The sequence below is a fragment of the Pleurodeles waltl genome, chromosome 5 (assembly GCF_031143425.1).
Source record: "Pleurodeles waltl isolate 20211129_DDA chromosome 5, aPleWal1.hap1.20221129, whole genome shotgun sequence".
NCBI classification, from domain to species: Eukaryota; Metazoa; Chordata; class Amphibia; order Caudata; family Salamandridae; genus Pleurodeles; species Pleurodeles waltl.
The window spans coordinates 1,184,099,157-1,184,171,245 of NC_090444.1; positions in this window are offsets into that span (position 1 = coordinate 1,184,099,157).

A 72,089-nucleotide genomic window follows, 5' to 3' on the forward strand; every position below is an offset into this window, starting at 1 on the left:
TCAAAAGATGGCTGTGCACCTCATCATCTGCTAGATAATTATCATGTTTTTTCTCTACTAGGTATCTCCTTTATGGGATACATATGTTTATCATTCATGAAAAAATGACAAATAGAGAATGATTGTTCCTTTCAAGTCAATTTTCTTCACAAGTTGATAATCAAGTCCCGATTGAATATACCGACATTATTTAATCTACAATGCCTTCCCTATTGTGAAATAATTATAGCTGATTCACGAACAAGTTTTCATGAAAACTAATAATTCTGTTTATCATTTATTATTATTCGAAGGGCACGTTTTCATAGAATGAAAATATGTAAAAGGGCATCTGGACACTTTCTGCTAATTGTTTATTCTGGAAGATTCAACAATGACAAAATAATTAGATATAATTGGGAACACAGTGAGAAGAGTTGTAGAGAAGCTTAGTGCCATAAATCTGCAATGTGACAAGCCATATGACCTACCTCTGCTGAAGACTAAATACCAGGCACACTCGGCCTCCACTAACTGGGCTTAACAGCCTGCCCGCAAATTCAGGTGAGAGCAGCAGATGACACTTTAAAATTGCACAGTATTTCAATTGTTCAAATCAGATATGCATGTACCAACTATTTTAGTAACTTTTGCTAGGATTATTATTTTGCGAGGAGTTTAGTTTAATAAGCCAATAAAATGAGGGGGGCTGATAAAAAAAATCATACATTCAATATGTTGAAATATATTCTGCTATTGACTCTTCTTGTAAACATTGCAGCTACTATTCTGTTATTTTGTTTTTATCATACTTACAGCTCATTTTGTGTGCACAATAACAGGATTTTAATCTTAAAACACATCTAAAAAAAATAGCCATTGTTTCTTATAGTTCCTGAGTGTGCCCCTCTGTCATGAAACACGGTTTGGTATCCCCCACTATCCCCGTGATATTTCACATAATTTATCGTTACCTGACACACGTCTCACTCAAATACTTCTCAGTGGGTTGTGGAGTAGTTTTTCAGTCCAACTGGCTTTCTGTCTCTTCTTAGCACATTGATAAAGTCCTTAGTGCCAGGGATAACAGAAAGCATATTTTCAGGACCTTCTTCTAGAGCACCTGGTTTTTAAATTTCAGTGCCACAAGTGAAGCCTCCCCCACAGTGGTTCATCTGAAAGCACAGAGATTCCTAAATTTGGTGGACGATCCTCTGACTGGGGAGCTCACAGAATGACGGCTATAGAAAACGTTTAATCTGTGAATAAACTTTCCTTGTCCTCGTGTTGCTTAGAGCATTCTTCAGGGAGCATGCATTGCTTATGATTTGTGTGAGTAGGAGAGGGCTTGGAAATAGCATGAATGGGAAAGGTGGAGTTTTGTACCCAGAGCAATGGGTTAGACAAAGATCTTTTTTTTTGTCACATTTAAAAAATGTGGTGTTGCTCTGTGTAAGGATTAGCAGCTGCATATCTGAAATGGAGTATGGATCTATGGTATTGGAGGACCATCTGAACTGTACATTTTGCACTTTCTTACCTTTTTTCATCTATTGGTTCTTTTTATCCTGCTCACTGCAACCATAGTACAAGATGAGGGCAGAGAAGATCAAACACAAACTGAATTATGCCAATAACAACATTAAACACATTGAAAATGGAAATAATTATCACAACTAAGGAGACCAGTAGCAACTGTGTTTACTGTTTGTAGTGATGTCAATGGGGCCTTCACCTGGCGACTCCTCTGTACGACCCTTGTCCTGAGCCTGTAACAGAAACAACTTAGGCCCACATTATAACATTGGTGGTAAGTGCCGCCTACTGCCACGGCGACGGCCGCCAAAAGACCATCACTGAGGCTAACATCCGTCCGCCATGATACGACCACAGCTGGATTTCTGCCACAAGAAGGGCAGAAATCCTGTTGTGGCCATGCTGCTGGACGGTGTTAAGGTGGTGCTGCTACCACTTGCAGCGACATGCCAGTAGACCCCCACCAGCCGTATTATGACAAATAATACAGCCTGGTGGTTATCTGCTGGCGGGCGCTGCTGATGGTAGCAGTGCCCAGTCCTGTCCCCTACCGAAAGACCCCCTGGATGCAGGTTAGTTGGGTTTCGGAGGGGGGTGGGGGTGTTATGTGTGTATTTGGGTGTGTGCAGGAATGTGTGTGTGTGTGTGTCTGTGAATGCAAATGAGTGTGTAGTGTTGTTTGCGTGTGTTTGTGCATGTGTGAGAATGCGTGAATGAATGGAAATGTGAATGCATGTCTGCGTGTCAGTTTGAATGTGTGTACGGATGTGTGCATGAATGAATAGATGCATGCATGTATGAATGCGTGTATGCCTGTGTGAGTGAGTGTGTGAATGCGTGGTGTGTGCCTGCGAGTGTGCATGTATTGGGAGGAGGTGAGCGTGGATGGAGGGGGAGTGGCGGTTGTCTGGGGAGTGGCGATTGTCTGGGGAGTGTCAGGGAGGGTGGGTGGTCCTCCTACCAGTGACGGGGAATGGATTCCCTGTCACTAGTACGGACTACCGCCATGGTTTTCATGGCATTACAAACACCACAAAAACCATGGCGGTAGGCAGGGTCATAATGCCACCGGCGGAACAGTAGAGGCCACTGGGTTGGAGATTGTTATCTCAGGCCCAGCGGCTGCTACTGCCATGGCGGTCGGTGTTGGCTTGAGCCAAGCCGCCAATGTCATAATCTGGCAGCCACATGCTACAGCCACATTTACACCGACCGCTAGGGTCATAATGACCCTGAAAATGTTTTCTGCTTTATACACTTTAATCAGAATTCCATCACAATGCCACTGTGCATCTTTTTAAGAATATGTTCTTTTCATTCTGAAACCTTGCTTTATTATCTTTTTATTGTCTTCTCTGTGTAAATTCGTTTCAAGATACACTCCTGACTTTCGCTAAATGTCCGACTTGGACAGATCCTGGGATGCTTATTTTTTATTATTTGCTCATTAGTTTATTTAAGTATTTACATAACCACAACTGGCCACCTTGTGGCCACTTTCAGAGCTGTTTGAGACAAACGTTGTGCAAAGGTTTAGCTCTACAAACTTCTTGGAAGTTTTTTTAAAATAGTTTCACAAAGTACAAAGTTTGTGAAGTTTCCAAAAGATGTTGGGGATGCAATTAGTCTATTTACAATAAACTCATTTTGTGGTATTGAGAATGAGAGGGTGGAGGTGGCAGAAGAAGTAGACCAATCACTAAATCCTCTTTCATGTCCTTGCCTTCGTCTGTCCTGACATCTATGCAATCACCCTACCTCCTCTCAGCTCTACCTCCACCTCCTTGCCTACCCTTCCAATCCCTTCGCCTTTTCTTCTCCGCAATTAAAGCACAGCTACTTTCAAAGACCAGCAGCTGGTGTCGCGCTTGAATGTTACGCTTTAAAAAGTCCATTGTTTTCAAGTTAATGTGTGCTATGGAAACACCTAAACAATTAAATAAGCATATGGATGGGCTACTTCAGTAATGAAGGATTCATTTGGAGATTTCGTTACATTTCCCTTGCATCAAACTGCTAATCAGCCTACAACTCCTTCCCAAGATGGCCACCATCATGCCTGTCTGGAATTCCAGGTGCAGACAGGTCATATCCCATCTACTTTGAAACAAAAATATCCTTGGATGAGATTTTATATTACTTGGCCTCACTGGGCAGAGAAAGCTCAGCATCATGTCCCAACATAGGGAATTGCCATAATGTAACTCAATGCAACAACCATAAAGTCTTTGATGGAAATGCTGGAGATAATGCTCCTTAGACACTTGGGCGAGGTTTACTAACATTTGATGCATTGCCGCAAGACAACTTGTTGCGCTGCATCAAATGGAGAGTGTAGGAATGCACCAAATTTACCGATATGGTGAATCCCTGCTCTCTCTTTCACTGTGCTGGCAAACTTTGTGTTGCCTAGAACCAAGGCAGGCACCCTTACGCCATGGTGCAAGGGTGCCTGTGTTACAAGCAGGATTGTTTTTGTGCAGGAAGGGACACACGTAGAGAGAAGAAATAATGAGGAGAAATAAACATATTTCTCCTTGTTACGCCTCTGTTGGGATAGAGTAGCATTTTGACACATTCCCAGGTTTACTACCCTTTAGACATATCGGAATGTGCCAATATCCATGGGTGGATGCGTGAGGATGCCCATACTCTACCCATTGAACGCCTTTCCAATGCAGAGCACCGCAAGGCAGTAAATTGCATTGCTTTGTGTTACTCTGGAATTACTAAGCCACGCAGGGCCACGCAAACGTTACTTAAACCCCTGCATAGCCTTTCGTGGCGTAATGGCAGTCCATGGGCATAGTAAATCTGGCCCTAGGTATTATTCTGGGCAGCACTTATTTCCATCATGTTTTTCAGCTCGTCGTGCTATTATACAGCAGGACTGACCATGTTCTACTTCCACTCAATGCAGGAAAATGTTTCCTAGATCTAGGACAAAGAAGGGCATGCAGTGTAAATACCTTGTTTGATTCTGAATTGTGGGTTGTTTGAAAGTTAGTTAGTAACCACAAGGGTCATTTAGAGTTTGGCGCAGTGGGTGCAGTGACCTAAATCAGCAGTGCTGCTGCCACTTGAAACATACAATTCAACTGCTCTAGCAAGAGTCAGGGAAGCTCTGGACTTACAGTCAGATCAACCTGTGCAAACCCAAACCCCAAAGGCCTGTCCACCACTGGGCCATCGGGACAAAGTTATGGTCTCCATGTTCCATTTACAACATCACTTGTTTTCCCTGCCCATGACAGCCATGCGAGGCATGATTAGCCCACCAAGCTTAGCTCCATTGTGAACTACCACATTGAAAATTTGTTTCTTTGGGAAAAAAAAATCCTTTGATGAAAGGGCACAACAAACATGGCACCTGCTTTGCAAAGTCCAGTGTCATCAGTGAAGCAACCACAACAGCAGCTGTCCTAAAAGCACACGGATCTTTAAATTTGGTGGGTGTTCCTCTGATGGAGGAACTCTAGGAATGCTCTCCACTGTCCTGTGCCAATATTGCGATACGTGTGCACCCTTCGTGTTTTGCTCTATGGTGCACATTGAAACAGGTGCGTTGGGCAAAAACAGGGAAACTGGGCCCCATTATGGTGAATGTGCTTCCATCAGGGCAGCCATTAACTCGTGCTGTCCTGGGTGCAGAGCATTCCAGTGAAAGCCGCTCTGGGGTTTACAGTGCAGGCGGCACCCACCTGCATTTTCAAGAGGGATTAGAGATCCCCTTGCAGGCTGGGGCAGTGAATGACAGCACCCGCCTGCAAGGGGTAGTCTTGGGGGCTCAGGTGACCCCATGTCTCCCCTTCAGGGCTGTCTTCAGTGCACCACCTGAATGCATGTTTGCCTCTACACCTGTGTCCAGAATACAGCACAGGCACAGAGGCCCATGCCTGGGAAGTGATTCCCTCATTTGTAAGGGACCACAGCACCATGCAAATGAGGTAAAGCCCTCTTGAGATAGCGCACTATCAGTATTACAGAAGGGGCCGCACAAGCATCTGTGGCCCCCTTCTGTAATACTAAAGTGCCCCGGGGTGCACAAAGCGGGCACCCATGCCCGTTGTGCTCGCGGGACACTTTCTGTAATACGGCCCCTTGCGGCCTAGCAACCTGCCAGGGCCTTAATAATCCTTCTCATGGCTAATTTAGTTAAGGAGGGGAAAAAACGGTGACATTGAAAAATAACAAATGTGTCTCTTTTTGGCACTAAACTTTGTTGGATTAGATTATTTCAGCTTTGTTACTGCACTGCCACCAGTTACTACATACAAGATTACCACAAAGACAACTTATTGATTACAAGACATAAATTCACATTCCTCAAACGAAAACAACAATAAAAGTGTTTATACATGTCTAAATAGTATCAAGCAGGCCAAGTGGGCCAACGCAGATAAGTAGGTGTTGTATATGTTCGTTGATACCCAGCTTAAGATCATTGGAACAATTTGGCAAGCTGAACAAATCTGCTGCATTGAAACAGCCAAACTAACTTTTATTGAGCACGATAACAAAGGGCTGGGCTGCCTTCATGGAATGAGCAGTTCAAAGACACAGTTCTGAGTTTGAACCGTAGTTCTGCTGCACAGGTCTGCGGCCACCTTTTATTTAAACTTGGCTCCCCTGCTTGCTGTAAATGTTTGGATTTCCTAACTTTCACTAAACAGTTTGCAAAATAGCTTTCATATACAAATAGGCGGAAGACTGTGTTTGGCAAACAGTCTGAGCTGCCAAAGACAGATGCCTTCAGCATTTGAAACGTGGTTCTGATCTGTAGTTAATCCAGGTTCTCTCGAGTGACATGAGAAGAAATCACATTTTCTTTGCAAAATGTGGGCATTGCAATATGGCTGCAACTTGACCTCGTGCTTCACTTTTTGAAACTCCAAGACAGTGCAGTCCAGTTGCTAAGAGTTTAACTACCTGTCTAATGAATTTGTAGATTCAGTTCAATCACTTCTAGGCGCTTTATCATTAAAGTACTGATCGAATTCGATCTTGAGAAATATTATGTCTTAATAGTATGAAGTTAGGCTCTGTGATTCTTGTTTTCCCACTGCCTTTCAAACCAACTCAGTCTTGTTCTTCATAGTTTTGATACCATGATGAACTACGCCATGTAGAGGAGGATACAAACAGGAAGTGCTTCATTGCTTACTATCTTGGACGTGTGCTTTGCAAATGCCTCAACATAATTAAATACACAAAGCCTTGAAAACTACAAGGGTGGTGGCGAGTTGAGCTCAAAGCTGTGATCCCTCACATTTGGTCCAAGGACCAATTGATGTGGCTTCATGAAAATGCCGGACATCAGAGGTTTTACCCTCTAATTACATCACATGTTTAACCATTTATCCCTTTCTCGGCACATAATCAGCCTTCTATTTGCAACTGAAGACAAGGAGTGGGAAATACCAAAATGTAACATGGCTCTGAGACCACTTTTCACTTTCTGTTCCTGACATTACTACTGGCACAAGAAAGTGATGAGGGACCATGTCCAGACAGAAGGTGATGAAGACGGGAATCTCCTCCTTCTCACTGATCCTAACCCAGGCACCCGTGTTACTACAGCCAATTAACCATTTAATCTTCTAAACAGTACACAGTGAGACGCACTTCTCTGGCTGCATGTCGACGACCGAGGTGAATTTAAAACACATCATTCTCCACTCCCAGACAGGTAAATAAGTCACTGTAAGGAAAAAAGCAGAAAAGTCGGAGAGATCATAAATGTCAAACACTCTATTTGTGTGTTTGGTGTTAATCCTTTCTGGAATAACACAGTTTCTAGGTTGAACTTGCTAACCAATTGTCCATATTAGCCAGACTACAGTTGCAACGTGGGATTAAAGAGCCAAAACTGCCCCTCATCCCAACTTTGACTGACCCTATAATGTGGTTCATTACCATCAGGTTGTGATCGTCTGATTACCACATCCATAAGACTTTCAAAGCTACAGCTAACCATGGCCACACTTTCATTCACATCATGTCCGACCTTCCACACTTATCACATGTTTTGGTGGGCTACGTTTGTTCTTTCCCACTCCTACAATGTTTGAGAAATAAGAAGCTTCCTCCATGTCAGCCATCTTGTGTCCACCCATTCTTTGCCTCACATAGGGTTTGGTCCCTTGGTCAAATTATTTCTTCTCATTGGATGCCCCTAAATGGTAAAACCTTACATTTTTTCAGTAGCGCACATTAACCACCGGGAGGCAAAGGATAGGAGGCAGGCCGGTGTCCGATTAATTCCTTTCTCAGCTCAGCCATCCTCCATGCGATGAAGAGGACAACCACTAATAAAAAAGGGGAGTTTTCTGCCTCTAAAAGGTAATTTAGAATATAATGGACAGCCAGGTACAAAAATGAGTGATTTTATGGATGCACAAAGAGGTAATTTTAGGCCATTTTGGATTACAATATACCACTGTGACATTTTAAAATATTGCCTTAGAGTAACTGTAAATGCAGCAGTCCTCTTTCTGCGTACAGCTGTTAGAGCAGGTGTTTTTAATAAAAATATTAATGAGTATTCACGTATTCTGAGTAATTGATTTGCGTAAAAAATGTATTAATCTAGAGAAAAATAATGCACACATTTAAAAATGTGTCCACGTGAGTGGCCGTCAGTGTTCATGAAGTGTCCTTATTAATGGCTTGTTAATATGAAATATGGAGCTTTTGTTTGATTAATGTAGTAATATGTCATATTAATGGATATGCATTATGTATTAGCTTTATTAATTGTAGGCCTTAACTTAGCGGAGGTCTTGGCCTATTTTCACGACCTCATGTCAAGTTGTATTTCTAAGGCGTTTAATAAAATGTCTGCTTAGAGAACTAAATTGTGATTTTCACTGTGCTGTCCAAATGTGCTTGTAGCTAAAAGTCTTTCTCATGAGAACTGTTTGCTAGAAGATGCTGTTCTTGCTAAATGTAACATTGTAAATGTAATGTGTGTAAGCCTGACTTTCTCAGGAGATAACAAGGACTCTACTGACTGGAGTATAAGCTGCAACAATATTGTTAACTGACGGGCTGGATGATGAGAACGGGACAAGAGGAGCCAATCATTGGCGTGTGAACCGTGTACTAGTAGAAATGTAGATTTGAAGTTTTCGTTTTTTTGGACAAAGTGTAAACATGTGATCCCTTGACCAATAGGAACTTACAAAGTAGTTTTAGGAAATCTAACTTTGCCAGACTGCACTGAGAAAAAACTGCCATTTGCCATGCACCATTCTCCCCATTCTTCTTGAGGGTTTACATCTAGTCGTTCGAAAAGCTTAAAGACTTTGCGTTTTCTGAACTTTGATGCTCAATCCTGATGCCTTGCTGACCGAACTGATGTCCTGATGATGAAGACTGTCACAGCTTGCTGATGCAAACTGAGAAAAGGTATATTGACTATGAAATTGTTTGCTATGTCTATTTGCTTTTCTTTCTAGGTAACAATGGCTCTATTTTGATAGAGCCATAATTAGATCTTTTTTCCAAATTTGTGTTGACTAAATTGATTTGCATGAAGCACAACATGCTGATGCTAATCTGATGTTAGTTAGGATCCTCAGTAATGAAAGTTCACTATACAGTTAACAATCACTGTCTTTTCTTTGCTGAATCTAAATGTATGTGATATCGTTTCCACAATTGTTCTTGTTATTAATTTGCACTGTAACTTTAGAATGTGTAGTGGCTCAAGCCTTGATTAGATTACGTTTCTTTAGATGCTTTGGACAGCCAGTGTTGTTCTTATATGTTTATCATTTGATATTGAGATTATTTTACGTGACATTATCATTGTTAATATGGGGAAATAAATATTCTAACTTTTACCTGAAGGTGTGGTTATTCATGACTGAAAGGTCATGGTGTGTGATAATTACTGACCCCAATTGATTACTAATGCTATTGATTATCATTGATTATTAATGTTACTGATTGGCTATTGATTACTGATCTGCATGTACTGGAGGTGTGGTGGGAACATCTTAATGGCGCTTCAAAAGGTACATCAACCTATTTGCGTCCCATTATAAGTTTACTTGTTAAGGTCTGACGTGCCAACACAGCTAACCATGTCTTCAAATCGTGCCCATCATTTATGTGTAAATCCTCACTCTCATGCTTGTCATGCTTGTCATGCATACAAGAAATTTCAGAACAGCTTGCTCAGCACCAACAGTTAACATTTCTGTATCTATTTGAAGTTTGTTTGCACACTCCCTCACAACTTCAGATCCTTTGCTCCACTGGGAGCCCTATGTATAAAAACTTGAAAATGGTTGTTTTGCCACTCTCTGGGTTAACTTTATGTTCATTGCAGTGGCAGTTGACACCCCTTTTGCCTATTCCTAGTGTGGCTTGTGCCATTTGAAGATGGTGGGACGTACAAGTTGTGGATGAGAATTATGGAGCAAGCGACCGAAGCCCGGTGGCCAAAAGAGGGGTTTGGGAAGCTTCTTCCCCAAGACAGTTTTGAAAAAAGAAGTAGCAAATGGTGCATGTAAAAGGAAAATTGCTAGAGCAGGTAGTTTATAACGCAATAGTGAACGTATAGCCTTGAAATATTTTAATACAATCTAAACTGTCCCCTAGCTTACTGCATTAAATATGTTAAAAAATTAGTGTAATGGCAAAACCACGATTTAATTTCCACTGCTCTTCCACTCTTTTCTGTCTGTATGCAGACAAAGCAGTGTGCTCAACTATGCAAAACTTCAACACAAAAAAATATTGCTTTCTCTGGGTTTGTTTAAGCTGATTCTGCATGTTCCATCTTCCACCCATGACATTCATTTAGCTCGTCTGTGCCTGGACTCGAAGAAACCCCCAGTAGGCCTTTCACAGTTAATATACCTTGTAAGACCTCTCTCGGCCTCTCATTGACTCCTGCAGTGGCAGGGAAGGCCTCTGATCGATGATGCCTTTACAATAAATAATGCACAGCGCACCACACAGAGACCAAGCGACATTTCATTTATGTGTAACTTTAGAAAGCCAAATACTAGAATACATTTCCATCCATGACCACAGTCCCTACATGTGTGTTCATTTCATTCTACTACAATTAAATTACCCAATACAGAGCGGCACGTGTACAGATCAGATTGTGAGATATGGGGCATAATTTAATTTTTGTGCGCGCCACGTTTATCTATCAAGCTATTATGAAGTGCTGCTCAAATTCAGTTCTTCTTTGAAACCGTTGTATATGGTACTATATCAGTCTTCTGGGTATCTTTATGGTCTGTGAGGGAGGCAAGGTGCATTCTGGACTATGAAGTCCTGGCGCAACTGTATTAAATGCGCTGTGAGACATGATATACCATTCAATTTTACATATATTTGTAGACCTGTGGGGCAACAGTCCAGGGGAATCGATGTTTTATTGGACAGGTTGTCCAGTGCATGTCCTGAGTGAGCAGCACAGCCAGGGGGTTGTGGAACATATTGTCTAACTTCATCCAGTGCCTTCTGTCTCTGAATTTTTGTTAAGGGTTCTACTCCTTGAAGTACTGTCAGCAATTTCAGCCCTTGCAGGGCAGCACGTGCTGCACCTGTTCAAGCCAGGTCACTTGATAGTCCTTTACATTTTCAGCCTCTTTTAAGCCCATATTTAAGAGGGCCTAGCACCTCCATTTTTTATGATACTAATGTGGCCAATCAAGGCCAAATTCGCCACACTATATTTACAAAGTGGCGCAATGCATGCATTGTGCCACTTTGTAACACCTTGCGCCACATTATGCCTGCGCCAGGTATAATGCATGCAAGGGGGGGGGGTGTTCCCTCGTTAGGGAAACCGCAAAAAAAGGCACAGTGGAATCTAGGAGATTCCACTGTTCCATTTTTAGCAGCTATTTTTAAGGCCTGCACAGAGCAGGTGTTTAAAGGGGGCATACCATTGTTTTAAATTGGCCCCTATGTACTCTGCAGTATTAGCGCCAAAATGTTGCCCCTACCATGTGCCATGGTGTGCTGTATATTAAATACGGCTCACACATGGTGGCAGTAGTGGGTGGGCGCTAAGGGACGCAAGAAAAGTGGAGCTGCATTGAATGCAGCACCACTTTTTAGGGTCGACCGCGCAAAGCGCTCTATCCCTGTTGTTATCTCTCTATGAGCTTGTAACCATGCACATCACTTTGGTTTGTTCGTGGGCTTGCCTTTTAAAACTCGTTTGATTGGATTGGTGAAAGGCATGCATATGTCGTGCCTTTTCCGGTGTTTAGCCCTCCTTAAGCGCACCGACCTACTACACAAAACATACGAGGCTCCATGTTTCCCGTTTTATTTCTGGACTACTTTCTCTCTTTGTTTTGTAGGTAGCGCAATCTCACTTGGCAGTAGTCATGCACTTTGCATGACATCGATCCTGTTACATAGATAATTGCACTTTTGCCGGTTACATGGAAAATTGCACTTTGGCAGATACGTTTCACTGCAACTGAACTTCTATTTCCTTTTGTGTGTTTGCTTTGCGGCCATGGGCTCGCTTATGTGAAACTGTTTAGCTTTTCATTTTCAGTTTATGTGGCAAGAAAAGTCCGATTAGGAGTTTACAAGGCTAATAGCTATGACTTGACCAAGCGCGAGGTCCATTCCATTGCAAATGCCTGTTTTAAATTTGGGCCTTACTGTTAAGCCTTTTCAGTACGTGTCAGAGAACCCTCTGATATCTCTTCTGCTAGTGCCACCCGCCCTTACATATTGTGCTAGGGAAGCTTACTCTACTTGATTGTGAAAAATGTCCAGTGCACAAGACAAAACGATTCACATTGACCGTAGCAGTTTTAATGCACGAGGTGAACGGAGAAAACGTACGCTCACAAAATGTCAGCAGAGCTCACAGGTACTTGCAGTCTTGAGTATTAGAGGATTGCAACTAATACCCGTAAAGTGTGCTAAGACAAGCAGAGTTTTCTGTACTTATATAAGACCATGTGTAGTCCCCTGCTAGGTGAGAAAACTACCTCACTCACTCGAGGGAGCTTCTTTGCGCTCACTGACTTTTTTTGCGTTTCACATTTTATAAATGCGGTTCATTTCTCCTTCCGCCCCCTCTAGTCGCATTGTTAAAACAAAAGGCTAATTGGTTAATGCAGCCTCAAACTGTGCCTTCATATCTCGCTCTTTATCTCTGAGGTGACGTTGCTGGGAAAGGGGAAAACGAAGCGAAACAAAATGGAATCACATTGATAAATGACCTGACCTGGCTCCATTTTGTCAGGACTGCATGTTCCCAGACATGTGGCTTTCTATTAATGGCCAGCATATCTGTTCACAAAGGTTATTTGTGTAAAAAGTACGCGCTGAAAGTGACAAGAGGAGCCTTGGCAAGATTCCTGGCCTGGTTTTAGTGACCCTGGTCTCCACAGCAATTCGTAAATGGGGGAGATACAGAAGCAACCAGGGCAGGGGCAGCAGAGCAGGACAACATGAAACTCATATTTTATGGCGCCACTTCTTTTCGGACAGCACTCATAAATTCAGTGGATTACTTGGCATGTCAAGGTTGCAGGTGAAACATTGATAGTTGCTAATCGGCTCCCTAGCATGACGACGAGGGGACAGTAGAGACTGTAAGCAAAAGCAGTAAGGAACAGAAAACGACCAATCATTGCAAGGCTTTATATTAAAGCCAAACAGTGATTGGCCACGTTCTTCTGTAAAGCCAAACCTCCCACTCCCAATGCTGCCTCGTAGACTAGACCTACTTGCGTCTCTTGAGATAAACCAGATGCCGCTCTCCTGCTACAAACAGCATAAGAACAGTGCCAGGATTGGCTGGAGCAGGCAAAATCAGCACTCCTTGGAAGACCGGAGAGGCTGCGGCTGTGATCCCAGGCTCCTAATATTGTATTGCTAGACAAGGCCATAAGTGCGCATGTCAAGTTGGTTGTAAGAAGACACCCGTCCAACCCGACATGCGCACTGACACTTCACTTAAAGTGCAGACCCAGCCAGTCTGCCTGCTGTCAAAAATGAAGTTCCACTCCTATCCAACCAGGATTGAAAGCCTAGGCATCCACCTGTAGTGTGCCCCCGACCCATCTGAAATAAAAGCACCACTACTGGGAAAGGAACCCTTTAAATTCTTTTTAACATCATAATTTAACATTTGCATTATGGGGGCAACAAATACAGGGGGGCAATGCCCTCATACAGAAACTGCCGCGGCAGCTGATTCACAGATTAATTGTTTGGTGTTAATAAATATTTTCAGGCTTTGAATGGGCATTTGTACAGAGTTTCCTTAACAACACTAGGGAATAGTAACTGTTTGAAAAATTGTAATCTTAATTATACCTAATCAAATTATATGTTCTTTCTTTTTAGATTTCACGTTTATCTATTACCCATGATGCATACGGGCCTGACCTAGTGAAAACCTTATCCCTACGATCAAAATCACTATGGTATCCATAATGAGCGTGATAGAAATGCAGAAAATCCTACACCCAAACTTCCCAGATCTAACTTCAAAAACTAAATAAAAAAAGTCAAGTAGATTTAAAATTACAGATAATGAGAGCACACAAGTTCCTGCTAATTAAGGCATCATGGCAAGGTGGACACAGGTTTGGTCAAGGGGAAGCTCTTTGTATTGCTGTAACACATCCAGTCATTGGCAGTTTTGGAGTAACCTGCTGCAGCTCATAAGTAATGCATGTTTCCAGTTTTAGATTCAGTACTCAAATGTGGACAGATGACCTACTTCGGGCAAAGGGACCTACACTGCTTGGCAGAGCCAGGCTTGTCCTGCTCTAAGCATGCTTCCTAGATGTGGATATCAACGGGAGGATATGTCTTAATTTAATTAGCTGCTAAAAGCAGCCCCTAAGTAAGGAACCCATGTGAGCACTGGTCTAAGGGTCTGGATAAAAGTATCCCATCTAATTTTAACTATGGCAGCGGCAGACACGCGCTGGCCAGAGGGTGCTGGAGAGGGTGTGATGCTAAAACTGGTCTTACTTTAATGTCAAGTCGGTTTTTGAATTACTCAGTTGTAGATTCTTAACAAAAATCTAGGAATGAATTGTAGATAGGACATTCTAAAGAGCTGGCACTATTGCCATATTTCTTGGAAACGTAATACATACAGATTATTGGCATGGGATTGTGCTGAGACTGGTTGGTGAAGGACAATGTGAGGAGTGGCACCAGGTTAATGTGAAACGATGGAGGACAGGGAACAGCCCCATGGGCTTCAGATTGGGTCAGGAAGGATTAAAACAATTTTACAGTCTCTGGAGTAGCGAACCCAGGCAATTTGTCAGAAGGATCGAGTGATCCCTGGCAAATATTCTGTGATGAAATGGAAACACCAGCTCCAGGTATCAAGCTGGATTACATTCTCCCAAATCCTTGCAAGATGGCGATGGGGTGGAGGTTGGAAAAGACGGGCATGCCCAAATTGACTTTTTACAAAGTGGCACAGCTAACCCCAATTTAAAAGAACCTTACACAAGAGTACCACACTAGTTAGTTTACATATAATGGAAGGGAATGAAGAGAATTCCTTTTTGAGTCACGTTGGTGCTCAAGATCATTTTCAATCATGGACCGAGTGGTATTCCCAAATGAAAAAACACCTAAGGGAGTGGCTGCAGTAACATCTGATCTTGTGGGGTAATGCACCCTTACCAAACATCCATCAATTGACAATTACAACACATTTTTACAAAGCATGTACAACGTGGGACATTGCAACATGCTACATTTACAATGCATTATATACGAGTTCATACAGGGGTTAACGGTAACAGGCTTTAGTATTTAGGAAACAGTAGTAAGGAGTAAAGAGTTTTTAGGGTTCAGGAGGGATGGGTTGTATTCAGGGACAGTATTGTTTATGGACTTTTTATGTGTATGTGTGGAAATATATATATAGATATATATATATAACTGTAGATATATTATAAATATATATATAGATAGATAGATAGATAGATAGATAGATAGATAGATAGATAGATATTACCTACTGACAGTTGCCAGTAGGTAGTTATAGCTAGGACAAGTTTCTACAGAAAAAGCATTCTTGCACTTGCCTATATCTTTGGTACCGCTTGACAAATCTTCACAAACTTTTCCAAAAATATTCAACGCTCACATCAGCTGGTGTCTGGAAAGTTTCCAGGTGATCCATCAAGCAGTGGACAAGAAAAAGGGAGGGTCAAAAAAGTGCATTTCCCATGTTAATTCCCATAATTTTTAACACAATCTCCAGGCAGAATCCCTGGACGCAATTATAACAAAATTGACAGAAAGCTGGATTTCGTTCTACAGATTGTGCTTGATGTTATTTGGTGTAAATTCGTTCAGTAGTTTTCAAGATATTAAAGGGAAAAAAAAATTGTATATCTTGTCCGCAGACAAATTCACGATTATCAAAGTGAATTCATAAGGTTGCGTGCCAACAGGAATGCCGTGATTGACATCCCAACCTGAGCAGAGAGTTGCTGCTGCCATTTTACTTCATCGGTACAGTCCCTATGGCTCAAACCACATGGCAGAAAGTGGCATAAGGATGTCCTAATCCCATGAGAGGAATATAGGGGTGTTTGATGAACCCCTTATGTGTAAAATATGTCAACTTTTTTTTCCACTCGCAATATTTGTGAATTCTCTGCAGGCCAGGCCTTGTGGCCAATCCCAGTTGCGCACAGCAGATAGCTGTGCGCAGCGCTGGGTGATTATAGGGGCTTGGCTGCAGCCAGGTGGTTGGATTAAAGTATAGTAGTTAAAATTACTTTACGCAAAAAAAAAACATAGAAGGTCACTGACAAAAATAATGGTTACAAGGACATTATAGTTAGGACATAGAATTCAAAACATAGAAATTCACTTAAAGAACCAAAGGTAACAGGGACATTTTAGTTAGGTTCTGAATTTACTCGCACAAAGCCATAGAAATTCAGCAGTTATAATTAGAGTTATTTTAAGTAACTAGAACTCACACCCCCATCATGCACAGCTTTATCTTCAACAATTTGACTTCTGTTTTATTTATATTTTTAATAACATTATTGAAGTTTTCATGAGTGCTGTAATATGTGGGGTAATTAGCAGTGCACATGGACGGTCCAAGTTATAGTTACCTTAGTGCTGAAGAGCTATATGTCCCCGTATCCATCTCCCCTGCAGCCAACCCTAGCCAGGTGGTTGGATTAAAGTATAGTAGTTAAAATTACTTTACGCCCAAAAAAAAAACATAGAAGGTCACTGACAAAAATAATGGTTACAAGGACATTATAGTCAGGACATAGAATTAAAAACATAGAAATTCACTTAAAGAACCAAAGGTAACAGGGACATTTTAGTTATGTTCTGAATTTACTTGCACAAAGCCATAGAAATTCAGCAGTTATAGTTAGAATTATTTTAAGTAACTAGAACTCACGCCCCCATCATGCACAGCTTTTTCTTCAACAATTTGACTGCTGTTTTATTCATATTTTTAATAACATTATTGAAGTTTTCATGAGTGCTGTAATATGTGGGGTAATTAGCAGTGCACGTGGAGGGTCCAAGTTATAGTTACCTTACTGCTGAAGAGCTATATGTCCCCGTATCCATCTCCCCTGCAGCCAACCCCAGCCAGGTGGTTGGATTAAAGTATAGTAGTTAAAATTACTTTACGCAAAAAAAAACATAGAAAGTCACTGACAAAAATAAAGGTTACAAGGAAGTTATAGTCAGGAAATAGAATTAAAAACAAAGAAATTCACTTAAAGAACCAAAGGTAACAGGGACATTTTAGTTAGGTTCTGAATGTACTTGCACAAAGCCATAGAAATTCAGCACTTATAATTAGAGTTATTTTAAGTAACTAGAACTCACGCCCCCATCATGCCCAGCTTTTTCTTCAACAATTTGACTGCTGTTTTATTTATATTTTTAATAGCATTATTGAAGTTTTCATGAGTCCTGTAATATGTGGGGTAATTAGCAGTGCACGAGGAGGGTCCAAGTTATAGTTGCCTTAGGGTTGAAGAGCTATATGTCCCCGTATCCTTCTTCCCGGCAGCCTGCACATGTTGTATGTAGTCCCAGGACCCCATTCCTGGGACCCCAAAAACTCAATTGAAGAGGGTTCACTGCTGTGCACCCCCTGCGTGGCCATGTGGTGCCCCTGCTCCGCTTGCCCATGACCAAGGGAGCAGAGTTCACACTCTATCTAGACACTCTGCCCATGTAGAGGGAGCAGAGAAAAGAAAGCTGCTGCATCCCACACAAACAATTGACTGTGCTGGTAGAAGGGGAGCCAGCTTGGCAGTGCTGGAGTGGGTTCCCCAGACTGCCATTATTTAAAAACAATGAAAGCCTGTGGGTGCCTCAACGGGACCGGGCATCCAGAAACAATAAAATTACACAGCAGCGCAGGAGTAGGCTCCCTGCACTTCCATTAAAAAATAAAAAGGAAGGGTGGAGATCCCTGGGTGGGACAAGTGCACCCATTATGTACAAAAAAAGAGATAAAGTTGAGGCTTTGCCGCATCATTATAGGAAGCTGCAAGGCCACTCATTATATCTGCACTGCGCTCCTGCTGAAGTACATCATAATGCACTATATTGCCTTTTTAAAACTATTTTAGTTCTTGTGGTGCCCCATGGAGGGGCGGAATACCACCAAATTTTGATTAGGGGTGGGTGGGACTCACAGGGTTTAACTCCATGGAATTCCTTGTGGTTACATAAAAACTATACAAGATTCCACGGAGTTACGGGAGTGGGCGAAAATCGGAACATCACTCTGCCTTCACTGATTTTTAGTGCCGGGAGCTTGTTCCACAGAGAAATCAGCGCAAAAGGGATCCACTCAGCGTGCCAGAAGGCACTGCTGCTTAAAATTATTTTTGCTGCTGCTTGAGTAGATGTTCTACTCGAGTGGCAGCATTCCTAATGGAACAGTCGCAACCACGCACAACTGTCTGCATTGGGAAAATCTCACTTCATGCCCTCCTAGCACCTGAAAATTGTGCTAGGGGAAGCCAATTCTCACTTGATCTTGACAAATTACTATTGATGAGCAACACGTGAGATAAAACTCCACCAGGTGAGTGCGAAATTTGGCCTGAACTCTGAGTTACATGAGTAACGCCGAATGGCAAAACTCTGCCAGCGGAACGGAATTTATCACCCACCCCTACTTTCGATCTAAGTGTTGTGGGGGGCTGCTGGGAGTGCATCAGCACCCAATGAATATTTTTTTTTAATAACTTACAAGAAGTCTTCTAGTAATTGAATTCATGAACCCAGGATAGATTTTACATTACATTTAAGCACTTCCAAAGCTGGAACAATGGTTTTTGGGCTCTGGAGTGTGGGGGTCCCTAGCGTTTGGTACTATGAATATGTTATGTGCCTGGAACATGTTAAAATTATTCTTAACACATGTGGATGATTATTTTGAATACCAATGTTTACTGACAATTTCACTGACAACAATTTAAATGTTTATATTGAGAAATAATGCATTTTATTAGGAATATTTTATTTATTTTAATGTAGTAACTCTTTGACAAACCTAATAGGGCTGTTTCACATACTGATAAGGTTATCTCTTGACAAAGCCAGTAGGCCTGCCTTATATAAAATGATTTCCTTTGTATTATGATATGCTTCTGATATAGGTAGGGGGTATTGTGATTATGGGGTTCTGGACTCACTAAGGGTCAAGTGTCATTGCATAATGCAGAATGGTAGCATTTAGCAATGTGTGAGTAATAATTGTGCTTTTTCTTTGTACAAAGCGTTCAATGTCCTATGAAGGATGTGAGTAACAGGTGCATCACCACCTAAGTGGCCCTGAGTGTGTATAGGGAATGGACTCCCTATGTGAAGGTTTGGTACAGTGTTCCTTGTCTGGTTCATTGCCTATGAGAGTTTGGCAAATGGGATTTGTGTGTCTACCAGGAGTATATTTTCCATTAGGAGTTGTTCACTAGACAAAGACCATGCGCAGGAGGGGCTTGCCCACACATGTCTAGTTGATTGCGCATTTGAGATCCGGTATTCACAAAGTTATCGTTGTAAGACAAAGGTCATGTGTAGAAGGAGATGGGTTCACCTTGTGTGTTTGAAGGGTAATTGCCCCAAGTGTGGATGTAAAGATACTACTCGTAAATGCCCTTTGTGAATTCCCAAAATCATAAACGTAGATGTTTGGTCTAAGTTTAGACCAAATGTCTAAGTTTACCTTTGTGAATCGGGCCCTTAACGCGTTTTATTGATGTTTTAATTTTTTTTCACTTTTCATGCTCCCTCAGTACTCCTGCAGTACAACTAATGGGGCAGGGAACCCATTGGAGTACCATGTGAATTTTACATCCTGCCCTGGGTCCTGCTAGAGTACTACGAAACCTGCAGAAAAAATGTTTTTAAATGTGCTTATTATAAAAGAGTGAGTATGAGCATAGAGCTTTTCTTATTGAGTAAATCAATAAGGATCCCTTGAGTCTTTTGTCATTTTGCTTTGTTTTTTAATGTACCAGTACCATGGTACCTGAAATTGTACTGCGGTACCTATGACATGCACTAAAACACATCTGATTGAATTAAATCACTGACTTGCTTCATTGACATGAGGCTCCCAGCATTTCCCTTTCATCCTCATTTGGGAATGGCTGTTAACACATCTTGTGTTGGGCCCTCCTCTTTTTTTGTATTTTGGACAAAATACTCAGGCAATTAGACTCAAAATGGCATCTGGAGTAGAAAGGAAAGGCCATAAAGAGAAGCAGTAGCAAGAAACCAAACCCCCATCAAGGAGTCACTTCTATGGCTATTCTGTAGTGTTTCACCAGGGGCGACGAATGCCACTGTGAAGACTGTTGCTTGCCTCATTTGTGGGACAGATTTCTAGTGTGGTACTTCAAAAAAGTACTCACACAGGACATCGGGCTGTGGAAGTATATGAGGTCAGTACATACAGCATGACTTATATGAGCAGAGAGGCAGTGTGATGCCGGAGGGGCATATACCTTCACGTCAGGACCCTTCATTGTACCAAAGGACAAGATCCCAGCTGAAGTCCTCCAACGCGAACCTGACACCAACAGTTTTTACCAGCACATTAAGGCTTACTTTGCACATTGTTGTGCAAAGTGCCAACATTTGCACATTAATGTGCAAAGTGACAAAGATAAGTGTTGTTGGTGAAAAGAGTACATCAGCCATACATAAGTTGGGCATCGGACACCAGTGTGGAAAATTTTATTTTTATTTTTCAAAATTTCCAAGTTCTGATACCAGTTCACTGGTTGCACGTTGAATTCCCTTAAAAATGTTGGAAAACACGAAAAAAAACCTCACATAACTTAAAGTCTCTTTATGTTTGTGCTTCATAATAGGTTGCATAGCAGTCCATTCATAATAATAAAAGTTAAGACTAATAATAAAAGTAATGACTGCTGTTACACACAAGAGGTCATCTGTCAGCAAGGTGTCCGGCATGGGGCAAAAGCTGTGCTTAGTAGAGGCTTTGCCACCTTTGGGAATTGAGTGCCTGGTGGGAGTGGGCTCTATATGAAGTCTCCTATACAAAGTGAATGCTGTGCATTTTGGGGGCTCACTGTGCATGAGAGGTCACCTAACTGCAAAGCATCCAGTACATAGTGAAGGGTGTACAAAGTGGGGGTTTGGCCACCTAATGGGGCTTCAGTGTTTGGCAGGAGTGGGCTCTCTGTCAAGACTTCTGTACAAAGTACAGGCAACAGGTTGTAGGAGCTTGTTGACCAACGTTTCAATGACTGCACACAATGACTACACACAAGAGGTTGCCTATTCGCAAAAGGTCTGTTACAGAGCAAAGGGTGTGTATAGTAGGGGTTTGACCATCTAATGACTGAGGCTTGAGTGTCTGGACGGAGTGGACTCTCTATGAAGACTTCTGTAAAAACTGAAGGCTATGCTTTGCCGAGGCTCGCTATCTGCAAAGAGTTCAGTGCATGGGAACGGTTGTGCGTAACAGAGGCTTGGTCCCCTAATGGGGCTCGAGTGGCTGGAGGAAGTGGCCTCACCATCACTTGTACTCAGAGGAGCTTGTTTCTTTTATTTTTTCATGAGTTTGTAGTATTTCTGAAGGAACTAGCACAGACCCCATGTGTGCATGTGCTACTCCTGAGGGAGCACACAGGGACCGCACTGACTCCCTTGGAAGTACTGCAGGACTGGAGGAGCATTTTTTTAACCTCATCAGTATTAGGGGGAGCAGAGCACCACTACCCTGACCCCTTATAACTTCATTTGTTTCACTTTCAGTGCACGAGGACCGAGTCCCTTTGTTCTGTGATGGTGGCGATAACATCTTTGTGTTTCAGCCAGCCAATCGATTCATCTGAATGAAATATGCCAACCGGAAACAAAAGCCCTCTCTGCCCATTGGATTTCTCTATTCTTTTAATGTGCAGTACTGAGGAAGTCCTGTAGGACTCCTGTGGGACCATATGTCTGTACATCACTAACTTGGAACCTTAATTTCTCAAAGACTGCTAAACAGATTTACACCAACTCACAGAATGCATGCTTTCAGAGTAAAGATCTGCCTTTAGGCTATATTTTGTGTACTTCATGTCAGCATTTCTTTCAAAAATGCCTTCTAAAATTTCTATGTGAAATTGAATGGGGAAAATGTGTTTTGGACAACCATACCCTTTTTTTCCCCTCTGTGTCCAGATGACCCCAGAACTTTCTAGAATGGAGCTGAGGTAGATAAACTTGATTTTGGAAGATTTCATGAAGGTTAGTCACACAGCTTCAAAATTAGTAGAGTAACTACAAATGCTTTATGTATGGAAAGTCTGACATAACTGTAATTTTACATTGGCATTCACCACTGTGTAAAGAATATATAATGCAATATAATAATGTACTGTGTGGTTCTGGTTTGAACTGTATTGGTAAGTGGCAAAGTGCTGGTGAGAATGCTTTGTAAATGTAATCGTTGTTGCATTTGCATGGTAAAGTCATGCTTTGTTATGGTTTGCATTAACTTATCTTAAGGCCTCATGGGAAAAGGCCGGTTAGCAATCTCAGACAATCTACTGGCCAAGTTTATAAATTTTCTCACTGAAAAAGGAATTTCACCGGTTGCATGAACTATGACTTGGTATTGCTGCATAATGAGTGGATGATTGAAATGAAATAATAAGTGTGGGTTGGGTTAAACTTTCTAGCTATTAGAGTTTCAGTTGTATCTTTTAGCCTTACCAAGCTCTTTTGCATTTCCATTTCAGTGTAATGCTTATATTTAAAAGAATTATTATAGCTATACAAAAAATGTTCTATTAAGAAAAGGTGATAAAGATAAGTAACACTTTAATCAATAGAATTTTATTAGGGAGGTTTAAATGTACAATTTTGAGATAAAAACATAAAATTAGATGTTGAATTTTGAGACAAAAATCTAGTTACGGGGATCCACCACAAATCTCTCTTAATGTTCTCACGCTTAGTTATTGCATTACGAAGGCCAACTGCATAGTTAGAACATATGCCATTCCATCATGTCTTAAAAGACAATTTATAGAAATGCATCAAACAAAATGGTATCTGTGGAGCAGCAGCAGAAATAAACAAATCCATTAATTTGAAATTATTAGATTCGAAACCGTGAAGCAGAAGAAATGCATCAAGGACTCCACGTGGAGAGGTAAAAGGCAATCTCAATATTAAAATGTAATTACTTTTGCAACAAATCAACTTCCAAACATTGGCGACATATTTAAAAAGGTATGTAATGCATTAAATCATAATTCAGACATACATGCCCATCATGTTGAACCAATGTTTAGCAGGATTAAATAGTAGGCTGTTATAAATAAAAATAGAGCCATCACAATACTGGATGCTCTACATGGTTTACACAGTGTAATTCAATTTGTATTCAAAATCTCAGGGGCCAATTTTCTGATGGTCAAATTTCCATTGAGAGTAAAATATTGATTTAATACATGGAAATTATGCAAGATTAATTCTTAGCAGATCACATATCCTTTAGGTATAGATTCACTTTCTAAAATAGCAACAAGGTTGTGATTCTCATCTAAATTGTCAATATCTGTGTCTGAAAAATCATTAAGTAAATCAGAAATTGAATTTCTTAAAAATATATTTATTATTTAATTCATCTGGTATGTCAAAGAGAAATTGTAACTCATGTAATACAGTATTAGAAAGCTAAGAAACAAAATGTAGCATTCTCATACTAATGCTTCCAAATAATAAATCTGTAATTAATTTTAACATGACTATTATACCAACTTGAGAAAGAGAACAGAGGGTCATATTTACAAGAAAGTAGCTCATCGGTCCTGAAGCACCCCTTTACTTGTGGCGCCCTGCCTCAGCTAAGGACACCACGGTTGCACTGTATTTACAATGTAGCGCACCATGGCGGTTCTTAGGACAATAGTTTCAAAATTTGTTATGCTATTGTGGCGCTTTGCTGCACTAGCGTCTAACATTTTGTAGCTAGTGCAGCAAAGCACAGGCAGGCCCATAGATAAAAATGGGTGCGTCATTTTAATTCCTGCTCTGCCCTCACCATGTCTTCAATAAAGCCAGCCAAATCATCGCTCCCCAGCTCCGTACCATCATCAACAGCTCCCTCTAGATCACCACCACACGCCGAAGTTAACGCCCTGCTAAAAAAAAACAGGGCTGACACCGAAGACCTCAAGAATTACTGACCCATCTCCCTACTCCCCTTCCCAGCGAAGGTCATCGAAAAGATTTTCAACAGCCAACTATCTCGCTTCCTGGAGGACAACAGCCTACTCAACATTTCCCAATTCGGCTTCCGCAAGAACCACAGCACCGAGACCGCTCTCATCGCTGCTACCGACGACATCAGGATCATGCTCGAAAAAGGTGAAACCGTGGCCCTCATCCTCCTTGACCTTTTGGCAGCCTTCGACACCATCTGTCACCACACACTTCGCACACGCCTCCACGATGCTGGAATCCGTCACAAGGCCGTGGACTGGATCACATCCTTCCTCTCCGGCAGAACTCAGAGAGTCCGCCTCCCTCCGTTCTTGTCAAGAGCCACCAAGATCATTTGCGGAGTACCCCAACGATCCTCTCTCAGCCCCACCCTTTTCAATATCTACATGGCGCCGCTCGCCAACATCGTCTGATCCCATGGCCTTAACATGGTCTCTTACGCGGACGATACACAACTGATCCTCTCACTCACAAAGGACCCCACCACCGCCAAGACCAACCTCCACAACGGATTTCACGCCATCGCCAACTGGATGGAGGCAAGCCACCTCAAACTGAACTCGGATAAGACAGAGATCGTCATCTTTGGCTCCAACAAACCAGCATGGGGCGACTCCTGGTGGCCTGCCACTCTAGGAGCTGCTCCAACTCCCACCACCCATGCAAGCAACCTCGGCTTGATACTGGGCTCATCGCTCACTATGACCCAGCAAGTCAATGCCATCTCATCTTCATGTTTCAACACCCTCCGCATGCTTCGCAAGAACCCAGATGGATCCCCATTGAAACCAGAAGAATGGTCACCCACGCCCTCGTTAGCAGTAGACTGGACTACGGCACCGCACTCTACGTGGGAACAATGGCCAAGCTCCAGAGAAAACCTCAGCACATTCAGAATGCCTCCGCATGACTCATCCTTAACCTCCCTCGCCACGAACACATCTTAGCCCACCTCAGAGAACTCCACTGGCTCCCTGTCAACAAAAGGATCATCCTCAAACTCCTGATCCACACTCACAAGGCTCTCCACGACGCCGGCCCTGCCTACCTCAATGAGCGTCTCAACTTCCACGTCCCGACACGCCAGCTCCGCTCCGCCAACCTCACCCTCGCCACTGTACACCGCATCCACCGTACCACAGCCGGCGGCAGATCCTTCTCCCACCTCGCCGCCAAGACCTGGAACTCCCTCCCCATCAACCTACATCTGACCCAGGACCTTCTGACCTTCAGGAAGCATCTCAAGACCTGGCTTTTCGAGCAGTAGCCCCCTCCCCCCCAGCACCTTGAGACCCTACCGGGTGGGTACTGCGCTTAACAAATGATTGATTTATTGATTGATTGATGTTATGTGCTATAAATGATAAATAATTAAAGCTTTTAAATAACATTTCCTAATATCGGTTTACAAACTATAACATAGAATAAAATGCAATGTGGATTGAGACAATCTTCCATCACACAGGCATTTTACAGGCTCCTCCGGCCACTGCTTCATTTTAGGTAAAGTCATCAGGACATGAGCTATGCCCAGGGGTAATCGCCTCAGGACAAAGCAGTGTTGGATGTTGATGGCAAACTGCACTCATTTTTTGGGGACTAGCACTTATTTTGCCTCATTGGACATTCCTCACAAATAGGAGAGGGAAAAAACACACAAAGCAGAAAGACAGAAAGAGAAACAAGGAAAACTGCAAAAAAAGGGAGAACGCAGAACCTGCAGGAGTGTTTTAAAAGAGCAGAGCGTGTTGGGTGCTGGGTTAAAGAGCCAGGAGGTGGATTTAAGACTATGGTCCTTAGTGTTCAACACTTCAACATTTAATTGCATCTGCCACGGGCTTCTGAGCAGTACTTTGGGCATTTATATATATATATATATATATATATATATATATATATATATATATTCCTAAAAAATATTAACAATTTGAAGAAAAACACAACTAGCTTGAATGGGCGCAAAACAAGAAAATGTAAATGGGCCGTAAATGGGTCAAGAGAATGAGCACAAAAACCACAAAACTCCCCAGGAAATGCAAAAGAAAAAAATCCAACCATGAAGTTTAGGATAGAGCAAAACCACAAAATCAGTTCAAACAATAAGCACATGTCACAATGTCACAGAGGAAATGAGCACCGAAGCTGGAAAGGAGAAGGAATCCCTAATACCTCAAATACTATCTGTGTTATCATTAAGACAAGCCTAAGGATCAATGGACAATGAAAAAACACATTTTCAGGTCCTAACCGAGCTCTTATAACAACTGTGATTGTTGAATAGGTCATCCTTCTCAACACATTGAAGTCCTGTATAAGCATCAGTCTTTTTGATTGATTCTCTGAAAGCCTGCGACATGGCTTCTTCTTGTGTCCAATTGAAAAATCTCGAAATCACCTCTCTCTTGGGGCAATACAAAATCAGGTTTCTTCCAGTGTTCCTAAATATATACATCTATATATTGGGTTTTGCATCACAAGATATTGTGGCCAATTCTCAAAGCTTGTCAGTCCAGAAGAGTTGTTTCGGCGAAACATTTGTGAATGGTTAGAATCCCACCTGATTTAGGTTGTAACCCCAGCTCTCACACTACTGGTCACTTCCAGTACTGACCCCAACTTGACTCAAAGCTGTAATGTCTTGCATGTTTTAGAATGGAACCTTTCTGGCTCCCCGAGACCCTGTATCAGTGTGTGATGTGATCGCTAGAATAGAATGTATGAAAGCTAGTTTTAGAATGTTGGAGTTCACAGGTACATTCAGAGGAATAAAGACGTATGACTTACAGCACTGTGTGTGGCTCAGTCAGTCAGAGGGAACCAGGTTGGGGAAGACAATACAACTGGTGACGAGATATGGGATAAGTAACCCAAAGAAGAAAGTGCTCTCCTGATCAGTTCGCCGGGATCTAAGCAAACTGCTAGTGCATGCCACATGTGTCTTCGTTGAAGTGCAGAATCAACGGTTGGTGTATGTGGAGTCAAAGCACAACTCAAGCCGATGTGAAGCGTGTGAAAGGAAAGAGGGCTTTATAGAAAAGTCTATGCATTGTTGGTCAAGAAACTACGACAAAGATCCTACAAAAAAGTGCTGCGCTGCCACACAAAATGAAGTTTAACAATATACAGAGTGTTAATGCTAAAGGCGGATTCAACCAGGTTTACAAAGGGCAACTAAAGACAGTTATCAAATACCATATAGTGCTGAAGGTGGATCACCCAGTTTTAAATAACACAAACTGAAGTATAAAAAGAATAAAGTAAAGGACTTACCTAGGCCGCTGAAGAGAGTCATTGTGCCACAGCAGTCACCGAAGTGGCCCAAGGAGAAGCAGTCTGGGTTGTGTTTGCAGAGATGTCTGTACCATGAAGCAGTTACTCATCAATCTACCAAGTGGGCCTCAGAACAACTTCATAGGTCTTTCAAGAGCAAGGAGTGAAGGCAACAGTAAGGTCTGTAAAATTTGAAAAAGGCAACAAAAAAGAATACGTAATTTCATCAAGATTAAAGCTGATCCTGAGACTCACACGTCAGAAGACTTTAAAGAGGATTTACACAAACATGATCATTCAATAGTGTCATGGAGTGCGCTACTCTCAACGTCAGTAAGTTCAACATCGGTTTACAGTGCTGCTGCCTTCCTCAAACCACCACCGATTCAACACTGACAAAAAGCAAAATATTGGTGATGGATGGACTGCCTAGGTAAAGACATTTGAAGATTTAATAGATGAGCTTGAAGAGACTGATAACAGAAAGATTATCAGATATCTCACAAATCTTGGTGTGTAAAAAGTCATAAAACACTGTGAGTTCAATGAATTTAATAATGAAGAAGCTATGCGGCTTGGAGTGATCGATGGTTGCTTGTCTAGTTCATTCAGATGGACAATGCTGAGAGAGACTCTTAAGCACTCATTACAAGTTTGGCGGTCTCGGGACCACCATATCGGCACCGGCGGTCGTACCACCAGCAGGCCGGTAGTGAAGACTGCCATATTATGACCATGGGGGTCTTCCCAACAAAATACAGCCAATACACTGTCAGTACCTCCAGTGTGGTCAGTCTGCTGTGGACGGTGGTAGGCATCTTCAGACCGGCGGGGAGCAAGTTACCGCCGGACATATTATGAGGTTGCACACCACCATGGTTTCCGCTGAGAGTGCACCGCCACCAAAAGCTTGGCATAAACTAGTCCTATAGAAGGAAACACTCACCTTCGAGAACACAGAGCTGCCCGGAGCCACCATGGAACCTGAACTCGAAGTCTTCCCACTGCTGACGCTCCTACAAGGACTCCATAACCAGCAACGAAGACAACACCCGTAAGTACACATCTAGCACACACTTGAGGGAAAGGCATTAGTACACACCCACACACAACACACACAGGTGGGATGCCATGCAACGGGCACACATACACGTACCCTCACACCGATACAAACACATACACACACCTCCACATACACACACACATACTACACACAAGCACACACGCATGGCCAACACACATGTGACATACACACACCAACCCGCACACACACCAAACTGCCACTTTCAAACACATTCAAACACAACACCAGTGAATCACACAACCACATCACAACCGCAACTACATATATGCTCGTCAAACAATCTCACTGCACCCCTCCACACCACAACACATACGTACAATGACACGTAACAACACCACACAACCAACCCACACCAACACATACCCACACAACAAATGTGTTGTCACACCATGCCCATACCACATGCAGTGCATAGGACATAGCCAACACAACACATGAACGCACATACAACAACCACACAATGGCACACAACACCTACACACCACATTGCACCACTAACAATGCACAATACAACTACACACATGCCTGTGACTACACAAGCAGATCACACACACAATACACACCCATCACAGCGGGACTGATGGCAGAGCCCCCCACACACATGCATCCCAGGCACAACAGCAGCACAACCCACACACACACATCTCACACACACAAACTGAGGATCACAAACACAAATCCCATATGGAGAAAGAAAGGTAGGACAAGTTATTTTCTGTGGATGCCAACATCCAGTTGCCCCAGATGAATTAATGAACATAATAGTACCATAAATAAACTATGTACGGGGTAAGCCCTGGAAGCAAAATGACTTCTACATGGTAGAAGCATCAAGTGGGCATGCAGGCACCTCAGTGACGAGGGGGGGGTTGCATTTGGGAGGGGGGTCTTTGGGTTTGAGCTTTGGAAGTGGCTCCTTGGCTTTGGGTCTGACCCTGAGAGGGGAGCCCTTGGCATTGGGGGGTGGACTTCTTTGGAGTGGCAGTAGCAGGGATGGCAGGGGAAGACTCTGAGGTGAAAGGGCTGGACTGGGGGAGGGATGCAGAGGGATCCGGGGTCTCATTAGGTGGGAAAGGTGTCTTAGGAGGGGGTGGGAGAAGGTGCTGGGAGATGCCATGCTGGATGGGTGACTGTCTGTTGGGGTGGTGTCTGCAGGTAAGATACGTGTGCTGCATGTGTGGGTTTTGGTGGCTGTGGTGAGTACAGATGTGGTGGCTGGGGTTGATGTCTGAGGGCCTGATAATGTGGTGACTGTGGGTATGATGGGACTTGTGGCTGGATCATCTAATGATGAGGTGCTGCCTGCAGTAGTGTCAGGTGTAGTGTCTGTGAAGGAGGGGGTGGTGGAGGAGTCTGTGCAAGGAGTAGAGCAGGTGGATGTTGTCTGTATGCATACCAGTGGTGGGTCTTGTGGTGCTTGTGTTTGTCAGTGCCAACAGTGTCTGGTGAGGTGGATGCATGCCTGTGTGAGTGTGTGCTCTGGATGGGAGTGGAGAGAGGGGTTTGGGATTGGGAAGAGGTAGGTGGAGGGGGACGCTGGTTGTTGTCAATGAGGAGACCAGAGCCTGACGGGATCTCTGGATGCCAGCCAGGTTACTGTGAATGCCTTCCAGGATCGCACTGCTCTGTTGGACTTGAACTGCCAGTCCCTGAATGGCATTCACAATGGTTGACTGACCCACAGAAAATTGACCTCAGGAGGTGAATAGCCTCCTCAGTGAGTGCAGCAGAGGTGACTGGGGCAGGGGCAGAGGTGCCTGCGGTGAAGGAGACGCCCACCCTCTTGGGTGAGTGGGCACGGGCAACTGGGTGGGGAGCTACAGTGAGGGCGGTGTTAGTAAGGAGGGTGGCAGACAAAGATGGTGCTGGGGTGATCCCAGATGGGTCTGCCACTGTCAGGGAGTGCCCAGTGGAGGAGGACTCTGTAGATGATGTGTCAGATCCAGTCCCCCCATGGCACTCCCCTCGCCCGCCGTCCCACTGCGTCCCTCAGTGTTGATGCCACCTTCCTGGGTCCCGTGGGCTGCTGCTTCCACACTTGCCGGTGCCCCTTCTCCTCTGCCAGATGATGCTGATGCACACAATGAGAATGAGAGAGAGAGAAGGAGGGGGAGAAAGAGAAAGGGGGCAACATGGTGAACATTCACCTCCTATTGACACAGCTAGGCATGTACACCTGTCACAACACATATCATGGCTAGGCAATCTTATTAGCAAAGTAACATTACCTACATCATGGCATGACATGTCACTACTACCCACACCTGCCTGCCAAACCTTACACCAACAGCAATACCTAAGTAGGACAGCACTACTGGACACATCCCCATGATGCCAACCTTTCCCCTTTAAAGCTGGCACTACATGCCCTGGACGCACAATCAATACCATGGCTGATTAAACATCACACATCACCATACCCCTATCACTCTTTGGATGTCCGAATGACACAACAATACACTGCAGTCCCCTACAGTGACAACACCAGATTAGTCCATGTCCACTGTCTAATGCCCATTACACGGAGGACAACTCCAAACACTGAGCACACAACACCTATCTGTCCTTACACATGGCTGCCCTCTCAGTATAGTGAGTCCATCATGGAGGACAACTCAGTATTGGACAAAACAAGTCGCACACCCAAACACTTTACATCAGATGTATCATGCAATACCCAAACCACTCACAATCAGCCACAACCAAGCTGGTAGAGTCACAGGCCCACAGAAGTGCTCCCAACTATCCATGTCAATATGATGTAGGCAGTCAGTCAGGAATGCATTAGAGGACAAGCTTGGGCTCTGTTATACATGTCATATGCACACCATTGTGGCACTTCTGGGATATCCCTGGGCACTTACCACAAGCAGTACCCAACCCATAGATTGGATGGCCCCCCCCCACAAGTATAGCCCCCAGGAATGTAAGTACTCTGCAGTCATACTTCACCAATTCAACATGTATGAGTGCCCCAGGTTGCATACCCACACATACTCTACAGTCTGCAGATCACCTATATATTGCTAGCCAGCTCACAGACCTGTACTCCTGTCCCATGAAGGGCAGTGCAGTGGTGGAACTGCAACGCCAGGCCCACAATCTATCAATACCAGTGACAGTAAATGATCGACATAGTGTAAGGGATGGAAGGTGAGTCGCACAGTTGCATTTACAGTTTGGCTACACAGATGGGAGTGGACTGGCACCTCTGAGCCTCTGATGCAGATGACTGGAGCTGGTCATACACAATGCATAGGGTACCACTGACACTTGCATACATTGCAGGGCCAGGATGGAGTCACACATGTGCCCATGTCATTTGGCCATCTATACATGACAGACTTGGAGATGTATGGAACAGGAAGATGAATTTCCACTGACAGTAGAGCATTGGCACACAGCTAGAGAAAATACTCTGCAAGGTTGCCAATTGTCAATGTTGAAAAGTTGAAGCACATGTAGCATTAACTGCAATGCCACTTTGCCTACACTTAAGCACCTAATCCCAATGAAGGCCAGACAAGTCCCAGGATACAGTCAGTACTCACCCCCTTGTGGCTGCTGTGCTGCCCTCAAATGCCCATCTACCTCAGGGTAGGCCACAACCAAAATGGAGGCCATTAGGGGGGTTAGGGTCCGACGAGCTCTTCACCCTCATCGGGAGGACATCACCAGCTGGGCCTCCGCGGTCTTCCAGGCCCAGCATCTCAAGTCCTCCCACCTCTTCCTGCAATGGGTGCTCTGCCAGGTATGGACCCCCAGGGTCCGCACTTGCTTGGTGATGGCACGCCAAAACCCTTTTTTTTTATGCCCGTTGACCTGCATTGGTGACACAGACAGAAGGAGAAGTTATGTAGACTGGCAGCATACCAGCAGCAGTCGACTATAAGCATCAGACCCATCAAATGCCCACATGTACCCATCCGCACCCTTCATAAACCTTCACTCCATGCCCCAGCATGCATGTTAGTGCTGACCGGCACATGGACGACATTCACCCTCACACACACCCCAATCCCACATTACTATGGCATTGGGATCACCTGCTCCTCTGGGACCCTATAGAGCTGTCCATATAGGGGTAGGACCCCTTCAACCAACATTTCCAGTTCTTCTTGAGTGAAGGCAGGGGTCGCATCACCTGCAGGGCGTGGCATGATGGCTCCCAGAGACAGAACACAGCAGCTCAAGTAGTGGAGGTCTTGCTTTCACGAGTGTCAGGAGTCAAGTGAGCTAGGCTGAAGAAAATGGCGGTCACAACTGCCACATACAAAACCGTCAGCCCAGCGGTTCGCGCCATTGGCCCCAGTCTCTCATAGGCAGAAATGTTACTGAATGAGAAGTTGCACAGTGGTTGCAACCACCTACCGCCATGATGAATTACGCCAGCGGAATGAGGTCACTACCACCTGTCTAGTGCTGCAGGTCGGCCGGCTGCCATTTTGAGCACATTTCATGGCATCTTGATGGAAAATAAGTGCGTCATACACCTCATATGACTGATTGCGGAGTGGGCCCAAGTGGTGCCATCATGTTTTGGCACATACATATGTGATGCATGCCACAGTGACCCCATGTGGCAGATTGGGTGATGTCCTGAAACTCCTCGCCTGGGTGACAGTGTGTCCATTTCGGAATATTGCATGGCTACATACATTCTCAGAGCAGGACAGGTCAGTGTATCCCATATGGAACATGAGAGATGTGATGTATGTCAGACATTATTGATCAGGTGCAGCAATGTGCTTCTAGGGAGACCTGCCACTTCAGCATTGCCAATATAGTATGTGCCAGCAGTTTGCGCCATGTGGACAGTGTTACGATTGTGCAAATCAGATGTATCCTGCTAACATGTGTGGTGTGCATATCACATTGTGCTTTTTCTCGTCTCCATCCTAGATATCCTGTCCTGAGGAGAATAAGACATGCACAAGTGTACCGTCAGCTAGGGGACTTTGCAACCAGGGAGGAGAGACACATCATTCAGATCTATCGTCTGAATCGTCAGACCATCATGAAACTATGTACCCAGTTGGAGCCTGATTTCTTTCCGGCCATACATAATCCCTATGCAATCTCTCCCACAGTTCAAGTCCCGTCAGAACTACACTTTCTTGCCAGAGGCTCCTTTCAGATTATAGTGGGCTTGGCAGCAGGGATGTCACAGCCCATGTTCAGTCTTGTGTTGAAGGATGTACTGTGTGCTTTATTGAAACACCTGGACAGCTACATCTGATTCCCCCAATGAGGGGTTTTGGCCAATGTGAAGTCAGACTTCTATGATATCAAACACATCCCTCATGTGATTGGGGCCATAGATGGTGCCCAGATAGCCTTGGTCCCTCTCAGTGCCAATAAACAGGTGTATAGAAACTGGAAAACTATCACTCCATCAATGTTCACGTGGTGTGTCTGGAAGACAAGTAGATTTCACAAGTGACAGCCAAGTTTTCTGGATTTGTGCATGACTCCTACATTCTGAGGAACAGCAATGTCCACAACGTGATGACACAACTACTGAGGGAGAGGGTGTGGCTCATAGGCATGTCAGCATTTGCAAGCATTTCCCTGTCATGGCACCTCTCATCACAAGGTACCCTATAGCTGTATCCATCCTTTAACAGGCCCTACCTTTGTGCACACAGGTGACTCTGGCTACCCTATCCTTCCCTGGCTGTTGATACCAGTGAGGTACCCAAGGACTCAAGGAGAACACCGTTTCAATGAGGCCCACGGCAGGACGAGGCATGTAATAGAAAGGACCTTTGGGCTAGCCCTGAGATTTCAGAGACCCTTACTAGCTGAGTAGGAGGAGGCAGCTAAACCAGTGGCTGGTGATGCTGACATGGAAAGTGATGAGGAGTCAGATGATGATGGTGTAGTACTTCCAGTGACATGCATGTCTTGTATTTCGTTTTAGTTTTGTACCAAATCCCCTCCTGATTTGGAATATAAGAGGTGGTATGAAGGGTCCCTATCCCTATGTGTGTGTTGTAGGAGGTGATTGAATGCATGTAAGGTGCAGAGTTGAACTGTTTTCTCTCTAACATGTGTACTCTATGCAGGTTGAAAGAATTACATCTCATATGGACAGGCCTGTATTGTGCTATGTGTCCTGCATTCTCCTCTTCTGATGGCATACCAGCTACTCACTGTGCACTGTTCATCTTTTCCCCTTCTAACTATTGCTTGTGGCATTCATGTTCACTATCTACGTGTTACTGTGCACAGGGTGGAGTTAGGCACATGAGAGGTGACATATACTGTGTTTTGTGCTGTACCACCTGCAAGTGGTGATGCAGAAGTGTCATCTGTTGTGCCGTGTTTACTTGCCATATTCACTGAGCATGTCCACTATGGGCTACATATGTGCTATGGCTGGCACCATGCCTACTTACCTGCTGGTAATCTATGACATGGTCTAATTGCAGGTTGCTTGAGTGTATTTCCTCTGGTGTGTTGCAAGACTAGTGCCTCCCTTATATCTGCCCGACACAAATCTGTTGTACTGTGTCTGCTGCAAAGGATGCCTCACTCTGCAGTCCATTACACTGCCTGTTGGATTGTGGCCCGTTACACTTTGACATTTTGTTACACATACCTTTGTTACTGTACAAATATAGACACATGTGCAGTAGGTGTGATCTATGGTGTTTATTGTGCTCAAGGTGTCAAACAGATAATGAGTGGGGTCATGGTATTTGAAATCCAGAGAGTAGGTGGCACAGCTGTAGGTAGCACAGGTCCAGTGTCCATGGGCCATAGGGAAATGGAGTCATGTCATTGAACAGTTGACATGGTGTCTTAGTGGCACACAAGGGAGAGTCACCAGGCGAGGGTCACTTCCTGGCAGTGGGCTTGGTCTTAACATCTGCTCCAGCCGGATGTCTGGTTGGATGACCACGTTTGTGGGGGGGGGGGGTTCTTATGCTACAGAGGGAGAGGTGCCTGAGGCCTGTGCCTCCTCTGGCAGGGCCTCCATTCCACTAACAGCCGCAGATGTTGAGAGCTCAGATGTTGGATTGCTGGTGGAAGGGGCCTGCTGGTGGGTGGAGGAGGCATGCAGGGTGATGTTAATGTTTCTGAGCACCCCTGCAATGGAGGCCATGGTGGCAATATGGGCCTTCCACTGCTGCATGACTTCCTGGTGGTATTTCCTCTGCAGCCTCTGGGTTTCCCCCAAGATGGATATGATCAGGCCCAGCCTGTCCTGGGATAGTTGATATGCTCCCAGGACTTGGGAGATGGGTGCCTGGTCAGTTGTCTCCCTTGGCTGCCCCGCAGGTCCCCTCCCATGCCTCCTACCCCCATATGCCTGTGCCCCTCGCACAGTGTGCCCACTCCCAGTGTCTGCAGGACCATCATTGTATTGGATGTGAGGGGTCAACTCAGGTCCCTGTACTGTAGGGCACACAACTGATTGACGAGTCCTGGGGTCACAGGTTTGGGGACGAAGGATTGGCTGAGCTGTTGATGCCATGGGGGTAGATGTGGGCAGGATGAGGCAAGGAGTGGTAGACTGACCAGGGGTCGCAGATTGGCCAGGTAGGTCATCTGTGTCCGAACATCCAGCGGCGTTGCCCTCACTGGGGGCTTCATCCTGAGGAGAACTGACAGACTCTGGTAGGCTCTCCGTTGTTGCTGTGGCCACGGTACCTGTGGATGGAGTGAGAGAGAGGTACATGTTGTAGTTGTGTGTAGTTGTCAGTTAGTCTGATGCAAATGGTGGCTTGGCTTGATTCCCAGCAATGGCATTGACAGATGCAGCACTGCTGGCACTGTTTGTGGATTGTAGTTTGTTACATGTGTACTATGCTCTTTGGGGCTGTTTGCATCTGGCTTGATCACTTGCGGTCGGTGGGTGGTATGTGTTCCTATGTTCTGGTTCACATGAGAGGTTTGCCCTGCTAGCTGGTGGGCATTGTGGCTTGGTATATTTGAGTGGGAATGGCTGTGCATTTCAGCATGGTGTCCAAATGGGAGATGGGTATGTGTGTATGCAAGGTTGTTTGTCCTGTTTGTGGCTGTTGTGCATGGGGTATACCTCAATACTTTAAAGGCCAGGATTAGTCCATTTCATGGTAGTGGGCCTGGATTAGTGGCCATTAGGATTGGAGACAGTGCTGTAGCAGTGTTTGGACTGGTATGTCATGAAGTTGTGCCATTGCATTACTGTCATTGCCATGTAGTGGTCATCGGTTGCAGCATGCAGTTGCTATAGCTAGTGCAACAGTCATACATGCAAGAGGTGTGATGTGATGTGCACAATGCAGATTTTGTGGAGGATGGGCTAGTGCATTATGGGAGTGGTAGTGCTTTTTTACTGGCAGTGCTAACGTCTACTTGGTGGGGAGTGTGTGGGCATTGGGGGTGGGTGGTGGTGTGGCATGCAGGAGTTGGGCATTAGGTAAGTAGGTGGGAGGTGTGGTGGGAGATGGATTGTATAGGGGAGTGATTGGGTGGTGAGGAAGCATGCTGGACAGGACAAATTAGTGGCAGGGGAGTGTTAGTTACTCACCTGAATCCAATCCGCCAGGCATTCCATTCAGGCCCTGAGGATGCAGTATGTCCAACACCCTCTCCTCCCACAATGCAAACTCCAGGGGAGGAGGTGGGGCCCACCACCAGTCTTTAGAACCGCCAGCTGGTGCCTGGCGGCCATGGAATGCACCTTCCCCCATAGGTCATTCCACCACTTACTGATGTCCTCCCTTGTGCATGGATGGCTGTTCACTGAGTTGACCCTGTCGACTATTCTCTGCCATAACTCAATTTTCCTGGCTATTGATATCTGCTGAACCTGTTCTCCAAAGAGCTGTGACTCTACCCTGAGGATTTCATCCACCATTCTGCTGTGACATGGTGATTGTTGGGGGTGGGTGTTGTGTGTGGGGTACAGTGTAAGGTGTTAGGTCGGGTGGGGGTGTTTGGTTGTTAGTGGTGTTGGGTTGTGGTGTATGTGTGTAGTTGTGATGTGTAGATGTGTGATGTGTGGTGACTGTAAAGTGTGTGAGTGCCTATGGTGTACAAGTGCAAAATCAGTAGTTTGTGGGTCCTCGCTATGTGTGAATGTCGTCTTGGTCGCAAAGGATTTCGGGTTGTATGTGTATGGGGTGTGTTCTATAGTGCAGTGAGTAAATGTTCCTCGTGTATGTATGTGTGTCAGGTGTGGGGTCTTCAAACTGTCCAATGTGGTGTTGTGTTCTGGCTGATGTGAGTTTCTGACTGCAGCAGTTCAGACCGCCAATGGTTTACCGCCATGGAAGGACCACTGTGGTGATTTGTGGGCCGTAATCTGGTGGGCAGAATGTTATCGGCGTGTCGATGCTGGTGGTGGGACAGGCTCTTGTCCTCCCTCCAGTGTCCTGGCGGTGTCGAATTTGTGGCTGTTTTTTGTCTTCATTGTGGCTCGGGCGCCAACACTGATGTCCGTCCTGTTGCTCAGAGACATAGACGAGTTGCTTTTCATTTACAAGAAGCAGTTGAAAACAATTTTAAATCATTACTTAAGCATGATATTATTAAACACTTTACTAGTCTAATGCCATGGGTTTCTCCCATAGTGGTAATGTCTAAAAAGAACCATGAAGGAACTATGTGCATATGCATTGGCATACGCCAAGCGAGCAAAGTGATTGAACAAGAGTTACATCCAGGGCCGCACATTGCTGACATGATCACACAATTGAATGGAGCCAAAATCTTCTCTTAACTTGATTTAAATTACGGTTATAGGTTAGAACTAGAAGAAAACTGCAGCTATATTACAACCTTTGCTACACATGTTTGTTTGGATACAAGAGACTTCGGGTCTGATTTAGATCTTGGCGGCCTTACTGCCAATCCACAGCAAACCGTACTGCTGTATTTAGATGTTTTGAGGCTGAGCCGCTGACTGCCACGACGGAGTATACTCGGTCATGCCAGCTGCATGTAACAGCCAATGCAGGGGACTCCAATACTGACGATTAGAACACAGTTGCTGTCTTAAAACGCTGTCCTGCCAAACCTATTCAGATAACACAGTCTTGCTGGCAGTGTATCAGCTGCAGTCCCATGACCTCAGGAGTCCATCATGGAACTCGTTCAGTATAGTACGATGGCTATTGGTTGGATGCTAGCAGCCCACGCCTGTTGTATATTGGACAATTGTGAACACCTGCAAAACACACCATAAAACACACTCCATTTCAGACCATGATGCTTTGCCATCACACTGCAGCAGACCCTTTTCCAGCAGAAATTGCTTCACAGGATCCAGGTCTTTTTCTGTATTTCGCTCCCTCTGTGTTTTTTTGTTAAAATTCGTTTTTTGATTGTCCTTCATCTTTTGGGCCACTGTTTTTTTTCACAATTAAACACAATGGCAGGTAGGAGAAATCCACATTTCACAGAGGGAGAGTTGTCTGATGTGGTGGATGAAATCATTAGAGTAGAGCCACAATTGTTTGGAGCACAAGTACAAAATATAGCCATATCCCAGGAAAGGCAAATGTGGTCCAGAATAGTGGACAGAGTGAATGCTGTAGCTAACAATCTGCGCACACAGGAGGAAATTAGGAAGAGGTGGAATGACCTGCGGGGGAGAGTGCATTCCCTGGCCTCCAGGTGTCACCTGGAAGCCCAGAGGACTGGTGGTGATTCTCCCAGCACCCCCTTACAACTCTTTGCCTGGGAGGAGAAGGTCTTGCAGATCCTGCATCCTGAAGGCTTGACTGGAATCCCTGGTGGAGTGGAGAGTGGTAAATTGCACTTCGCAATGTCTCAACAATCACAAATGGAGTTATGCCCCTAAGTTAGCTGTTTAGAATGGTTCAACACCCTTATCAAAACAGATATATCTAAACTTGACTCCACAAAATATCTTGTTTCATCCCTATTACCAGCATCATGGTTGTATACCTATTCTTAACAATGTGCAACATTTTAGTCAGATTGTGTGTTGTTCCCCATGGATCATCCCTCACATTTGCTTAGTCCCTATCAATGGATGTCGTTGTTCTCCAAAAAAACAGGTCCAAAACTCCATCCATTAGCACATGAAGTTATGGTGCTTCTAAGTGGTATTTTCACCTTTTCACATAATACCCATATGTGTGCATATGTTGCAAATGAGTGTTAATCTCCAATATAGTTATTCAAAGAGATATGTGTAACTCACTTTTCAACATCTATTGTCTGTGGTACCAACGATGACTACAACTACCATGATGCCCTGTTTTTGTATCTGCAAACCAATAGTGCAATGTAACATTGCTCTACCTTTCTTTACTTTCATAGATGCACACATCTCAAAACCCTGTGCATTTGACAGTCACCATGTCATGCTATGTATGAAAATGCCAGTTGTGTACATCAAGCTTGTTGACACCTTCTCAAGGCTACATTGAAATGGTGTAAATGTTCACGTAATTCCTAGCCTGTCAAATCCAATATTTTCTACTGTGTTATGTGGCATGCTGAATAGAAGTAGTATCCACACACAATTTACTTTGCACTGTCCATATGATGACCAATGCAGTTCTTCTTTTTGTCTAATGGTTTTGAGCCTGCTAGGCCTTGGAATGGTCTAGTACTCTAATCTACTCACCACTGCGTTGGGTTAAATGTCTGATACATGTAATGTACACTTCAGAAATAACATTTTGCATTTCAGGACATCACTACAACCTCTGCATCTATGTAAATCATCCTGCATGTATAAAACAGTGAAAAACAAACAAAGGCCTAATCATTCCATGAGTCTGATTTTACTTTTTTAGTTTGCCCAATTTGTAGCTAAAGACACATATGAGGTACAAATCAGATTTTAATATTATATTGTCTGTATTCTTCTCAGGTCCAACACCCCGGACCAGTGGACCACCATCTGCTACTCAAGACACTTCCACTCAGACGAGGATCAAGCCTTCAGTGAAGACTCCTCTCCTACAAGACTGGGTGATAGTGAGCAGCCTGGGTCATCTGGTCTGCCTGGGCAGAAAGCTCCAGTGAGTTGCACATGGCCTACACCTACAAATCCCACCCAGCTGTACCCACATCTCAGCCTATGGATACCTCCACTTCCTGTATACAGAGGAACATCACACCAATCTTGCGCCCCCCAGTCCTGGCTGGTGTTGAGACAACACCAGCACCACATCTAGTGTGCTAGGACCCAGTGGGATATGGCACACTGTCTCCAGGGCACCGGGTAGTAGGGGGTAGGAGTCCAGGGAGGAAAGCTGTAGGCCAGCAAAATGAGGCCACTGGCGTCACTGTCAGCCAGGCCACCACTGACCAAGTCTTGGGAGCAGTACGAGAATCCCAAGATGTGATGGGCCAGGTTGTAACTGAGCTCCAGGAGATCAAGAAGGTGCAGAGGGAGCTCATATTGGAAATCTGCAACTAAAATGACAAAATGAGCTCCCTGACATCACGTCATCCCATACCATCTTACCCTGTCTATGGTCCATCTACGTCTGGACCAAGTACATCAATGCCAGACATATACAGGGAGGCCCTGCCACATGAGGAGCCTGCTCCTCCCACCCCAGTCTCTGCAGCTGTGCCCTCCTCCTCCCCAGAGGAGTTGGTCTTCCAGACCACCTGGAGAGGATGGCTACACGTCCACCACCACCTCCAGGAGACATAGATCCTAATTTCCTCCAGTGTGTCTACCATTCACTCTGTGGACTATTTCAGTGACACATTTACCTTTTTTGAAGACAGTTGTATTTTGTACATTGCACTTCCACCAATTTTGCCTCTATTACTATACTTTCATCCATCATGATAGATTATTTTTGTGCTTTATTCTTTTATTGTTTGAAACACTTTTTAATTTTTTTGTGTCATGGAAATGAACAACAAGGACACCAACTCCAACACTGTTGTTGCATTTGTGGTGGCATTTCTTTTTTCATGTCTGTCTCCCACCATCCTTTTGTCAACTCTATTGAACAATTAGTTGCAAAGGAAAATTAGATATGACAAATAGGTAATGTGTTAGCCGGTTCAATCAAACATTGTCATACATATGTAGGTAACAGCTCTTCAACAAAATCAGAGCTGAGTTTCACAAACCATACATAACACCAATAGTCTGTACCATTCAGAGGTGGACACTCCATAATCTTGACACCATGAAAGAAATGGAATATTACATAGGATAAAATTAAACAGGCACACTATCATTGATGCATGACGGCAACTGGAACCCTACATCCTGCCCTCACAATAGGAATACTACAGCAACAACACCAGTAGACTACATAATGTCAGTAACACAATTTAAGGCCACATGACCACTACAGGACATTGTGGCAGTATCTGGTTCAATGTCATAACCACCATTCAGTTGTGTGCTAAAAAAAAAGTTCTATCAACTATGAGGAAACACATCAAAAGCAACCTACACTGAGCAGAAATTGAGCTTTTAGCCAATATGACGTAAGAACAGTATGCTATAGCTTGACATACACATGTAGTTTGAGCAAGTTAGTTGGCACATATTGCCTTGATGGCAACATCCCACAGAAAACAGGTCTGATACAATCTCAAGAACTTCCATTCAATCACATTGCAAGTTGTCTCTATACAACATATGTCCATCCCAAGTGAGTGTCTGTCCCAGGGTCAACACATGTTCACTTTCCAAGAGCAACACATCACTGAAAATGTCACAACTTTGAAATGTGCAAATGGAAGATGACATGGTGAAGGAACCTGGAATGAATAACAAGGGGAAATTAATGATTTCATATATACAATCAGACTCAAAAGATAAGTCAGGAGGACACATATACTTAGCACAAGTAAAATTAATATATGTCAATAACCACAGTAGTCAATGTAGAGAAGCTCTGATCCACAAGCATCAATGCCTTGGACTTTCCTGAACTGACTATTCCTACCACATTACCGCTGCAGACTGATCTGTTACTTATGTCTCAAGTTGTTCTGGCATTGGAGGTTACAATATGCAAAGGTACACTTCGGTGAAGAAGTGGTCAATCACATCTTGATGTAGGTCAGTTCTTTCTTCTTCACCACTGTCATCTTCATTGGGCATTCCAACATCCTTTGTGATGATTGGGATGCTCCGTAGCAGGGCGATGTTGTGGAGCATGCAGAAGGCAACTGTGATTTGGCACACCTTATCGGGTGAGTAGAGGAAGGCTCAACTGGTCTTGTTCAGGAAGCTAAACCTGACCTTGCATAGCCCAAAAGCCCACTCCACTGGCCTCCGTCTTCTCACAAGGGCCTCATTGAAGCAGACTTCCCCTGGTGGTGCTAACAACCCTGGTCTGTTAGGATAAGCTGAGTCTCCACATGGAAGCAACATATCAATAGATTAATATGATATCAAACCATTGTACCTTACTAAACTAGGATCCAAGCAAATGGTCCTCAAGTCATATTGTACTTACTAACAACCCAGGCCCTCTCAGGTCCAAGTTGTGACATTTGCAGGGGTATGATGTTGTTCTGTAGTACAAATGAATCATGTGTTGACCCAGGAAAATGGGCACACAAACATGAGATGTATAAGTCCGCTAAGCAGACAACTTCCACATTGATGGAATGGAAGTTCTTCCGACTGCAGTAGACCTGTTCCTTTGCGTGTGGTGGCACCAAGGCAATATGCGTGCCATCTGTTGCTCCAACCACATGTGGTAGTCTACTCAAAGTTGAAAATTCTCCCTTCACAATGGCCGAATCCCGTTGTCATGCAGGCAGATGCTCATGTGTCTCCACATTGAAGAAAGGACTCCTTGTGGCACACCACTGAAAGTTGGTTGGGACATGCCCCCAGATACTGCCACAGTGTATTGAAAAGAGCCAGTGGTCACAAAATGAAGAACTGCCATGTGTTTCACTATTGGAGTTGTTGCTGTTGTATCCCTATTATGAGGCAGGGGATCAAGCTCCATCTGGTGACGCAAATTCAGGATAGTTTGCCTAGTTAACCGAAACTTCTTAATAACATCCCTTTCTTCCACAATGGCAAGGTCTGGAAGTGGCCTGAAGACCTAAGGCCGTCATCTCCTACCCAGGCCTGGGTTCAAATATCTGCATGTATGGAAAAGAAAATATCAGTTTAAATGGTCACACCATACTTTGATCATCAACACACATCTTAAGTCTTGGTAACATTAGAAATTGTATTGTGTCATACATGTGCACGCATTGCTATCAATTCTTTTTACTTCAAAACTCACTTTTGTACATGTCTACTTTTTTTAATTATGTACAAAGAATACTTTTAATAGATTTGAAATGTATTATTTGCAAATAATTAAAAATATATATTTTTGTTTCAAAATACCGTCAATGGAGCTATTACTTTCCCCCGGCATTATCGATGTCAAACACAGTAACGGTTTACTTTTTAATGTCATATCTTGCCAAAAACAGTGTCATTCATATCTGACATTTGTATAGACACTAGCCTCCATTTTGAGTGCTGGTGATTCTCTAACAATTTTAAAATACACAGCTTCACACCCTAAAATAGCGGCTGCCTGACCTTGCTGTCAGGACATTGGCTACCCAGTCTGTGACAGACCTTGGCATAGGCTAACCTGTGTGACAGCTAAACACAAAAGCCAATGGCTGTGTTGGTCTCCACCACGGATTGCGTCTGCCATGTACTTGTACGCGACATATTGAAAAAAGCTCACTTGCCTCCCAACACTGCAGCCAACAGGACCTGCTCATTTTTTGCTGCTGTTACTAACCTCTGGGAGTCATAATGCTGGGCAAAACAGGTGACTGGGCCCCTGCCTTTTCCCCTGAGCTGGAGCTCCTCACCAGGGAGGTCCTGTCTAGGTAAGGCCAGCTTTATGGGTCCCCAGAGGAACATGCACGTTTCAGTGGGAAATGTTTGCCAAAGTGACTTCTTTCCTCTTTGTCCACAGGCTATTTGGCTCCTTTTTGTTCATGACTGAAGTGTTGTGACTGGAGGGTAGTGAACTAAATGATTTAGCTGGGTAAAGGGTGTTGTTTGAGGATGTTAGAAATGTCTGTGCATTGAAATGAAAAGTCACCTGTAAGAATTAGCTACGTTTTCAGTGCATGTTGCACACAAATCCAGGTTAAATGAGACAAAATGCAGTTCCCTTCCTTCCAGTGGCTAATAGGCACTGCACCACTAATTTAAGTGGAAACATACAGCCCAGGTCAAAATGGTAGAAATCTAAATTCCAAGTAGAATTTTCAGAGCTATGGAGTTGTCTGATGCTGTTCTGTTAAGTGAGTGTTCAGGCCATATTTGGGAATTGGAGTATCATTTTATTTCAAACATGTCATGGTGCCACATCTGTGGAGAGGTATTTCCTGTGCTGTCAGTCTAAATGACCTAGGCTCTCAATCATCCATACAGGTATGTCCCATTACTACACACACTTGTTCATACATCATCAAATACCATTCTCTCACGGACAAATGGCAGCCCTCCCATACTGCCCTTAGTAACTGTATGTGGTGCAAACCATAGTATCTGACCCTTAGAAGGTTAGGCATGAAGGAAATGTAGCTGTGTGTGTGTGGTTATGTACAAATAATGTACAGGTTATTCAGCCTTTATTAGCTCACAGTGAGTTGGACTACTCTGGAGTGGGGTTCACTACATGACAAGCTCCCTATCCTTGACTTAAATGGTGTTTGTGTCCGATTTTGGTAACATGAGGAGAAGAATGTTGAGGCTACTTCACTGATCACTACAAATTAATGTTTCCTATGAAATTTGAAATATTGGTAGATAATCTGTGCTGACTGTTCTGGGAATGCAAGTGAGAGCTGCTACTAAATTGTGTAACGGCACTACAGACAACCAAAATCACTCAAAAACTCTTTTGTTGTCATTCGTTCTCTTCCATGCAGGCCAACACCCATTAGAAGTGTGAACTATGGAAGGCCGTCGCCCTGGAGGTCTTTAAGCAGCGCAACCTGCATCGCAGAAAGAAGTGGGAGGACCTTCCATGCTGGACCAGGAAGTCAGCGGAGGTCCAGCTTGGCCAATCCTCCCAAAAAGGCAAGCGTGTATGCCACAGCCCTCCCCCCCCCCCCCCCCCCCCAATAGCCCACATCCTTGTGGTGGTGTACCTGGAGCTTGATGGGCAGTTGAGGGCCCAACAGCAGTATCAAGAGGTGAGTTATTGTATGTAGCTAATCTTGTTGTTTAACCTTGTTACTTTAAAGCAGTGTTGGTTGGCATCAGCATGACGGCTGACACACATGCAACGCAGATGAGGATTTCTGGAGGTGTACGTTTTTCAGAGAGTGTCTGTTGCTGTGTTTAGAATGTATTTTTTGTGCTAAAGTTTGTCACTAAATTCCTCATCACAAGACAAGTACAGTTTAGAGAAGACTTATGTCATCATGTGAAAAATGGTGTACCTGCATTTTCTCAACGTTATGTGGAACATTTGTACTAAACATGACCCATTTGAGGATCACATATGTCAGTAGGTAATGTAGACCCTATTATTGGTGACATGTCATAGTAGGCCCTTGTGAGACAGTTGCTGTTTCAGGCTGTACATTGGTAAGTTGGTATAATGAAAATATGATCATGAGCATCTTCACCAAAAGGACTGGAAACATGTGTACAATGGCATAATTCCTTATCTGAAATCTGCCTGAGAACTGTTTCAATAGCAAAAATCAATTCATTTAATATTGACAGTAGCAGGTTGTCATGAAGCCTTAGTTCTACCCAAATATGCATGTAAGCCAGTCTGTGTCAACCAACATGACTTTTCATGCCAAAATGTATTGATTGAAACAGAGAGGAATGTACACACATTGTAGACAGGTTAACACAGACTCCAAATGACATGTCAGTGTCCTTAGTTATGTCCAGATGGGAAAGCAATGATTGTGAGCAAAGTGATACCTGAAATGACAATTGCAGATGGAAGGTTCCATCACACCGATGTTGGAGTATCCTATCTTGATGAGTCAATATCCATCCCAAACATGTCTTTTATGGATATGTTGAAATGTTTTTTCTCTGCATGGAAGTGGTTTAGGAATGTATCCAGGCCTATGTATATACTAATGCTATCAATGCACTTCATCATGCGGAGAAATAGAAGTGGACTAGAGACAAAAGGTATTCATTGTATGGGAGCTAGCATGGGGAATTTCTAGGCTGTGAGAAAATGGTTTGTGGAATTCTTCCCTAAAGGCATGCAATACTGATGAGTAAGAAGCCAAGTTTGAGTACCGTGAAGCTATTTTACCATGTAGACTTGGAAAACGTTTTGTGAGCAAATTTCATGTTTACATATATTTACTCAGATATCCTCAAACTGTTGTATTTTTTTACAGCATCATCTGGGCAAGGCAAAGGTGACAACGGCCACGTTGGCGGGGAGGAGCACTGTTGTCCTAGTGTAGACACCACTGACACCGAGGGACACAGTGCCACGGAGGGTGAGGGACTGGTGCAGAGGCCACAACTTGTCATCATCTTCAGAGGCCTCCACAGATGACCAGTCCTTAGTGGTGGCAGACCCTAGTGCGACTATTCCACCTGCATCCTCATCTGACACCCACATTCCAATCTTGACCCTCCCTTTTGTCCCCCAGTTGGCCGTAGCTGCTCCCCTTAAAGGGGTGTTATCACCTATGCTTCATGCACCTCCTGCCCTGCCCTGGTCTCCCAGGCTGTGTTCAATGAGGAGGCTGATGATCTTTTGCTGACTATTGCTGTCGGCTAGACTGTACTATTGAGTGCCATCCAAGGGCTTGATGTTCAGAATACCCAGATGCTGGCTTACCTAGATGGCATTCACATTGCCCTGTGTGGCCTACAGAGGTCATCCCAGGGTATTGCCTCCTCATTGACTGCAGCCTCCCACCCACCCCAACCTCATGCCCCAACTCCCACCACTTCCCAATCCCAAATCCCTCTTCCCAGTCCTATCCAGAGCATGTGCACAACTTTACACACACCCACTCCAAAACACACAAGCAGCAAATTCTCACACAGAAACAGCAAGAAACACAGACATACACACATACAGACACCACACACCCCACCACCTCCACAACCACAACCATACCCATAGAAAACTCCCACCACAACACAAACACCCACACTCACCACCAGCACACCCGCAGATATCAAACCCACCACAACACAAGCACCCATAATCACCACAAGCAAACCCTCAGACACCACACCCACCACAACACAAGCACCCACACTCATCTCCAGCACACCTGCAGACACCACACCCACCACAACAGAGAGAGGCAGCTGCACATCCATCGGTACCCCAACCACACACAGCACCTCCACAACAGACACATCCACACATACTGTACACAACTGCCCACACTCACCCACACAACAAACACTCAGTAAAAAACACAAAGCAAAACATACACCACAAACACCAGACTCTCAGGCACCCCCACCATCAACAGACACATGCATAAAGACACTGCCACTCCCTCTATCTCCCAAGCCCCAATCCCACACGAACACCCTACCTGTTAACCCAAGAAGGACCTAATATTTGCTGTAGCCCAACCCTTCCAAACATACGTCGACCCCACCCAAACGTCTTGACACCCCTTCAACACGCCAACACACCCCTTCCACAGCCTAACTCACCCCTTCCACATTCCAACCCACCCCTTCCAACGCCAAGCCCACTGCTCTCAAATCCAAACTCACCCCTCCCAAAACCAAACCCACCCCTCCCAAGCCCAATGACCCCCTATATCCTCACTGAGGTGCCTGCTCTCTGCCCCATAGATGCCCATTCCAGAAAAGGTTTATTGTAGCAGTGACATAAGGAGTCAAGGGATGGGCATGCAACTCACACTGGACATGATGGTCTGGAGCCTTTTCAGTTTTTTGTTTTGATTCAAGATCTCTGAGGTTATGAAAGAGTTCTGAGTTTTATAAAAAAAAAGACATGTATTTTGAGAATACCTTTGTCCTGGCATTAGGCATTTGCTACTGATTATTTGCTGATGATGTTCTTTCTGTTAATGTGCATGTCATGCACTTACTTTTATTTGTGACAGTGACCAGCACAGGTTGTATATTCTAGTTATTTTTAATGCATACATTAGTGTTGTACATTTATGGTGGACATGTTCATTTTGGTGCAAGCATTCATCATGTTACTGGACACTTACAACTAAATTATATGTGCTTCTTTTATTGTGATTGGAGATTGCATGTGTGTTGACTTTGACATGGTGTGTCAATAATAGGCACATATGCATTACACAGGGAACCTGGCACTTTACAGATAAGTGACATCTAATGTTTGCCAAATATTGCACACACCAAGGGGACATGTGACCTTCATAACTTTCTGCCATTTTTGCAGTTTAGAGGGAGGTTTGGTAGTACATTCTGTGTATACCTACTTGTAGCATGTGGTAGTGAAATTGCTAAATTATAATCGGATTCAGTAGTTTCTATTAGGTATACTGTTTATGTTCAAGTTTTGTGGAATTCATTGGGAGATAATAGCACACACCTGTATAGACACATTTATATTTGTGATTACTGTGACTTTTTGTGTAGGTGTCCATTGCTATGAAGGCAGTTAGTATCAGATTGCGGGGGATACTAATTTCTTGAGGTGTTTTATGATACAAATTTCTAAATACACCATTACACATGTATTTAAGTTGTTGTTTGCAAACATTTTTTAAACATAGTGCTACTGTACAGCAACAATTCCAAGGATAACAGGTATAACAGTGACTTACCTTCTGTTCTGGCGATGATGGGGTTGATTTTCATATTGGTCCAGGAGCAGCAGCAATGGCAGGACTCTTGTATGACTAGCTTCATGGTGGTAGGAAATCGGAAAAACGGAAAACAGGTGAGTTTTGTCCTTTTATCAGTCCCAATCCACCAACTGAGGTTTAGCCGCCACAGTTACATCAGTGGGAATGTACAATGTGATTGTCTTAGAGGCAAAAGAGGATGGAGTTCCACCACCAGCCGCTTTTTCCTATGGGACCATTGATGTGGGTGGAGATTCTTGGCGGTGACGGTGGGCCATCAACGGTCTTTCGCTTATGCTTCCATTAACATCTTAATAGAGCCGTTGGACAATCATGGCGGTAGACATTTTTTCAGATGGAAAACCAATGGCAGGACTGTTACCCCCAAGATCTAAAGTGTCCCCTTAGTTTTGGTGTGTTATCGTCTGCAGAACTTTTCCAAGACGTCATACAACACGCCATACAGCCTGTGAAAACATTTAACGATAGCAATGACATACTGGTTTTTGGAGCTACACAGATGGAGCACGATAGAGCCCTCACACAACTATGTCAATTACTCATGATACAGGTTTGACATTAAACGCAGACAATTGTGAGTTCAATAAGACAAAACTGAAAATCTTTGGCCATATCTTTTCTGATGGGGGCATGATGCCTGAGCCTGCAAAAGTCCAAGCTTTGACCAAAGCTGGACCCCCACAAGATGTTTCAATGGTACATTCTTTTCTTGATGTGGCCAGCTACTGTTCACAATACATAAAGGACCTTGCCACTGTTAGTGCTCCATTACGAGAGTTAACGAAGAAAATTGTTTCTTTTAAATGGTCACGAGAATGTGAAAAGTTTCAAGAGAATCAAACATGCTATAGAAAATGGTACAGAAATGACATACTTCAATCTAGAGCTCCCTACTGCAAATGTAGTTGACACTAGCCCAACAGAACGTGCTTACACACAGCCTGAAAAGGAAGGTTTTGCTGTAGTATGGGCTTGTGAATGTTTCTATGTATTGCTGTATGTAAAACCTTGTACACTGGTGGCTGATCATCAAGCCTTGTTGACCATCTTCAGCAATCCAAAATCCAAGAGCCCTCCTCGAATTGAATGATAGGGACTACGATTGCAGGAGTACAATTATACAATTGCGAATTGACCAGTAAAGGATCAAAGTCCTGCTGACCACTTTTCGAGAGTGCCTATTCAAGGTTGTGGTGCTCCATTCAAAAGGCTGAGGTCTACATCAAGTTCATTGTCAAGTCAAGCACACCAGATGCTGTATTGTTAGCCCAGATTGCCACTGCTACGAGTCTGATAGTGACCTGCTTAAGTTAAAAGTCATAATTACACATCAGTCGTAGAACAAACATGTTCGACCTCTCAGTAATGATGATGAATATAGAAGGTACAAGAATGTCAAATATGAATTGCCCATAACTCAGGAAGGAGTTATTCTACAAGGATCAATGGGTGATAGAAGTGGCTCGCGAAGGACATTGTGGTATTACTGCTACAAAGAGAGCTCTCCGCTATTGGGTTTGGTTTCCTACCTAGATGAAAGGGTTAAAAAGGAGCTCCAGGCCTGACCCATAGGCAAGTGCCAGTCAACCAAAGCTACTTAACATACCTTGAACATGTCAGTACTCCCTAAACATGCCTGGGAGAGAATAGCCATTAATTTATTTCGTCCATTTGACAATCGACATCCTTTAAAGGTAATATTAGATGAAAATTAAAGTTCTCCTTTGGTTGAAGATCTCTTATCTATGACACATGTGCGAGTAGTTGAAAAACTTGATGGCATATTTGCAACATGGGTTTTGCCAACCATTGCAAAGTCTGACAATGGTCCAAAGCAAAGAATTTAAAGAATTTCTGCAGCAGCTAAACGTAAAGCATCAAAAGATCACACCCTAGTGGCCACAGGCCAATGGGCTTGTTGAGTGTTTTATGAGCAATATAAACACTGCAGTGCAGCTTGCAACTCTTGAAAAGCTCAGTCTAAAAACAGTACTGCACTCTTCTTTACGAGCTTATCATTCAACACCCCACTCAACCAAAGGTGAAAGTCCTGTGATGTTCGGGGGAGCAATGGCAACCAAGATACCACAATGGACCATTGAAAGTGATAGTCATGAAAACCTAATTTGTACAAGGAACTTGATTCAAAAACAAAAAATAAAAGTCTATGCAAAGAAGAGGCGACAGGCAAAATACCTCTCATTCAGAAAAGCGGATTTGGTGATCGCTCAACAGCTACGGAAAGGAAAATCTGATGCTCCTTATAATGCTGAACTTTTTCATGTAGTGTTTACCAAAGGACACATAGTGACCGCCCAACGACCTGGGAAGTCCCTAACCAGAGACTCTTCTCATTTCCAGCATGTGTTTCATCAATCTTCAACTTGAAATGGTGAAAGAAAGACTGATAGTGAAAACTCAATGATTGTTGCCGATTCCTCACCACCGCTGGCAATTTCTGACACTGAAAGCGACTGTTTACAGCTTTGAGTAACCAGATCGGGTTGACAGATCAAACCAGCAAGAAGACTAATTGAAGACATATAGTTGTACATGTTTCTATATATGTAGATATTTGTGCCTGTCACATGATTTTCTAAAAAATTTTAATTTTTCATTTAAGAAAGCGGAAGATGTAATTTTTGCATGATTTAGAATGGAACCTTTCTGGCTCCTCAAGGACTCTGTATCAGTGTGTGACATAATCACTAGAATAGAATGTACGAAAGCTTGCTTTCATATGCTGGAGTTTACAGGTACACGCAGAGGAATAAAGACGTCTTATTTAGAGCTCCATGTATGGCCTTGTCATTAAGTGGGTACCAGGCTGGGGAAGACGCTATAAAAGCTTAGGATGAACTGCTCCAATTTTAGAGGTCTTATGCACTGCAAGTGGTTTGGCTATATTCTCTGGCTGGAGTTAAAGATGTTCCATAGTATGCAACCCTGATTTGTTAAGAACATACTTCCATGTTGTTGTCACTTGAATCTAGGACGATGGATCAAATCTGATCTTTAATTCCACCACAGGAGCGACTGAGCCACTTTAAGGATTGCCATCAATCGCTATCATATTTCCCTGATTCTATTAGGCAGAAGCATGGGAATCAAAATTCAACAAAATGTCCTCTGACACTTTCATGTGTTTCAGACCTCAACGTCTCTGAATTCTGTGCATAGGAGTAAATGTGGCAAAAAAAACACTGTGGTTAATGATGTTTTATCTAACCCTAATTATAAATTGAGAAGCAGCGGATATAAGACGAGATTTCAGCATGAGAAGTTTTATTACAGTTTGTCGTCACAAACAGACAGTTAAAACATTACAGTTTACAAACCAAAGGCCCGGGTTTTGCTTCTAAAGTTCTGGTATGTGGGAAGCCACATTACTACAGCAGTTTCTACTAGTAGGCAGTTGCGGCTCGCGTTAATGGAAAAGAATGGGTGGCGCGCTTGGGTGGGGTGGGGGAATTAATTAAATTAAATACAAAATAATTAAAAAATATATCTTACCTCTGATCCCGCACCGTGCCGCTCCTCTTCCTCCTCCCGTCGCGCTGCAGGCAGGCACAGGCTCTCAGCCTGACCTGTGCAAATCCTGATGCAGCGTCAGGATTGACTGGCAGCAGGATCTCTCCAGCCCGGAGACAGCCCACCGCGCATGTGTGTTTGGCCGGCCCAAGACGGCTGGCCAAACACATATACACACTCTCCCTCAGTGCACATCACCCCCATCGGCCCCGCCCCATTCCCCAAAAAACGATCATTAACATAGTTTATGATCGTTTTTTTTGGAAAAGGTTTGCAGCTGCCGCTGCTGGCGGGGGTTCAATGCTCCTCCGCCCCTGTGAAGGAGCCACCCCTGCTAGTAAGTGGTGGGCTTTGGAGATGTTATAAAGGTGTCCTTTGATGTGGACACAATAGGGGTGTAACACAGACCCCTACAGCCTCTGCGGTGTGGGGGTGGAATGACAGTCTTTGAGGGGCCCTTGAGGTCTCAGTGGTTGGGTTCCATTTAACCAAAGACAATGAATATCTGTCAGATATCAGAGGCTAGGGGGACCCTTTTCACATTCTCCATTTTTCATTACACTGTGAGCTGACTGTCGTTGGTTCCCGGGTAGTGCATTTCTATAGCGGGGAGTTACAAGCAAGAAGCCTAAACCTGGAGAAAGATACAACTAATGGTGGAAACAGATACGGTTAGGTAAGGGATCCTGAAAATAACACTGAAGTGGTTTTCTCCTGATTTATGTTTCACTGCTTCCATTACGATTACTATAGTGCAGTCTTTAAACTCGGTTTCTTTCCTAAGAATAGTTGTGAACGGATGTGTGCCTTTAGTATTTATTTCTGCCTCTAAGCGTTTATTTACCTTACATCAACAGGACAATAATTACATGACGCAGCGCTCGAGTTATCTTTGGCGCATGCAGTACTTCCCTCCCTCCCCTTGACATATTTAGCCAAGTCACAGGGGGGATGAGCAGTCTTCCAGGCTCCTGTCTCTTGTTTTATAGGGATTCGATGATGGGGAAGCCTTGCTCGAACAATTAAAGCGTGATATAAAGCTTTTACCGACTATTCACATTATTCATGAGTGTGCTGTCCTCACTGGCACAGATTTGATTAATCAAATGACGCAGTTTTAAAAACAGAAGAATTAAATCACATCGTCCTTGGAGGAAAAGTCATTTTCATTGTCAATTGTCATTTTAACATGAGGACAAATTTTGAACCCTGCTTCAGTAAGACACTTTTTTGGTCAAGTCCTTAAACTCACTGCTACACTAGTCTTTACTTTTGTTGCAGAATGAACACTGGTGACTATTGGGCCACTTAAGGCTATGATAAAGATAAAATTTTATGATACATTATTGGCATAAACGTTAGCATATGGAGAATTATTAACCTAACACCTAACAGGTAAATTAACATGCAAGTGTAAATTGTGCACATTTAAATTATGGTGGACATTGTGGTTGCCATTCGTATTTTGATATTACGTTTAACATGAAGACATTGTGCATTTATATTTGAGTGAAATACTAACCTGAAATAATGCAAAAAGTATTTTACAAGATGAATATTAGAATGACAATCATAAATAAATATGAATTAATTATACTTATATTGATTAAACAAATTTTATTAATGCGAGTTACATGTGTACATAAAAATAAATGCACGCTTTGAATTGTTCTAACATGTCATAAATAATGTTTGCAATTAAACAATTTGCTTTTCATATTTGAATTGAATTGTAAGGTGTGCAATAGGTTTACTAATGTGCATTTAGATTTTTATTAGCTTGACTACGCCTGAGTGATTTATTTTGCAGCAGTAGTGGAAAATCACTTGTTTATTCTGTTCTCTAGATTGCGGATGTGATGTTGCATGTCCTATTGTATTGAAAGCAAGGAACATGTCTCAGACTTAACTATGTAACAAGAAATTTGTTCTAGCTGTGGAAAAAGACAGGAAACTCATGATTCTTAACTGAAACAGGCTTAGATTATTTTGTGTGTCCTAAGAAAGGATTTGAAGCAACAAATAATTGGGAAATTTAGTATTTTGGTGGAACTATATGAAATCACTGAATGGGACAATGCACGTTTACTGAGAAAATCTGAAATTGTTGCAAACTTGGTGGTGCCATCGACAACCATTGGACCTTGAATCTGACGCCTGAAGTGAGCCCACCTGAAGGACCAATCAACAAACTGTGAATATTCCTGATTAGTGAGGAACTTGGGGCCAGATGTAGCAAACGTTTGCGACTCGCAAACGGGCCGATTCGCAATTTGCGACAGTGCAAAATCGGAAATGGGATGCAAAAAGCCCATTTCCGACTCGCAAAAAGCGATGGGACCCGTTTGCGAGTCGCATCCGTTGCGACCCCATTTTGCGACCCGCAAATTGTAAGTCACAATTTGCGAGTCGCAAACCTTATGCAATTGCAACTCGCAAATTGCGACTAGTCGCAAAAAGCCCAGTTTGCATGTCCCATTTACCACTAACTCAGAGCAGGTGGTAACCATTACCAAAGTATAAAAGGGGACCCAGAAGGCATCTGGGTTACTCAAGATGGCGGAGATATACTTGATAGCAGTCAGGAGGAGAGTCTACGCAGCCCAGCAGAGGAGGAGGAGGGGCCACAGACAGGAGAAGATATATAGAACCAGGCAGACTCTTTTTCAGCAAACTGAAGAGGAGATCTATGACAAATACCGCCTTAGCAGCACAGCCATTCTAGAATTAATAGATTTACTGAAACCACAGCTAGAACACAAGACTCTGCGTGGCTGCGCCATCCCTACGCATGTGCAAGTGCTATGCGCACTGCACCTCTTGGCCTCAGGGAGCTATCAGGGGGTCATTGCCGTGGCAGGTGGGGTATCCCAAAGTGCAGTGTCATGGTTCCTCAGGGCATTCCTAGATGCCTTAGTCACGCACATGTCTCACTTCATATACTTACCAAGGAATGAGGCAGAAATTAACAGCACCAAGCTGGACTTTTACCGCATTGTCCACTTTCCTCATGTCATAGGGTAGATGGGACACACATTCAAATATGCCCCCCTGCTAATCTGGAACACATTTTCCGCAACAGGAAGTGTACCCACTCACTCAACATACAGGTTGTTTGTGATGCCCATTATGTCATCACGGACATCGTAGCTAAGTTTCCTGGCAGTACCCATGACTCATACATTTTTAGGCATAGTGGGATACATCAATGCCTGGAACGTGGGGAATTTGGAGACGGTTACCTCCTAGGTAGAGCCACAGACACTTGCAGACATACACACAGGTCACTGTGCACGACAATCTGGACTTCCTAACCGTGTACTTTTGTGCCCAACAGGTGACAGTGCATATGCTCTCAGGCCTTGGATCATGACTCCGTTTTTAACACCCAGAACTGAATCAGAGAGGCAATACAACAGTGCGCATAAGAGGACCAGGAACCTGATCGAGCGCACCTTCGGACTGCTGAAGGCAAGATTCAGATGCCTCCACCGCAGTGGAGGCGCCCTCCAATACACCCCCATTAGCGCTTTCAAAATTGTGGTCGCATGCGCCATCCTCCACAACATAGCCACCCGACGTGGGCTACCTCTCACCCCTGCAGACCCAGATCCTGATGATAAAGAGCAAGAACAACCACATCGCCATCATGGGGATAGGAGTCTAGCTAATCAAGGCAGACTGAGACGGGACCACATTGCAACGCAATATTTTGGACGGTACGTGTCAACTCCCACCATACTCACCTATTAACCATTTGTTAAGTGGAACAAAAATAACTGTTTTATTAATGTCATGAAGAAACTATATACAAGTTGAAATTGTCCATGGGCAGGAAAATGCCAACCAGTCATGTGGCACATTAACGCCATGTGCCACATGAATCTGTCCTGGCTGTTATCTATGATCTCCTGCCCCTCCTGCCAGCCTGGCTGGTCCCTGCTGCGTCCATATTTCTGTGCCTACCACTCCTCAGCACCCTACTGTGAGTGGCAGAGACACTGCTCACTGTTGAGCCCTCCTCCCAGGTGTATTTGTTAACTTCCTGGCTGTGATGTCATCATCATGTGCCAGGAAGTGTTTCCAGGGTGTTCTGGTATGCTTTCTGGAGTGTTCTGCTGCATCTGCAAGCAATTTTGAAGGTATTCGCAATTTGCGACACCCACTCGCTAATTGCGAGTTCGTTTTTTGCACACTCGCAAACAGCGACCTTGCAAACTGCGGACTCGCACACAGCGTTGCGAGTCCGGCTGCGAGTCGCAAAATCGGATCGCTTTTTTTTCTGGCATTCCAATTTGCGAGTCGCATTTTGCGAGTCGCATCTACTCGCAAAATGCGAGTCGCAATTTTTATTTTTGCTACATCTGGCCCTTGGAAACTTGGAGTTAATCCACTCCTGTCTTGAAGCTGATCAAAACCCTGCCAGAATCTGTCTTCTCCTGTTTGAAGTCTATTACTGTCACTTTCTACTCCTTTCAAAGTTTCTGATGAGTTTTTTAGTCTTAATTGACCCATTTGTTTATGCTGTTCAGTACTAATATGCCCAACTAATTCTGAACTGCTGACTTGTCCAATGTGCAGCTTGTGTTTTGCACTGTCCTGATGCTGCTGACAACTGGCTTCGAGGAAAAGTGACTGCTCTTGCCAATAAAGCATTGCTGTCTGCTGTCCCATGAGGAGAGGTCAAACTAAATGTGGTTACTTGTCTCTTTTTCAGCTTAGGTACATGCACATGATTTTGTCCGCTTGTGTTAGCCCCTTCTCACACATGCAAATCCTAACTTGTGTTAGAGTTAAAGATGGCCCAGCTCTGAAATTGATTGTTAAGAAGTGTATTTTGATGATTTATTGATGTGCATATTGTAGTTCTGCTAATCTATGTTATTCTTTTGGAGTGATTAACAGTATTGATGCGTAGTAGGTTGAATCTTTTCAGACGTTTTGGTCAGCCAATGGTTTTTATGTTTGTTTATAATTTAGTTTTGTGCATCATTTATATGACATTGATTTTGGGATTGTAATAAAGGTTTGAATTGTATTCAGTTAGGAGTTTCATTTGGTATTAAGTTGTCTATGTTTTTTAGAAATGTTTATGGTTTTATATCACTGATTTGTGATTGAATGATTCTGACTACTACACTCTTCGCCAAGTCCTAAGACTTAGTCAACCTCTAATGGTGAGAATAGTGATGGTGTCTCACCAGCGGGCTTGTGGTTTCTGAACCAAAGGCGGTAAGAAGACCTCCGCGTGCGTAGAAACAGTTATTAAAGATCCATGATTACCCTAAGCAGCTCATCGTCTGCTTTAAAATGATTAAATTCACAGGGTTAGCAATAATTACCTAAGGTATAGCTCTCAACTTTCTGCTCTCCGCAGGCTGGCTAGCTGGGCCTGCCTGGTTGTGATTTAAACGCAGGACATCCAGATGACCATATTTACAGAAGAGCTCTTTGACCCCAGCAAACCTTATTTAGGGGCACTGGAATTATGGGGCAGTGGCGCACCAAAGAATGTGGCACGGTTGACTAAATTATGCGGCAAGGAATAGCAAATTTTACAGCATAATGCAGCACATTTTTTGATACTATTCCTTCAATATTTTAGGATTTTTAGACATGGTAGTACTGTCTACCCAGTGATTTCACCTCACTGGTACCAGTTTAACAACAAAATACAAAAAAGCAGCTGAAAGACAGCCAGTTAGCCTTTGCAAAGGGCCATCCACTGCTTGCGAACCAACATTGCCATATTTTTTGTAACTTGATCCGTTTGAGCTAGAAACAAAACTTTTTTTGTTAAAATCTGCAAATTATGCCGCAGATGGTGGGTTATATGGCAAATGTGGCAAATCCATTATTATGTGAAAAAAGCCACACCTGTAGAATTGCATAATTTCTACGGCCTTGACCTTAGCTAATATACGTGATTGCACTAATGTCTACTCATTTGAGCTTGGGTTGTCAGTACTTTAGCTCACTGCTGTTGTTTTTATTATTTATTTAATTCTAGGCATTCGAAGTATATGAAGCTTTGAAGAGAACCCGGAACAATGATAGGGATGCTATCCTGGATTACGCTTACAGAAAATGGTAGAAGAGACCTTGATCTGCATCGCAGCATAAAATATTGCATCAGATAGGTCTCAAAATAACCAACAAGAATTGGAGGATCTTGAACAGTGGACCTCTCAACATAGTCAAACCAATATTTTCACACAAGAGAGGAAGAAGCCTTAGGGTTTATTTAGTCCACACTAGACCACTGAAGCCAGAATCTGGGAGTAACAAAGACCAAGAGTAATGGGTCACTACCAATGTAGAAGATGTAAAAACAATAGACTTTGGTAACAACATTCAGTGTGAGTTAAAACAATTTACTAACTGCTATACTCCCAGCGTGGTAGATATGATTACATGGCCATGCCATCTTCGATAAATATGCATGAACCATACGCAAAGTTAAGACAAGGTTTGGAGAACAATGGAGCAATCTCAGTTGTGGGAGAAATATAAAAACGGATTACCAGTGTCTGGTCCTGATACATATACCTGAGACTATGAACTGTGAAAGAAGACTCCTGGAAAAGGAAAAGAGCTGGATATTCAAACTGGACAATTATTTAGTGTGCTTAAATGATAATATTCCTTGGGGACAATTTACAATTTGTAACTTAGTCCCCATGTGACACTTTTAGTCACAATGAACTTTTGGTTTTTATTTTTTAATATTTTTATTCTTTAATATTTTTTCTAATTTTCAATTATTCTCCTTCGTACAGTGTCTCTGAAAGGTTCAGATAAAATCATTTGGAAAACGTCTTTGAAATGTTTTTTTAAATCTGTTGCAACTTGAAATAGCGTTCACAAATGTTTGTTTCCTATTACAATTTTAGGCGACATTCTCATGTCCAGAAAGGAGGGGTAAAGATTTTTTTTAATAACTTTTTATAATAATATAGACATCAAGGTTGAACCAGGAAGTGGTTCCATAGGGATGTGCCATTTTGGCTGGGTCTGCGGTCTAGTTTTCCAGTGCCAAGCATCCTTCACATTAGGTGCCAAAGCATAGCCTCCAGGAGCTCCGGGGCTAGTGTTTAAAGGCTTGGTGAACAAGACAGTGCATTAATATGCAGGCACCGATTTTGCTAGTGCAGACTAATGGGCTGGCTATGAGGTTTAGTTTTCTGGTACCAAGCACCCTTCATGTTTCATGCCAAAGCATAGCCTCTGGGAGCTCCGGGGCTAGTGTTCAAAGGCTTGGTGAGCAAGACAATGCATTAGTATGCAGACATAGATGATGCTAATACAGGCTAATGGGCCAGGCGTGGATCTTGGGGATGTAGGTTTCGCATAGCTGAAAACGTCCTGATTGAAGGATTACAATGAGGAGTACTTTATTACTAATATACTTTCCCCTTTGTTTAAATGCACATACAGAGTGTGACTGCAGGCTTTCCTCACATCTATAGACCTATGGAGCACTATTAAATGTTACTACATGTATCTACTATTCCACATGTATGTAGTGCGGTGTGTGTGAGTGGCTAATCACAAGGGCAACGTCCTGAATGTGAGTTATTGATTACATTTCACACCATCCGGACGATCTTACATTAAATCTATAGCTTAAAGGGCCAAACAAAGCAGGGTGATAAGGCTTATGGCCTGATTCAAGATCATTTAATGTGGCGGTTTTACTGCCATGCCACAGATGGGCACGTAAGAATTTTCTCTGCCAATCTAGGCTAATTCTCTCTTTTTGTTGCAGATACAATGGATCAGACACCAAGTAGGTGTAAAATCTTTGGCAGGCATAGTGCATGATTGGATGCACCTTGCAATTGTATAAAAGCACGTGAGGAGCAGCCTCAGGGAGTGAGATTTACGTTCCTGACAAAAGCCATGGGAAAGATTGGCAGAAACATGTAGACCAGGTAAAAGGAGGACGTTAGGGCCACAGTACCCCTTACAACTTCCCATTTTCTTTCCCAGTTTTTAACCATGCCAACTGGGGAATTAATTAAAGCATCAGTTGCCACTAGCCAGGTATTTTCAACCTAAAAGAACCCCTTCGCCTCCTATTTTCTAATACTATTGATCTGATATTATTCAGTGCTCCCGTGTCACTGATAGTTGGCAGCACGCCCCATTCCACAGCAGAATGTGAAGGAGCCTAAGGATGAAGCATGCCACCAAAGGGTAACCCTTTTTCTAAAGGGAGACTTGGTCAGTCCAAATGGCAGAGTAGAGCTTCTGAATTTGTCTACTGGTTATATGACCATGTCAGCCTTAAACAGTAAGCGCCTGCAAGCCACCATCTTGAATGTATATTTGGAAGCCAACATTTTAAAGCAAGCTGCACATTTGCATACATATATTTGAGAGGCATTTGTGTCTCCCACCGTTTCAGATTTGTAATGAGGCTCCTCTGGTTGAGAAATGGTGCTCCAAGATGCATTGGTTGACATGTAGTTCCTCTGGGGAACTGGGATTTGCTGCTAAAATGATGTTAGAGTGAGGGGTGGAAACTCGAAATACATTTCTTTTAGAATAAAAGTGCTAATTAATAGTACCAATAGAGACCAGCAATGCTTATCCTTAGTGAAGTCCAGCAATTGGAGTTAATCTCTCTCCCTCTCTAGCAAACTTCAGAGAACAGCAAAAATATTGCTTTTTAAGTGTTTTTAAAATATAATTCCTTTTCCTTGACATTTGGATGTGACTTTTTTGTATAGGGATTGCGTTTCGGTGATGATGAGTATCTTTCATTAGACAAGATGCATTCTATGATGCCCTAGTGCAATAGAACGCTTTACAAAGAAGAGCACATGAAATACAAGATGAGTAAGGCAATGAAGATACAGAACAGTGCAAACATTAAATAAAATGAAGTTGATTAAAAAGGGTAAAAAATGTAAAGTGAGGAAAGAATAACAGCAAATCAAAACACATTGTGCACTGTCTGGCAGGGAGATTTACCAAGAAGACAGTTAATAGGAGTTGTATCAGCAGCAGGTGGGCAGGTTGCTAGTAGCTGTGTGAAGAAAGGGCTAATCAATACTGGGTGTGTAAAGTGAAGGAGATAAGTGTAGAGGTGAGGTAGAGGGTTTCGTTTATTAGCATGTTTCAATAGATGTGGATTCATTTGTGATACAATCGTCATTAAAGTTAGATGTCATGCCCTGAGAAGGTGCACCAAAATTGCCCTTTTCATCCTGAGATGTCGAGGGAAAGGCTAAATGCCAAGTCTACTGTTCAACAAGCTCGGGTTACCAATCGTCAATTCACGCCCTGAGATAATATACTTTAAGAAACCACATTTCTCATTCTTCTTTATTTAAAAAGTCAATTCTACAATATGTTTAGGAGATTCCTGTCCAAGTTTGCCAGGAAGGATGTGATGAGTTGGTATATCACGTAACGGAAATAATGGTTTGTTCCTTCAAATCCGGTGGAAAGGCTTGCAAACTGAATTAAGCATAGATTTCTTCTTTATAGAAAAATTCTCCCTGGACCCTTCAGATCCCAAAAATGATCAACCAATTAAACATCTTGGTATTACTTTAAATCATAGAGAAGGCAGACGCTATGGGATTACATTATTGCACTTATCACCAGGTGATGCTGGGGGATACACATTCATCTTTTGTTCATGGAGCATGGGGGTGGCACTGAGAGATATTCAGATGGCTAATCTGAATATAACTGACACTGGGGACCTTGCCTTGCTATTGCAGTGGCATCTTGTTTGGCGGCATCAAATACAAAACTTGTGGAGAGTTAGGCAGGAGTTGGGGGTGTTAGCCATATCATGTTGCTAGCTGGAGTCGTGGAGCGTGAAAGAGGAGTGAGATTTGTATTTTTTGAGGAGAGGGCCCTGGATACCACAGGTAAGTATGTTATCCCACAGGGGTTCTGTCTCTGTCTCTCTCTCTCTCTCATACTGTTTAAAGGGCCCAGCACTGAAGAGTGAAACTCCACAGTTCTCTTAATCCAGACCTACATCAAGAAAACTGTCCAACAATCAGCATGTTGCTTTGTTTGATGACGTCTGCTGGGGCTTTGAAATATACTTTGTGATAAATTAACGAGTTGGCCCTTTTGATACTGTCAGACCCTGTTCAGGAGGCTATAGGGCAGCAGGAATTATTGGACCTTAACCGTGGGTGTTGAGGCTTTTTATATGGCTGTCCTGAGACCTGCCCTACTACCTCTCTGCAAACTGGGCCAAATAGAACCCTTTTCACAATTGACTTTCAGTAGTAGCAAAGGCGAGCAGTCATGGGCTCCTCAAGGAGGTTAGTGATGGGGTTAATCCAGCTCAAGAAACAATACTAGCAATTCAGCAGTTCAATAAGATCAATGACCAGCCCAAGTGCTTCTCTTTGTATACAAGACAAGTATTTTATTACACAGAAAACATTGAATTCCACTACATAATCAATAATGCACATTTACTCGGTTCATGGGTGCAAGTCTTTCTGCTCTTGGGGCATTGTCCAACAAGCCACTCTTCTTAGCCTCACCTTTTGAGGTAGATAGGTGGGTGCAGCTCGTACTATCCCCCTTTTGATCTAACCTGAGCACTTAGTCTCTTATGCCTAGGCCCTTTCTGTCTCTTTCCAAGTTCATAGTAGCAGTGTGGGTTGTGTTCAACCCTGCTGCAGCAGGAGGATCACACCACCAACAGGAGCCTTTGGCGGCACACATCAGTTTTCTCAGAAGCCATGAGCTTTTCAATAGTGGAGGCTTCTGACAAGGACCATCATCCAGGCGGTGGGCTGCAGATTGCTGCTCACTGCGGTGATCCACTGGGTACTTGATACATGAAACGGCTCTCTCTAGCCCTCTGATGAGTACTCGACATGTCTCTTGAGCATGATGGCCACTTGCCCACAGATGACAATTTTTCAGTGTGTCAAACACATGGTGCTATCTTAGGCACACAGTGCCTTGAAGCTATGACCTCAATTCATCACAAGGTGCCCCAAGGGCACCTCTCAGTTCACTTAATCTTCAGGAATGGCTCTGACCCAACACTACACTTGGCAGCGTTGCAGTCTCACAGTCCACCTGAGGGGCACACAGACCTCCAGCAGGCACTTATACCAGCTTCAATCAGGCCTAGCACCCTTGCACACTGCTCCAGGTGCCTGGCAGCTGTGATGGGAATAAATGATGAATGCCACACTGCCCAATCCAGCAGTAATGCAAGTCCTTTGGTGCTCTTGCTTAGCATATCTCTGTCTGATGGAGCCCATAACAGGGTCATTTACAGCAGTCTATTCTATGAATGAATGAATGAATAATGGGATTTGTGAAGTGCACGGCTACTGCTAGAGTGTCCCGGCACTGAGGCATATAGTCATTAAGAGGATCGAGACCACCTTATACCTTAAACAGGTACGTTTTCAGTTGTGTGCGGAAAGGCTTTTTATCCAGAATACATCTGAGGGACAACCGAAGCTCATTCCAATGTTTGGTTGCCAGCACCGAGCAGGCAGAACTGCCCCATGACACGCTCCTCCTTCAAGGTTGGTTCTTCCCTCCCTCAAAGGTACGATATTTTGGCACCCAGGACAGTTCAGTAGTTCCTCCTCCATGTCATGTTCACTTGCCTTTGGGGAATTGGCTGTAAGTGAAACAACAATCATTGGCTACTTAGTAGCTTATGAGTACTCTGCGGAGTACCTTTGATGGAATATGCGACCACAATGAACTCTGATGTGTCTTGAGCTCCCAGTTTTACCAGTTTCACACACGGACGATGTGCATTCCACATCTACATCCTTGGAACAAGCTGGGGTCAGTTCCCCTTTCATGTGTCCTGACCAGAAAACATTCCAGTCCTAGCCCCATCTGCAAGGATGCTGTGCTGAGCAGGAGAGTCTCAAGGAAGAGTACCCACCACTGAAGTATACACAGGTGAGAGCAGACCTCACCCAGGTATTTAGAACCCCTCTTCTCAGAGATCAGGAAGAGAGACAATAATCTATGCCGTTTTAAAGGGCTCCTTTCTCAATCAGCAGATATTGCACACTTCAACTTGTACCCCCTGCCATTTATCTAATGGTCGCTGCATTCAGAGTCATATCAGCCAATGTATCAGAAAGGGTCCTAGAACTACTAATCAAAGCCTGTCTCCTCTCTCCTCATCATAGAGGGCAGGTGCCCATTCTCCTACCTAGGAGATACAACAAATACACGTGTGCTGTCTGCAGAAACCTATCTTTCCTCTCCTCCAGCTTATACTCTGGTCCAGGCTGTGGGCTTGCAAAATGGAAACCGATGGTCTGTATTGCCTGTGCATGGCACAATATCATGTCTAGAATACAAACACATGTACAACACATAAGATGTCATGTTCAGGATTCCGGGTTCAGGAGCACACAACATTATTTGAATAGGCCTGTAAGTGTGCGCTCACGTCTGACAGATAAAAGAATGTCATTGCAATTTACCAACCACGGTACACTGCCATAATCGTGGTCCACGCGACACCTGCATCAGGAATGGTAGTCACTTGTCACTATGAGGTTGTGCTTGGTGCTCCCTTCCCAGTTCAGGACTAGGTCTAGATCCTATCTTTGAACACCGGGCATAGATTAGTGTGTGGCATAACCAAAAAATAAAACAAATAGGATCACAGGCATGCAGTTCGGGTGTGCAGAGCACCCAAATGCACATCATGCAAGGGAAATTCCTGTCCAAACAGAAATATATGTCCACCTTTTCCACCAGCTTTAGGTAGAACTTGTTGGAGACTTTCAGTATTTATCCACTCTATACCTCTGTGATTTTTATCTGTCTCAAGAAAAAGATTGTGAGAGGGCTTTTCCTAATCAGCGAACTGAATGCGGAATATCCTACCCGATGAGAAGACTGAGACAAAATGATTTCCTTCAGGAAAGTACTAAAAACGCATCTATTCTGAAAGACTTTGTAATGATATCACTTAGTTGTCTATTCAAGTATTTAGCACTAGGTAAATATTTCTAAAAAAATACACTTATGAATGGAAAATCTGCAGTGTAATGTGGCTGTGAGTACTACGCATGCAGCACATCGGGCTGACATTAAGGCGCATATTTATACTTGTTTTGCGCCACATTTGCGCCACTTTTTGATGCAAAAGCGGCGCAAACTTCCAAAATACAATTATATTTTGTACGTTTGCACCGCTTTTGCGTCAAAAAGTGGCACAAATGCGGCGCAAAAAAGGTATAAATATGGGCCTAAGTTTTGCAAAAGTGTGCTTTGCTGAGTGTAGGTGAGAAGTTTGGAGGCGGGGCAAGACAGGCATGCTGAGCGTGCAGGGAGACCAAACCATCTATGGGTCCAGAAATTATGCAACCATCATTTTACTTCAGCATACAGCTGAATTAGAAGCATTGCATTGTTATTACATTGTAATTGCGTTTAAGTAGGTCTTTGTAACCCTTATAAGATGCTGAAGCACATTAGTAGATGGGAAGCATGCTACAATGTGGTGAATGGCTGTGACAGAGATGAATTGTAGAGCGGCACATGTGAGTGATCAGACTGGTGCACTTATCTTGTCTTTAAGGTTGCCAACTACCCGTGTTTTACTAGCCTGGCCTCAGTGCTTAATTTGTGCTTGTTGTTTCCGGTGCTGAGCACCAGCACTTATTTTTGAGGGCCGGGGCTTATTCTTCTGCCTTAAGCATTTGCTGCGAGCAAAAGACATATATGGGAAAGACGAAGGAAGAGGTAAACAAAAAAGCATCACAAAGGGAGAAAGTAGAAATCTGCTAGAGTGAGCTGAAGGGGCAGAGTGTGTCTTTATATGGATTGAAGAGGCCCGAGATGGCTTTAGGATTACGCTGCCTCAGTATTCCCTGTTCACACATTTAATTGCAGCAGCCGCGTGTTTAAGAGGAGGGCTTTGGGCACCGGCACCTTTTTATTTACAAAATAAGCACTTCCTGGCCTACATTTTTAAATCCAAATTGGAAAAAATATTGGGAAATGCTGTGATAGTTATCATTTTAATCTATTCTGAAACATAAACCTCAAATAAGCAATATATGAAGAAATCACTTAAGATAAAGTGTTGCACTGTTTACATTCTTTGAACATGGTTATTAAATACAAGAATAATTAGAATATTATAAAAGAATGCTGAGAATTTTACACATTTTTATATACCAGCTTTCGGTCCTTCCAAAATAGCAAAAATGGCCGGTATGTTTTTCCTGAGAAAGCGGACAGCCCTGCTTGCGTGAGATCACAAACCCTATATAAAATATTATAAAACGATCCTGAGAATTTTACACATTTTTTATATACCAGCTTTTGGTCCTTTCAAAACAGCAAAAGGTAAACGAATGCCCGGTATTTTTTTTCCTGGGAAAGCTGACAGCCCTGCTTGTGTGAGGTCACAAACACTGGCCGTAATTTGCGGAAAAAACAATTGGGAGACATAACACATCAATTAGTTGTCAAGTAAAGTTATAGCTTGTTCTGCATAGTGGTAACATTTGTTTTAGACAAGGTTAGTGGACATGTGAATACAGAGAAGTGCAGGCTGGTACTAGCTGGTGTTTCAAACTTACCTGCAAGTTCGGTTTCAGGGGCACAGCTACCATTGGTGCAGCAGGTGCAGTGGCACCGGCATACATATCAACATACTAGATTCAGGCGGGAGACTCGCGATTTTTTAAGCCACAAATTGCTTTATTTTGGCCGTCTCCCGCATGATATTGCCTCTTCTTACATAGAAATCAATGTGAAAAATACCTTATACATGTCATCAGACCAGATTCAGGCAAGAGACTTGCAATTTTTTAAGCCAAAAATGGCCTTATTTTGGCCATTTCCCTCCTGAAATTGCCTCTCTTTCCATAGAAATCAATGGTAGAAATACATTCTCTAGATTATTTAGATTATTTTTTTCAGAATCTAAAATGTTGGGATGTAGGCACTGGGGAACCAGAGTCCTGAGGGGTCGACTGAACTATGATAATTGTTGTATTTGACTACCCCAACAGCAGTGAGATTGGATTTGCCTTGTTTGCACTGGGGTCCACAGCATCCTTTGCCATGCTAGTTTTCCTATTCAAAAGGAAAAATCCAGGAGTCAGCCCTCTGCAAGTCACGGCGTCTGCGAGGTCCTACTTTCACTATATAACGTGTTGTTTTCAGAAAGCAGCCGGCACCTTGTTTCAAGCGAAAAACCACACACCGTTTTATTGCTCTGCTGCCTAATAAATTGCCGGGAAGAGCGATGCTGCCGTCAAGCGTTTTACATAACACAGCGAGGTTCCCCTCGGAACATGCCTGTCTCTGTGCCCAGGCTCCGAGGCAGTGACGAGGACTGCGTGAGTCAGGGTCACACGCGGCGCAGCGAAGCGAGACCCCACGCATGGAGAGCACATTACCGCACACCCTTCAGGCAATCAATGGCCCTTATTGACTCTCCCAGAGGGGGCGCGTCGCTCGTGTTTTCCTTTCCCTGAATCAGTAGCCCTACGTCCTCGACAGCACTTGGAATCGGCCCGTCCTGCGGACGCCTCCTGCTGTGGTAACCGGGCGCCCCGCTGGCTTGTGTATGTCCGAGAAAGGCAGCCGGGGTAAGGTTGGACAGCGCCCAAACCCCAAGTGCATCAACAGCAGATACCCGGAGCGCATCAAGTGCTGGAAAAAATAAATGGCCCTTTCCGGTTCACAGGCCCCTTGCGTCACCGCATATTTTGAGAAGTCTGTCCGGCTTCCTGAAGTTGAGAGGACCTCGTTTTGTTTTGCAGTGAAGACAACTGGGCGTCATATTTTTAGCTTCTCAGTGTATTATGGCATGACCCTTTTCATTTAAAACAACATTTGTTATAAGTGGACAGCACATCGTTTCAGCACATGGTTTCTTACAGTTGCTCAGTCTTATCGCTGTTAACCGTGTTTGCCACGCGACAAGGAGCAACCTTCTATAATAAGCAACAAAGATACGAACCTTTCACTGTGTGTATAGGTGCACGAACAATTGCTACTTGTTAGGACATTGAACTGGTGTGAGCGCAATTGAAGATACTGAAATTACTCACTGACAATAATGGCTGCTATAGGCCTTCTCCAACATTCCAATGTTTGTATTTTTTTTTATTTTTTATTTAGAACATTTTACCCTTAGTGGAATGTTCTAGTAGCATTATAGCCTTCCTACCATGGACTATATGGGTTGTAAGGGCACACTCCCTTGTTATAGGCCTTCACCTGTGGCTCAGATCTATAACTTAGTTCATTGCCTTTAACAACCAGTATAGCCCTCAGCAGCGTCTTATAATGCTATATTATGTGTATATGATAACTGTTATATTTCTGGAAATTCCATTGCATCATAAGGTGTATATTTCATTTTATTATTAAATAAAGTTCTGAATTTTTCATACATATTGTTACATAAAGGCTACATTTGAACCAGACAAATGAGACAAGTAAGTGGGGACCGGGCAATTAGTATAAAAGATGACTACCAAGAGAAACAAGCTTGTTGTGCTCCATTATACTGACAAACTGCAGGCCCAAGTTGAAGAGAAGAAGAGAACCACCTTTGAAACATTGCTTGGCATTAGAAGAGATACACTAGAGTAAAAATGACCTAAGAGTTTTAAATGTGAGAACGGCAAATATATTTTTATATAATGCTTGCAGTCACCGTTTCCCCGGTTTAGAGTGCAGTAGCCCGACACAGCTATACACAGTGTGTGAAGCTCTTGGAAGGAATGAAAGCTGATTTTGTTCTTCTACCATTCTAATGCTTGAAAGTTTGCATGCAGATGTCCTTTGTTAGTGTTTAGCTCATTAGACTATCATACCACTCTCTACAGCAAATAGCAATAAAAACATAGGAACTTGTAATGAAGATTCTTAAAGATCCTTTGCAAAGAAAAAAGAAATAGCAAAAAAAAACCAGAAATATTGCATTGTAGTTTTGTGCGTAAAACGTTGAGAAGTTAAGAAGAAATGGGATGGAGCGTTTTGGAAAGAAACAAGACGTTTGCCTCATTGATTAACTTTTAAAAACGTAAGTGTCAGTAGCCCAAGTTTTTTTAGAAAGGCGCCAATAACTTTCTCCACTTGAATGGCCCACTTCCACTATAGGCAAGACATTGTGTTTAGGTCTAGACTCTAGACCATGTCAGCCTATATGCAGTGACAGCTTGGACCCTTTATAGTAATGCCTGCCTCGAATAGCATCACATGAGAAAGTGATATGAACCTTCATGGGAGTATTCTGAACTAAGAATCATTTGAATTCATCAATAAAAAAATATTTGAAGTGGTTGACACAAGGTTGATAGAGAAAGAATTTCGTTAGCTGAATAGGAGCTCATGAAATAATTAAAACTGATTTTGTTTCATACTATTTTCAATATGATAGTTTTTGTACATGCTACAGACGTTATGATGGGTAGCATTGATGTCCTCACATATGGTCGTATCTATGTGTATATTTGTGAAAAATAAATATGTAGTAGGAAATGATTTATGGAAACTTCACATTAAAGCGTGGTTGCATTTTATTGAGGCCATTTTGGAATTTCAACATTGCAAAAATTCACAGATTTTCTCTAAGATTGCCATTGTTCTATCAAACATACTTTTACAGAATGTAGCCCCAGGAACAATTTTTTTTGATTTTGTCATCATTTACATAGATTACAGTTAGCAAGTGTTTTTATATAAATTTATCAGACCACAACAGTTTACTGTTCAGTGCAGGCTTCCATCCAATGAATGTAACGTAGCCAATTGCTTTTCGCAAGAATAGTAGTTTCTAAGGAAGGACTATAAATTAAAAAAAGACAAAGAGAAATGATTGAACCTTTTGGAATTGTGGCTATACCTAAAATTATTATAAGACTTAGAAATAATTCACAATGTTTCACAAGCTGATTCTTTGGTAAGACATAGCAGTGACAGAATTGATCAGAATTAATTGTGACATTTAGTTGTCAAAATTGTAAGAATTATAATTGTTTGTAAAAAATGTAAAATTATGGAAAAACACATAAAATGATAGGAAAACCTAGGTGGTATTTACTCTAATAGGCATTGTAGAGATCTTTTGATTCATGCAGCGAATAAGCCATCAAAAAACACTGAAACACCAAAATTACACTTAAGGCCACACAGCCTTAGGATATGTAAACTTCACAAACGTACTAAAAGGCTTGTTTATCACACATCTGAATATGGGAAAAAGAGATCTTGAGAAAATATTTATGTACTCACACTACAAGAAATGTGATTAATTTGCCAAAATGCCTATGTGCCTATGTAGCAAAGGTTATGTTGCCCAAACTTCAAGAATGTTGAAACATAGAATCAAAACACATAAGACATGCATCTGCAAGAAATACCTGAAATCAAATGGTGCTAAGCCTCAGCAATATTACCCAGCTCGTTCCTCAGTGTTAACGTTTTTGATCCAAAAGATCCAATTCAACTTAAACCAGACAATGCCCCTCAGTCCAGTTTTGTGGTTAGCGTAAACCCTTTATTATTTCCATGATTGTATTCGTATAATTACTTGTAGCCAAGGTGTTCATTCACCAAGAGCTTCTTCAGAGCCACAGTCAAGAAGTAGTTACATATCAATACATGGGGATATTTTCAATTAAAACAATACATTTACAGTAAAACCTATATATCTATACATTAAATCAATTGGTCTACATTAATTATTGGACAGATGTACATTCCTGCTGTGCTGTTAAATAAAAGAGCTACTCCTGTTTACTCGTAAACTTATCATATATATGTGAAATTCAAATTTACATATATAGCCAAGGCATCACTTGCAACACTTTAAAAAGGTGACGGGGTATGTATTATTGTATCAGCATCTGTATGTTTTACTAGCACTCTGAAGTGGCTTCCTGACTGCACATTTGTTTTACACAAACAAGCATTACCAAAGCCATTTGGTCTTGCTTTGTTCTCGCATGCGCACAGACACTCACAGACATTCAGACTCACTCGAGCGCTATCTCTCAAACATAGGTGCACTCTCTCACACCATACAGGTGCGCGCACACACACACATGAAGTGATCTGTATTCGTAAGCGTACATGCTCAGGCAGGTTAACGCACTCTCTCAGAAACACTCTCACCCACTTGCTCTGGGACATCAATTGAACAATTTTC